The following is a 72089-nucleotide window of genomic DNA, read 5'->3' on the forward strand; positions in this document are numbered from 1 at the left end:
ACTTTGGCACAAATATAAATACTATGGTGTAGTTTTAGAACATTGCACAAGCATAAAATGAGATGTGTATCTGTCAACAGACAATAAACATTGGCAATCCCAGGCAGATAATTATGCTCATTACAAGACACCTTTAAATAAGGGATACATTAAGCCATTAAGTGAAAAATAGCTTTACGTTCTATTCCTTTGGAGCTATTTTCTAATAAACCTTAAAGAACTATTATTCCTTACTTATAATTAATGTTGGCAAAATAGTAGGAGTCAGATTTACTGGCAATCATTGTTTAATTTCTACCTAGGAATTACCAATATAGAATGGAAAATCACTGCTGAAGACCCTACCAGGATTTTTTTTAAAGGCCAAAAATTCCAGTGGTGTATTTCTACCATTATGAATAATAAAATAATAAATATGTAAAATAATACTTGAATAGTTTTATTTTGAAAAATAGATTTACTAATCTCTATGAATTTTTTCAGGGCTTATAGCATAGCATTCACACCATGCCACCACACCTCATCTGCAATTATATTTACATTAGCAATACATGCATGTTATACTGTTTATCAGTATATTGACATTCTGACATTTCTTTTATATAAGGTAACATATCTATTGTGCATGTTTCCAGGCTTCAGATGTACTCAAATAATATTGTCAGAATTCCACCATTCAGAAATGAAAAACAGCAGAGCATCCTGTCCCCATCTTTTTATGATATATCCATCAGTGAATCACCTCACTACAGACCTGTGCACTTAGAAAACCACAATAGATTAAGCTCAGGAACAATCTGCTCCTTGTAATGTAAGGAAATATCTTTTTAAATAGGGGACTATTCAACTCTCTGTAGTTATATTCTAAATTAAGAAGAAATATAATGTGAACCTTCCATGATCTGTCTTGGCTTGATCAACCAATCAGAAACATAGAGGTATCCCAAATGAAATAAAATTATTAACTTCTTAGGAAAGATTTTGTATCCCCATGCCTTTGTAATATTTTACCCAATTAATGTGACAGACAGCTACGATGTATTCTGTTATTTACAAGTGCTAAGCAATGAAAAGTGACATATGATTGATAAACAAGACTGAGCACAGAATTTTTAGTTGATTACTAATCAGAATTTCCACTGCAAAATTTTAAACATAACCTCCTTTTTGTCATATTGAAGATAATTTACAATTAGGAAGCAACACACATCAGAGACAATATAACCAAAATACTGTATATACATAATTTCTACCACTTATCAGAATCTGGCCTTATTGATCAATTAAATAAACCTTCAGTCATCCATATTCTTGCTTCTGTATTATCTAGAAACATTAATAGGCTAGCAGAACTTATAATATCCAGGAGACTTTAAGAAAGAAAGAAAATTATTTTGTTAACTTCAAACCTCCAGAGAACCATATCTACCTCCTATGTATACAAGGATATATATGTCATTTCCATTAATAATTATTCTAACTTAGCACATACAGATAAAATTATACTCCCTAGTGTAGGTAAACCAGAAGCCAACTATTCATTTAGTTTTTCAAATGCATTTTTATATTGATTGTGTTTAAAAAGGTTTTCCCATGTGACTGTATTTAGTTCCATCCATACAAATGAGACAAGATGATGGTAGGAAAATAGAATGAGTATTTTAATAGATAGTATAATTTATGAGATTTATGAGATTTAAAATCTAATACTAAGTAAATTTTAAGAAACCTGTTTATATATTTAAAGATAAATACGGAATATTTTAGCAAGTTCATTTTGCATAATCTTACATAACAATGGCAATTATATAATGAGGCTTTGAAAATGTATCAGGTTGATGCAATTTGTAGCAATATTTTATATAAACAGCTGCATGTGGTCTGCACACATTAAAATGAAAAGCAAATGGCCAGATGCCTTGATATAATAGATCAATAGGCACAAAGGAAACCTTGCTGAGAATGCTTGAAATATCTGAACACAAAATTAATAGTTCCTATTAATCACTTTCTCTAAGCTAGTTCATTTCTTGATGAGAACAAGATATGCATTATAAAGGGAAGATGCTAACTTTAGTTTTCATTGGACTCAGAACTGCCTTATATGGACTGAAGAAAGCAGCAGATTAACATGTTTTAGCCCAGCGGCTCCCAACCTTTCCTATATTTTTTTTTATTTTAATTCCATTTATATCCCGCCCTTCTCCGAAGACTCAGGGCGGCTTACAAGCTGAGCAGTAGCCTTCATTCTATGTATATGCCTGCTTATTAGGGCTTTCACACACACACCCCAAGCGGCATTATTACAAAGTCAACTTATTGCCCCCAACAATCTGGATCCTCATTTTACCTACCTCGGAAGGATGGAAGGCTGAGTCAACCTTGAGCCTGGTGGGACTCGAACCTGCACTAATTGCAGGCAGCTGGTGTTACTTAAGGAGGCATTAGCCCACTGCTCCACCAAGGCTATATCCTGCACCCCTAGAATGCTTCTGATATATTCTAGCACCCCTTACAAAATTTTGAAATAACAGCAACAAATTATGCATGTACACTATAATTTTGAAAACCCAAGTTTTTGCATCCCCTGGAATATCATCTTGTACCTTCAGTTGGGAACCCCTGTTTCAGCCTATTTAAAGTCCAGTAATACAAATCCTGGGCCAGATTATATCAACTGCTTGGCCATGTCACATCCTCTTTCTTGAAAAAACAAAAAAAAAATAAATACAGTGGAATTTAGATTTATACAGGAACAAGAATAATCCATAATAATTATTCAGCAAATGCATTTCTATATTAAACACATTATTAAGATACATATAAAATAATTAGATATATCCACCTTCAGTAACCACTGATCCATAAGCAGACTAAATACTCCTTCTCGGCTGTATCTCAGATTGCAAGTGAATAGACATATGTTTGCATTCTCCTTTACATTTAAAAATAAACAAACAAAACCACTAAGTATGTGTTGAAATAATACATAAAAAGAGGTTTAAATGTGTTTTTATCTAATAGAAACAAGAAGCTTATTGTAAATATTCAGGGACTTATTCAATAAATATTCAGGGACTATCTGCATACCTATACAAACATTCACTTGCATATAATCTAAAGTGGAATGTTCCAGAATTGAACATTTTATCCATTTTTCTTATTACATTACTGATTCTTGCATCGTCTTCCAGAGTCGTGATCAGCATTGGCCAGCATTATCTCAATGAACGGTGGCATTACTGAACATAAGAGATAAAATACTCATTCTTACCAGCACTTTTGGGAAGATGACAAAAGATGCGCCTTGATCGGCACTGGGCAAATATCCTGATAATGATGGGACTAGGAGCCTAGATATTATACCAATAAAGCCAGCAATCCAGTCAGAAATTACATATTTGCAAAGCTACTGAATTAATCACCGTGTCTGCAATCATTACAGTAAAAGAGGGTGTTATATATTCAGACACAAAACAACCCCTCACACTCATAAGGGATCCCCGGCAGCCGTTGACAGCCGTCAAAAGGCTGCCGCGGCATTCCCCCCACACACACGCGGCGAGCGGCCGATTCTGACAGCTGTCAAACTGCCGCGCATGCGCAGTGCACTGACAGCTGTCAAACCGGCCGACTCTGACAGCTGTCAAACTGCCGCGCATGCGCAGTACACTGACAGCTGTCAAACACCATAGAACCGCGCATGCGCAGCTCGGCCGGAGCTGTCAAAACTGCCAGCTGGCCCCGGCAACAAGCCGCCTCAGCCGCAGCCGGTCTCCTGCTTATTGGGTGTCCTAATCTGGCGGGAGATTCTTGTCTGTTTATTGGTTATGGAATGTTATTGTTGTTGTCCCTGTTTACTATAAATACGAGAGATTCCCGGCGTTGTTTTGCCCGGGACCTCTGCCCAAATAAACGCTGTTTGGTTGAACCTGCCTGCTGTCTTGCTGTCGTCCCTCAAGATACTACACCTGGCGACGAGGGTGGGATGCGGGTCTGCTTGTTAGCTGGAAGTCACTAGCTGAAGCCACAAGTGAAGGAGGGAAGCCGTCCCACCAGCTGACACAGCTGAAGTCACTTGCTGGTCGGGAGAGCCCTCCACGCACACCATCCAAAAGCAGACCCGTGGTCCTGACAGCATGGCAAACCTTGGGCACGTCCGAGAATTCGATGTCTCCCAGCCCGAGGGCTGGGAATCGCATCTCGGGCAAGTGGAGGGGTACCTCCTCGTCAACAACATAGTCGAGGATCGCCCCAAAGCCGCAGCGCTCCTTTGCCTCAGCAGCCCGGCGGTCTATGATGTCGCCGTGGGACTCTGCGACCCTGCTCCGGTGGCTTCTGTGCCCTATGCCGAGCTGGTCGACCGCCTCAATCGGCATTTCGCCCCGAGACGGTCCGAGCTGTACTGGCGTTTGAACTTCGCCTGCCAGTACCAACGACCAGGCGAGTCAGCCAAGGCATTCATCGCCACGGTCCGACAAGCGGCCCGTCGCTGCCGTTTCCCGGACCTCGAGGACCACATAAGGGACCAGGTCATCGTCAGTCTGAGGAACCTGAAGCTCCAGAAAAAGTTAGTCACTAAACCGATGATGGACCTGGCCGAATTGACTTTAGAAATCATGGCTTATGAAGACAGCCATCAGGAAGACGCGCTGCCACCTGGTAATCCCTTCACGGGGTCAGTCCACCACGACTGCCCTAGAAGTATAGACCCAGAAACAACCGGGCAGAAGACTGATGTGGACGCCATCCGTCCGAGACCCTCCAACCTCCAAACTCGCCGGGAGGGAGAAAAAGGGCCAGATCGTCCGGCCGGAGGCCAAAGGCAGACCACCAACCGCTCCAAGTGTGCCAGCTGCGGCGGCAATCATGCCAGGGCATCTTGCAAATTTCGAAACGCCAAGTGCCATTGCTGCGGCAACTGGCCCAGTCTCCTACCTCGTCGACCTAGGAGACGGAAGGCTCATCTGGAGACATGCTGACCAACTGAGGAAGCGCACTCCGCAGAACCACAGTTCCCGAGCCCAACCAGGCACTCTATTTTCCCCACCAGCACCGTCAACCCCACCCAGCCCATTGCCGCTCGTTCCTGACGCCGCCGACGACCCCCAACCTACTGACTCCGAAATCCCCCCCACCGGGGAAAGGGAAGACCAGCCCTGCACAAGTCAGCCCAGCCCTAACCTCCATCGCTCCACCAGAACGCGGAAGGCTCCCTTGTACTTGGCGGACTATGAATGGGCCAGCAGCAGGACTAGAGGAACTGACCCCACCTAAACTTCCAGGGGCAAGGGGGGAAGGGGTGTTATATATTCAGACACAAAACAACCCCTCACACTCATAAGGGATCCCCGGCAGCCGTTGACAGACGTCAAAAGGCTGCCGCGGCATTCCTCCCCCACACACGCGGCGAACGGCCGATTCTGACAGCTGTCAAACTGCCGTGCATGCGCAGTGCACTGACAGCTGTCAAACCGGCCGACTCTGACAGCTGTCAAACTGCCGCGCATGCGCAGTACACTGACAGCTGTCAAACTCCATAGAACCGCACATGCGCAGCTCGGCCGGAGCTGTCAAAACTGACAGCTGGCCCCGGCAACAAGCCGCCTCAGCCGCAGCCGGTCTCCTGCTTATTGGGTGTCCTAATCTGGCGGGAGATTCTTGTCTGTTTATTGGTTATGGAGTGTTATTGTTGTTGTCCCTGTTTACTATAAATACGAGAGATTCCCGGCATTGTTTTGCCCGGGACTTCTGCCCAAATAAACGCTGTTTGGTTGAACCTGCCTGCTGTCTCGCTGTCGTCCCTCAAGATACTACAGAGGGGATTCCCTTTTTCCTCCTATTGATTGCCATTGGTGGCAGCTGGCCTTTTCCATTAGCAATCTGCATGAATTGCTGCTGCCCGTCAGTATGCCAGCGAAGTATGTACTGCATGGAAATTGCATGTTAACTGGCGTCATCACCAAAGCACTCTGTCTATAAACAATGCTGGAAGTACACAAAAGAGGGATGCTTGCACTTAATTATTTCAGCAGTACAGAGTTAGGTTGACGGTCAAACAATGGGAAGATGTTTTCTGACATCCCTTTCGTCTGAAAGCACGTCTGAGTTTTACCAAACCATGAAGAAGAGGTTATGTCCCTGCCTTCATCTATACACTACTTATTTTTTAATAAAATACGGAATGAATAATCTATACCCTCATTTTTATAAGGAATCATCGCAGAGGCTTATATTTAGCATTATTTTGCACTTCTGCATGTATGGGAGATTAACAAAACTTCTTCCCTAAGAATGTAGTCCTTGACTTAAAACCACAATTGAGCCCAAAATTTATATTGCTGAGCAAGGCAGTTGTTAAGTGAGTTTTACAACCTTTTTTGCCACAGTTGTTAAGCGAAACACTTTGGCTGCTAAGCGAATCTGGCCTTTTCCATTAACTGTGCATGTCTGAAGCCAGCTGGGAAGGCTTAAAGTTACAAATAGTGATCACATGACCCTGGAACAGTGCAATGGTCATAAATACATGTCAATTTCCAAGTGCCCAAATTTTGATCATCTGACCACGGGGATGCTGCAACAGTCATAAATATGAAAACCCAGTCATAAACTAGTTTTTTTCCCCCAGTGCTGTTGTAACTTCAAACCATCACTAAATGAATGGTCGTAAGTCAAAGACTACCTGTAAAATAAAAAATTCAGTTTCAAGATATAACAATTCACCCTCTAAAAATGACCAAAAGGTATTGTTTTTATCTTTTGATAAAACTTCACAAGTTTATTGGCCTGTATAACAAGGCAGAGATGCTAAGCCTTTGAAATAAACTGCAGTTTAAGTGCAGGCTGAATGCATCCTAATCTGAACTAGCTGATCATATATAATGGCTGAATTCTGATACCCGACGTGACCATGTCTTAAGAGTCTAAACTGAGTTTTCTAAAGTACAAATGGAGCCACATTTTGAGTTGTTTGCTTTCCACATTCTATTTATTGAGCAGTTCATATCTAGGCATACGTTGCTTTATAGGCAGCATGAATGGCCCCTGCTATTTTATCAATCTAGACAGCACTAGTCAAACTGCTTCAAATATAGGTCTAGTTCAGACATGTCAAACACAAGGCCCGGGGGCCAGATCCGGCCCGCGAAGTGGTTTCATGTGGCCCGCGAAGCCATCCTGGAAACAGTGAGGGAACGGCCCCCACTGCCTTGGCCCTGGCCCAGAGACCCTCCTCCTGCCAGAGACCCTCAGATCTGTCCCACTCCTGCCCAGGACCCCATAGGCACCCTTGATGCGAACGATGTAGAGCTGGCCACGCCCACCCAGTAGGCCATACACACTCTAGCCACGCCCACCCAGTAGGCCATGCCCACCCAGGCCACACCCACCCGGCCCCTTGAGGGCAACCGCAATGCTGATGCGGCCCTCAATGAAATTGAGTTTGACACCCCTGGTCTAGTTTGCATGTAATATAAGCAGTAACACAATTTGCTTTTTTAAAAAAAAAACAGGTCAAAGGATTTCAGCCAATGCTTACAAAATTTCTGCTTAGAAAATATAGCTTCTAATTCTGGGTATATAATCAATGTCAAAAGCCATAGTCTGTCAATTTAGCCATAGTACAAAGCAATACATCAACTTTATAAAACCATGATTTGACATGACATCTTAATTGAGCAGATGAGTCTGGAACCAGATAATAGCATATGTTTACGTCATGCCTTATTTACTTAACATTGTTATAAAATATGTTTTACACCACCTTTATGAATATTTGGGGCTACACTGCAATGTCTGGAGCACTGAGAGGTCAACAGATTCTATTTTAAGAATGCAATTACTAAAAGCTGGGAAAATTCAGTTTGTTATTGATGAAGGAAATGGTACAGAATCCTCTACTGAGAAACTTACTTACTTACTTACGTACTTACAGGTTTCTAATGAACTTGCCTCTGAAATCCACTGATCAGTTGTCAATCCTAACATTAACCAATATAAAAACTGCAGTATTTTATGTTAGAAGTTCGGTAATTACTGAGTTATGTTCCTCTCCTCTTTGTTTTTAGGAATAGGTAAACTCAATATGGTTAAGGCAAAAGTCTTGTATAAACCTAAATAGCACTGACAATAATACATACACATTCCATTTCTTACTGTACCACTAGCAGACATCGAAACAGTGAACATATATTGAGGCATAAATTATAAAGATCAAGCTCTTCAGACTGTGTACTGTACATCCACATTCTCTGAGAATCAGTAATAATGTTGTAAAAGTGTATAATGTATATTAGATGTACACATTATGTTTAACTTAAGTGTGCCTATTGTTTTCTATTTCTCTTTTGAGTTTTCTCTTTTATCATTTTTAACAGGACTCCATAACTACTTTCTAGAGAGACAGAGACAGAGAAAATGTGTGTGTGTATATGGTGTGTGTATGTATGTGTGTGCGTAGTTATATCAACCCCCCCCCCACCAAAGCACTCTTAAGTATGATGGTAAATTAATGGTGCCTAAAAGACTGTGCTTTACACTGTATTTTAAGATATCTGGTATAGAATGCCCCCAAAGAAGTTAATTAAACTCAGAAGAAATTGAATCTTTAAATAACAATCTCATGAGATATCTAACAATAATTAAGAATTGAGAAAATAATATTCTGATATTCCAGATATTCCTTTTATGTGCTTATTTCATGTGATGTTAATGCCAAGTTCTGTTTTGCAGCTGACCAAATCATGTGTGTATCATATTACTACAGGGGATAGAAAAAGCATTCCCCTTTCCCTCTGCACCACCAGAGAAAAACAGTCTCCTCCAGAGAAAATGTTCAGCTTTTATATTAGCCAACATGTCAGGTCTCCACAGAGTATTCCCTTGCTTTACAGTGACATCTATCCTGCAGTACTAGGGAATCCCCAGGTCATTTACTCAAGATCAGCACCGCTTAGTGTGGACAGTTCCCCTCTGCAGTAATTCTGAGACAATTTGCCATTCCTTCGCTACAAAAAGCCCAAATTATTACTAATTAGTTAATCAAATACATAATACTGAAAGAACATGCCAGTTCAGACCAATATGAATCTGTAAGAAGTTGCATCAAATGAAAAAGACAGACAACATTTCTGAATTATCACTCTTCAGCACCTGTGCCTTCTATCGTTCTGCCCTTTATCTACCCAGGCTACAATGCAAACATTAAATACCGTAATACTGACAAGACTAAATTTCAGGTGTTATAAAACATGACTAGGCACTCCACTGACAAACAATCAACTTAAAGCATTTCACAATCCCTTATAAGATGCTGGTGCATTTAGCAAAGGAGTAGGAAGAAGAGACTGAACATTTTGCAGCCAGTGAAATAACAGAATCAGCATAGGAGGAATTGCTTAATACGGGTTTATTTTTGTTCAAGTCGACGGGAGCAAACTTCAGGGGGGGAAAAAATGCAAATGACATTAAGGTGGCTCTCAGATAATGACTGGGCCCTGTCATGGATCAAGCAAAAAAATATCTACACGATGTCACACGTCAAATACTAGCCAGGGAAGTACTTTCTACAACCACAGAATAAAATTAGCAATATCTTACAGCATAAAGCCAAATTTATCAGAGGCTGAAATTGTCAACCGTGCTAAAGCTGGCAAATCATACCAAGACATACCAAGGCAAACAATGATCGACCTACTAACATCCAAACCTAACAAATCTGGCCTCCTTTCAAAATGTTTTTTTTCCCCCCAAAGGAGAAAAATGCACACCTGAAGTCCTTCAGATGAGGCAAAAAGGAGCCCCCTCCCCCCCCCAGCCCTTCCTTCCCCTTGCAGTTTCTCTTCTTCTCCCGAGGGCCTGAAAGACTTAGCCAACTAGTTACCTTTTTGAAACACAACCGCGGCCAGGAAACAAGAGAAAAGAAAGACCGCGGTCTTTCTCACCATCTCCAAAAGCCCCAAAGATGTGAAGACACGTAAGCCTTGGCTTGTCGCTCAGGGAGCTTTCACAAACTTTCCCCAACCCTTGCCGCTCAACTTCTGGAAAAAAAAATCAGCCATACGAAATCCACTTGGAAAAAAAAAAACACGTTTAAAAAAAACCACGACGACCCCAGCGCCTCGTCCAAATCGTTCAGAAAACCCAGGGAGCCTGAAAGAGGGGCGGGGAGGGGAGAAAATAAGGAACTGGCCGCCGACTTTAACACGCCCCCCCTTTTTTAATATATATATATATATATATATATATATATATATATATATATATATATATATATATATATATATATATATATATATATATATATATATATATATATATATATATATATATATATATATATTCCTTTTTCTTCTTCTTCATTCACCTCCCACCTCCCATATATGCGTGATGCGGGCCAGCCAAGCCACCTCTATTTTCTCCAACCCCCCCCCTCCGGCCCTTCCCCCCCCCTCTCCTCCCCCTCTTTCCAACAGCCGCCAGCTGACTTACCACATCCCCGGGTACACAGCGCCCTGCTGACCTCCTTCTTCAGATTCCTGCCCGTCTCCAGGGGCGGGGAAGACGCTCGGAAGAGCAGCGGCGGTGGCGACTCGCTGCTGTTCCCGCTCGCCGCTCCCAGGGGCTCCATGAAGAAGATGTAGCGACCCTCTTCCTTCAAGGCGCTCCCGCAAGCGGAGCCCCGCTCTCCGAGCAGCAGCCAAAGCAGCGCGTCCTTCCGCAGCCCGCCGCTTTTCGCCGGCCACACCTGGTGCACGCGCACTCGAGCTACGGCGGAGGCGGGCGCCAGGCTCGGGCTGCTGAGGTGCGGGAGCGGGCTCGGGCTGGGAGCCGACGAGGAAGGGAGGATCGTTCCTGAGGAGGAAGAGGAGGAGGAGGAGGAGCTGGAGGTGAAATTGGTGGTGATGATGGTGGTGGTGGTGGTGGCGGCGGCGGCAGGTTGCACGGACAGCCTCAACAGCGGCGGTGACACCAGCGACGTCGTTTCTTCTTCTTCTTCTTCTTCTCCTTCTCCTCCTTTCCGGCCAGCCTTTAGTTCGGCCACGCTGTGAGCCAGAACCTTGCCCTCGATCACCACGGAAGAGAGCCGGACCAGCCCTTGCACCGAATCCCGGCTGAGTGGCGAGGAAGGAGAGCACGACGCGGCCGCCCCGGCCAGGGCCGAAACACCCAGCACAAATAGGAGACGCAGCAGCGAGCGGCTGCCGCCGCTACAGCAGCAGCAGCGGCGGCGGAGGAACATGGTCCGTGGGCGAAGAGCAGGGCGCTCGTAGGCAGCCCTCAGCAAGCCCGGCAGTTGCCACCGGCGAAGCCCCTCACACACACGCACACACATATACACACCCCGCTTCGTTCCCGCCACCTGCGCGCCGCCTGGTCTTGCGGAAGGGACTGGGGGGGAGGGTGCTGGTACCGCCGCTGCTCGCTGAGGAGGGACGAAGAGGAAGGCGGGAAAGCAGCGCCTGAGGCAGGATGGGGCTGCTTAGTCCGTAGTGCCCAGGTGGCTCTTGGCTTTCCCCGCCACTTCTTGGCGAAGTGGGGAAAGGGGGACTGGGAAGCGGCTTTGGAGAGTGCCCAACTGTGAAACAATCCTCTTAAAGGCCGGCGGGAGCTCCTGCAACGCCTGAAGCCCGGCGGCTTGTGAGACGCAGCCGAGAGGCGGCGGCGGACTTGCCAAGTGGAGAAGACGCGCGGGCCACCGCCGACAGCAGTAGCGGCAGTAGCCGCGTGTTGCCTCGGTTCTGTTTACCTTCGGCGCGGGCTCTGTGGGCGCCCCCTTTGGCGCGCACTCTGCCAGCAGCTGCTCAGTCGGCCAGGGAGGCGGGAAGAGCGGCGGGGATGTGTGTGCGCGAGTGGCTTTGTTTTGCCCGCGCGCTTTGCTCCTGCTTCACCTAAGCGCAGGGGTCTTCTAACTTGGCCCTTTTTATGACTTGGGGACTTCAACTCCCAGAATTCCTCAGCCAGGCACACTGGCTGAGGAATTCTGGGAGTTGAAGTCCCCAAGTCATAAAAGGGCCAAGTTTGAAGACCCCAAGGGGAAGTTTTCCTACTCCCCTTTCCTCCCTCTCTCTCTCTCTCTCTCCCTCCCTCTCTTCTCTTTTACACACACACACACACACACACACAAACAGAGCCTCCTCTCCTTCGCTAAAATAGGGGTGTGTCTGAAGATGCGGTATAGGCGCCCCTTCATGAGTGGTCCTCCTAGCTCAGGGGTAGGCAACCTTGGCTCTTTTATGACTCATGGACTTCAACTCCCAGAATTCCTGAGCCAGCCATGCTGAGGGGAAAGGGAGAGGTTTCCAAGCTGAGCCATGCTGGCTCAGGAATTCTGGGAGTTGAAGTCCATGAGTCATAAAAGAGCCAAGGTTGCCTACCCTATCCTAGCTAATAGGCTGGAACGCTTCCTTCAAGTGTCCTCTATCAGTCTTGTGGGCCGTGGGTGCCACCTTCCTTGTTCTCTTAGCCCTTCAACTAGTGGTGAGATTCAGCCAGTTCGCACCACTGGAAGCTAATTTTTTGTTGCCCAGGCCCAGAATGAATTTCCGGAAGCGGCATCCATACAGAGAACCGGTTGTTCACATATTTAAATCCCACCACTGCCTTCGACTCACTGCTGCTGCTGCTGCTGTGCAACTGAAGCAGGACCCCATTTGCCTGTTGCTGGATCCTCAACATTCAGTACAGGTAATCCTCGGCTTACGACTGCAGTTGAGCCCAAAATTTCTGTGGCTAAGCGATACATGTGTTAAGTGAGTTTTGCCCCATTTTACACTGCGGTGGTTTATTAACACGGTTGTTAAGTGAATCTGGCTTCCCCACCGACTTTGCCTGTCAGAAGGTCGCAAAAGATGATCCCAAGACCCTGGAGCACTGCAACTGTCATAAATATGAACCAGTTGCCAAGCATCTGAATGTTGATCATAAATATGTCATTAATATGAATCAGTTGCCAAGCATCTGAATGTTGATCATGTGACCATAGGGATGCTGCAATGGTGGTGTGAAAAACGGCTATAAGTCACTTTTTCAGTTCCTTTGTCACTTTGAACATTCACTAAATCAACTGTTGTAAGTTGAGGACTACCTGTACCATGCTCCATATTGAGAGCAGATTACCTGGGGTCTGTATCTCCTGGTGACCCTGATTTGAAAGTTTGCTTCATCCAGTTTAGTGGGGACTTATTTCTGAATGTGCCTATCAAAGATTACTGTATCTCATAAAGTTGTGCAGCCATATAATTTGATATGTCAATGAGCAACTCATCTTGAATGCAGAATGAATTCACTAGAATGTCTTTCTCCAAACTGTTCAGCTTCAGTGATCACAGGGCCAAAGGTATTTAGTAATTCTTTAATTAGGTAAACCATGTTTTCCTGATTACCTAAAACTTATTTTCTCTTCAGATACTTTTGATATAATTGGTTCACTTCACCTGAAAACCATCAAATGATGTAACAAGCATTTGTCAATCAGGCTTAGCATTTGGGTTTCTCCTGCACTAATATCAACCATTAAAGTGGATGAAATTATGATAAACTCAGTTTGATGGTACAGCTTCCTGTTTACCTAAAAATTTGATGGATGTAATGAAAGGGGAAAATATGTCCCCTTGTAATTCAGAATCATGACTTTCATCTCCCTTTCCCTTCTCTTGTCTAGTTTGTTACACCGTATAAATTGCAGTTTGCTAATTTGTAGCATGTGAAGATGTTTATGCTAACAATGTACAATTTGTATAAAGATCTTCACGGAAGCACAGCACAGTGCACTTTTATCTGTGTTGCAGGGCAAACATAAACCATGTGTCCATTAACACCATGCACATTTTTGTAAACATGGAGGTGGGATGTAGAATGCATTTCCAGTTATGCAAGCTAATGTGTTTACTCCCACTTTAGTCAGGAGATAAGTAGTGGCTTATGAAGGTTGTCTATGGAGAAGATTTTATATTTATTCTCAACAGATGGCAGCACCTGGCTTACTTTGTCTAGGATTATCCTTCATTGGGAGAGTACCAGGGAATCCCAGCGCTTGAGGCCTCCCACTGATGTTGAAAAAAATCCCAGAAGTAGAATTTTTCTCCAAATGATTTTATTATTCTAATCAGACAAAAACCCTGTTTTATTGATTAATGAGCTATGAAAGCATAGAGCAGCACGTTGCACTATCTTGTCTTGTTGTTTTTTTAATTCCAAAGATCAGTACCCTAGAATGGAAATATAAATTAAGAATACTGTTAAAACAATCCCCAAAGACACACCATTTTTCAGTGATGAACGGTTGCCTTGGACAAATACTGTATGTGGCCTTGAATTATTTTGAACACTGGATTAAATATACCTTTGTTCAAATTGGCCTTAGGAAGGCATTTTAAAAAATCTGATTTTCTCCTCTAGTGCTAGAGCTCAGTTGTTGTTAGCATTCCTATCTGGAGGAAGTTAACAATTGCAAGCTCCAAGATTGCCCACCCTGGTTTTGTTTTCATTTTTAGTGAATTGTTTATTTGCTTTTGCTTATTTTCCATTTATTGAAAACTGCCCAAAGTCTCAGTGTTTGAGTTCAGCAGCCTATACATGTCTTCAAAAAATAAATTGAATTATTTAGTATGCATATTTAAGGATGGAGTAATGGATAGGTAGATCTCTGCGGGACATGCTTGCTGTATAATTTTTTTTTTATAATAATAAGTTGGAAGGGACCTTGGAGGTCATGATTTCTGTGTTTTGAGCCTGCCGTTTTGCTTCAGACTGCAACCAACATATATACTACTGTTTAAAAACTAATACAATTTAATGTTTGATTCTCAGGAGTTCACTACTTCATTGGCATTGAAGATTCATATGAATTTTTATCACTGCTTTTCAAGAAGTAGTTTGGTATAGTGGTTAAGATACCAAGCTACAAATCATGAGTTCTAAGCCCACATTGGCCATGAAACCAGCTGGGTTATCTTGGGCAAGTCACACTTCCTCAGCCTTAGCAAGTAGGCAAGGTCTTCTAAAAAACCTTGCCAAGAAAGCTGCAGGGGCTAGTCCAGGCTATTGCCAGAAGTCAAAAACTGATTTGAAGATTAATAAAGGTGCCACTGCTTTTCATTTGTAAAACTTCCTTTTTTCTCTAGTTATTGCTGGCATAGGGTTGCAAATTGAAAACCTATGAAAATTCCTCTCATTTTTAAGAAACACTGCATATGCAGATTTTAATAGGTGAAGCTATATCCCTTTACAGTACCACTTTAATCATTTGTTCATCCATCAACCTACTGTAAAACAAAACAAAACCAACTACAGTTGCAAGTTTAAAAACTCTGCTCCCAGTTTGACATATTTGTTGTGGAATTAGTAGTAACCCATTTTAAAAATTGATTGAAGAAAAGAGGATGACTGAACAAAGGGGATAATTAATCCCTGAGCTGATTATGGCTTCAGTATTATTATATACAAAATAACAGTCATGGCCAGCAAAAACCATGCATCAGAAAAATTCTTGTTTTACTTGGGCTTTACGTCTCTGTTGAATGCATTTTTACGCACTCAGACACTTCCAACTCCATGTAAGGAGCAAAAGACAGGTTTTTCTCTCACATTAAAAATGTAACATTAAAAATGTGGTTATCCTATAACAAACATACAGTAGTCTTATCAGTCTAGTGGAAAAAGCAATGCATAATAAAAATCCAACTCTTTCCTGTAGTATTAGTGTCTTTATCTTCAAAGCATTTTCTTTGTCGATTTTCTTTATGGCTGCCTTACAATTTAAGAGAACATTATGGCTGAATAGTAGTTTATTTCAGGCACGTCAAATTGTGTTGAAAGTAAAGGTTCAAATCACTTGCTGCAAAGAAACCTGCAAATTCTTTGAAACTTTGATTAGGAAATATTATTATCAAGAGACCTAGGTATACTTCCAAGGGGCAAAGCAGCCTTTTGCTAAGTAGTAACTCTTAGTATATTTCTCAACTGCTTAATGAAAGTAAACAGCTAATCAATACTAGATGGGCAGAATAAAGGAACTGCCTGCCTGTCACATGAAATGCATAAATGTGCTCCCATTGCTTTCATAGTTAGCTAGCTATCTCACTTATCAGCTTCATTTTTTAAAAACGGATGCACCATGTTCTTCTCTGACTTTTTAAAATTTTGGCCATAATAAATTATCCCTCATGAACTGAAGCTAGGGTATGTGAACTTTTAGAGTTATGGGAAATAATTACAGCACCTTTTTTCTCTAAATGTCTTTAATATCCCCCTGCTTTTACAAGGTTGAGTCTGCTATAACGGAGGACATTTTAAGAACAAAAAACTGAATTAAGATGCACAGAGAGTCAAAATGCCCTGAAGACAAGCAAAATATTTGCACCAGATGTCAGCTCTGTGTGTGTGGGATTCACTGAGCAGTTTTCTGTCAGATTCTCCTACTGTTCCAAGAAGCTGAACTGTTGTTATACAAGAACTCTTCTTCATAATCTACCAATTTTTTGACCTACAACTGACATGAGGACTTTATCTATAGTTGCCGGGCAACCTTAAAAATGTTCTTTTGCCCCTTATTACTACTCACATTTTAACTCACGCTAGCCAAATAACCACTTGGAATGTTTCAGGTCCAAATCCTGACAAGACCCAACCCTAAACCTTGGAAAGGCAGTAGGAACATGAGGGAAACAGAGGCGGGAAAGATAAGGCTACCTCTTCATCTTTGTATCTGCATATTTGTGCAGAGATAACAATATTGCCACCAAGACTAAGGGAATGGGCTAGTAATCAGGAGTAGGCAACCTTGGCTCTTTTATGACTCGTGGCTCAGGAATTCTGGGAGTTGAAATCCACGAGTCATAAAAGAGCCAAGGTTGCCTACCCCTGGACTAGTTCTTTAAGATATCATAAAAACAACAACAAAAGAAATGATATTCTGGACTGCTTGTTTTCAAAACCAAGAAGTGTGTTCTTTGCTTTTATTAGTATCATGTTAATTTTGTATGTTATGCATTTTAATTTTCCCTGTAAACCGCCCTGAGTCCTATGGGAATAGGGCGGTATATAAATTTAAATAAATAAATAAATAAATAAATAAATAAATAAATAAATAAATAAATAAATAAATGTTTTTAAATAATAAGTTTCTTACATTTCCAAACGACCCAAGATCAGTGATTGTATATGTTCTGCAGAGATCAGTATATATGTATGTATGTATACACGCACACACGCACACACACACACACAGAGTAAAATGTTCTGAAAAGACAACAGAGAAAACAGCACAATAATCAAGATAAATTCAAAATCAGTTATTACTTTCATCACGAAGTGTGCAAGTAGTGTGTTTCTTTAACATATGCTAACATGAATATTAACACATTTCAAATAAATGTAATAAATGAACAAATATTTGGAGACTTCCGGTGGCTCCGCGGCGACGGAGACAGCCTTCCCGGGCTGCCCGCGGCTCAGCTGTTGTTTTTTCGCCCGAAACAGCGCCGATCAGCTGTTCGGGCGAATTTGAAGCCCCCTCCTCGGGAGAAGAGGAGGGGGTGAGCCCCCAGGTAGGGGTAGAGTTCTCCGGGGCCGCCTGAGCTTGGAGCTTGGGCGGCTGAAGGATTGAACTCCCCCGTAGCCTGGGCTGCTCCCAGCTGGCCAGCGTCTCTGCTCCGGATTTCATGGAGCAGAGCCAGGCGTCTGCGACCATCCCTGCTTGAAGGAGAGACTATGAAAGGAAAAGAGCAGGCAGAGCAGTACAAGAAGGAAAGATAAAGAGATGAAGAGGATTATTTTATTTTACTCTCAAGCTTGATGAACTTTGCTTAAAACTTAAAGTGAAAGTGCGTCACAATTGTAAGTAAAAGATGGCGGCTAAACCTCCCCCTAGAACTTTTCGGAGTGCTGGAAATTCTCCGGTGCAACAACAATCATTACTGCAGGCGTTGCATTCTCCTGATGTATTGACATCGAAGGATCTTGAAAAACATACCCAGTTAATTTTGGAGTCAATGGGTGTTAAATTTGCACAGATGGAGGAGAAATTGGAGAAATTGGAGCAGAGAATGGAAGAAAGGATGGAACAGAAACTTAGAGAGATGAAGGTAGACATTTTGTCCTCAGTGCATAAAGTAGCTAAATGTGTGGAGGTGCTGGATGATCAAGTGGAAGATTTGACTCAAAAGAATGCTATATTAGAAGCAAAAGTATTGGAAATTGAAGATTTAAAAGACAAAATGGATAATGAACAGAGTTTGGCTCAATTTTACCAGATGCAGTTTGCTGTTAGAATTAGAGGCCTAAAAGAGAATATTAAGGAAGATTTAAAGCAGCTGGTTTCTGAGGCTCTTGAGGGGGTATTGAACCATCCAGCATCTGAAATAAAACAAGGTATGGACAAAGTGTTTCGTGTGAATTCGTGGATTGCTAAGCAGAGAAAGTTGCCTAGAGATGTGGTGGTCTATTTTGTAAAAAGGGAAATTAGAGATGAAGTTATACAAGCTGCCTATGATACTAAAGTTGTGATTGCTGGTCAAGAAGTTTTGGTTCTAAAAGAAATTCCTCCAAAGATTTTAAAGAGAAGGAAGGATTTTATATTTCTTGTGCAAGAGCTCAAGCAAAGAGATATAAGGTTCATATGGGAGATCCCAGCTGGGCTGAGCTTCATGTATGATGGCAAAAGGTACTGTTTGGGTACTGTGAAGCAAGCGCATGATTTTTACAACAATGTTTTAAAAGCAACCCCATCAACACTTCTGGAAGCTGTAGAGGGATCTGGAGAAGGAGAATGTCAAGAGGATGAAGATGGACAGATGGACGAGAAGGGTACAGGAGGAGATCAAGCTGCAACTCTTTTGGATGATCTTAGAGAACAGAGGGTGACGCGTGCTGCCTTAAAACGCTCAAAAAAGACTAAAAAATAAGACCAGTAGAAATCTATGGAACTTCCACAATATACTTATAGTCAAGTGGTAGTTGGGTTTTTAAGAGTTTTGGGACGTTATGTATGGTAACAGAATTTTCAATTTGGAATTAATGGATAATTAACTATAGAGGAAGAGGAAGAAAGTTTTGTGGGTTAATGCTGGTTAATTTGTGTAAGAATTATCTATTATAGCCTATTTTGGCTAGAGAGGTTAATAGGGATAGGAGCTTGTGGTGTGTAAGTGAGAATATGTCTAGGTAATAGTGAATTGTGGAAGAACATAGATGGGAATGATGTTAGTTTTCTTTTATTTTAGTTCATATATATTTAGTATTGTTAAGGATTGGCTTACTCTATATAAGCTAGAGAGTGATGGATTTTAGAGTTTATAATTGTTAGTATATGATTGTTTATGATTGCTTTTTAGATATATACCTTGTATTTTGCTCTGGGAAGTCGGGGGGGGGAGGGGGGGAGGAGGGGAAGTAGAGGGGGGGGCAGGGGAGGGAGGAGGGAGAGGGGGAGGGGGGGAGATAGGGGGGAGGTAGGGAGGGGAGGAGGGAGGGGGAAGGGAGGTTTTTCAAAGGAAAATTGTATTTTAAAACTTTTCAATAAAAAAAAATAATAAATGAACAAATATTTCATGTTGTCCTTAAAACGCAAATATATAAGATGCAATTTAAAAAGAAGGGAAGGTGATATTGAACAGTGTGGAGCAATTTTGACTATACCTAACAATCCCAGCCAGAATGATACGATTTGTGGTCTTAAGGCAGGGGTTGGCGGCCCAGTGGGAAAGGAAGCCTTACATATGCATGAGCAAACATGAATGTGGCCACACGTGCACACATGCGCACAAACCGGCTGCAAGCATGCACACCATGCAAACAGGGATGCGAGCATGCGTGTGAGGCTCTCAGCGACACTGGTGCCTATGTGAGGCTTGTGCTGCCACCGCCAGGCTCCCAGCAATGCTACCACCAGTGCGATGATTGCACTGCTGCCCCCACGTGAGTTTCATGCCACGGCCTGCTTGTGCCACTGCCCATGCAAGGTTCATGGCAACACCACCACCCATGTGATAGTAGCGGCAAGGATTTTTTTCTCATAGAACACTCAGAACGGCGTTCTGGCACCTTTTTTTGCAAAAAAAAGCTCCCTCTATTGGCTTTAGGAGTAAGCAATCTTGGCTCTTTTTTATGACCCGTGGACTTCAACTCCCAGAAAGCCTGTATTACATCCAGAAATGCCAATTTTGCAACCAATATTTCTCATCCATAACTATGGCACCCTAAGGATACCTGCATACATGCAAATGCTTCTCTGGGATCAGCAACGCAGCAGGGATTGTTTTTTCCTTCCAGTAACAGATTGCTGAGAAATACCAAACATGGCCTTGAGAATTCCAATGTTTGTTACAAATTTTCCTGGATGTGGTTGGAAAGAGGCTGTTTGGCGCCAGAGACCACTGCCACAAGGAACACAGCTCTGGGTCAGGGTTCGGAGCAGCTCCGGGTGGGGGCTCAGCAGGGGCCGCAGCGTGGCAACTGTGGGGAGGGGAATCCCCATGGTGGCTGTGTGGAGGGGAATCCCCACGGCATGTGGCTCCGAGCTGCGGGGGTGAGGGTGCAAAGGACGGGCGGTGACGCCATAGCAAGATACCAGCATCGCTCCCAGTGACAGCACCTCTGAGTTCCAGCACTGTTTTTTTTAGAAAAAAAGCACTGAGTAGTGGCAACCATGGCATGAGGAAGAGTGAGCACCTGCACATGCGCACGTGCATGTGCACTGCCCAAGTATTCACACGGCCCCGTGGCCAAGAGGTTGTTTGATATTCATAGTGACTATTTTTGGCATCTCAATCATACTCATTCCTGCTGCGGGTGAATGTATCCTATAGCCTCACTGACTGAAAATAAAGAGAAATAGATCTGCACTTAGTCATATTTAAATTGACTTTTGAAATCATGGTGAACTGAAGTCTCATTGATTTCAGTATGTGTTCTCTGAATGATTTAATCCGGATCCAGCTTCTATTTTCCAGTTCTCATAATTGGAGAACAATGTCATTCATTTCTTCCCCCCCCCAAGCCACATGTTATTCAAGCATAACATGAATCTGACTGTGAAGAGACATGTAGAATTATACATACATACATACATACATACATCACTCATGTGCTCGTGACTTCTCGTCTAGACTACTGTAATGCTCTCTACATGGGGCTGCCCTTGAAGTCTACTCGGAGGCTCCAACTGGTGCAAAATGCAGCCGCGCGAGTTGTGCTGGGGGTTTCCCGATACTCCCATGCTACACCTTTGCTCCGTGAGCTGCATTGGCTGCAGGTTGCCCTCCGGGTGAGATTTAAGGTGTTAGTAATGACTTACAAAGCCCTACATGGCATGGGTCCGGATTACCTACGGCAACACCTGCGGCCGGCGTCAACTTCCCTCCGTCCAATGCGCTCCCACAGAGAGGGCCTCCTCAGGGTGCCTCCGATCAAAGAATGCTGATTGGTGGCCCCCAGGGGGAGGGCGTTCTCTGTGGGCGCGCCAGACCTATGGAACCGCTTGCCGGTTGAGCTCCGGACGGCCCCCGACCTTCGCTCCTTCCGGCACGACTTAAAAACATATCTATTCGAGCAGTCTGACCTGGTCTGATGGGTTAGGGTTGGGGTTTTAATATGTTTTAATACTGTTTTAAACTGAGCTAAATATTTAATCGTTTTTTAACTTTTGTATTCCGCTTTTTTATATTTATTGCCCTGTACACCGCCCTGAGTCCTTCAGGAGAAGGGCGGTATAAAAATATAATAAATAAAAAATAAAATAATACATACATATATATATGTATGTATACCATATATATTTGCTGAATACCATATATATTTGCTGAAATATTAGTAAATATTTGTAATTTTAATTCACCAGGGATGTGTCTAATCCTGCTTTGAATCTACACATATCATTACATGACATGGTCTATCCTAATGAGCTCTACAGAATAACTGACTGCCAAATTATTTTTCCATTTCCAATTTACTAAAGCAGCAGTTACCATCAGAAACAAAGACTCTGGATAGCTTCTGGATTTTGTGATGGGACTGAATGCCAAGTTTATTCATCCATCTGTTTTCTAAAAAAATATAAAAATATCGTCTTTGTACTCTTGGCTCCTATTTTATTGTTCTACTTTGTGCTTTAGGCCCAAATCTTATGGGATTATCAATGTAGCTGCAACATGACTGGTGATGCTATAGGCTCTGTTCCATGTACAAAAAATAACTGTATAATAAACCATAGTGGGAGAGGTTTTGAATGTGATAGCTATGTTGATTGCCCCCAAATGAGTGGTAGCTGTAGTGTGATCCTCTTAATTGCATGGGAACTGCTTTTTCACAGCCTGTTAGTTTCATGAAATAAAACCAAATGAGATCTTACATTTGAAATATGGAACTACATGGAAAAGGCAAAAAGCCTGGTGAACATTTTATCAGGATTCCAAACCCCCGAGTAATTTGTATTGTTTTATTTGTTGTTGCTTTAAGCCACAAATGCTTCATTGCTTTTCAACTACAGTCCAAATCAGTGAAGCATTTGTTCCAAGTATAGCAAAGAATCAACCATTCCTTGTCAGTAAAACCGTAATATGAGAAAAAGTTGAGGTTTGGCAGGTTAAAGAGATTACCTCAGTATCCAGTTTCTATTCTTCCTTTTAAAGAATTTCATTTATCCTTGTTAGCTTGGTTAATCTTTCAGGGAGTTTCTTAATAGTATACGTGGATTTTAATAATCCCCAAACAGTGAATTAAAAAATATGTTGATACTATTAAATATTTATTTGTTTTTATCCCATTTTTATGATTAACTCAAGGAAGCAAACAAGTACTACATTTGTCCTTTTATGTTCCTCACCATCCTGTGAGGTGAGTTAGACTGGGAGAGAGAGTGACAGGCCCAAGGTCACCCAGCTGGCTTTCATGCCTAAGAAGGAACTAGAAATCACACTCTCCTGGTTTCCAGTCTGGTGCCTTCATCTCTAGACCGAACTAGCTCTCTGTTTACCTAGAAAATGTACTGTATGTGTGCATTTTGACACGTATTTATTTTGCTTCATTAAAAGGTCTTCAGTTAAACAAATCTAAACAAAACAAAACAGTGTTGACATAAAACCTAGATAGAATGCAGAACGTTATAGAAAATATACTTAGAATTTCAGTCTTTATTTTTCAGACACAGGTCTCCATGTGAGTCTTCTGGTGGGATATGATTTCAGTGATGTTAATAATTCATTTTACCAACTGATGGATGGATTATGAGCCATCAAATTGATATTAACACCTATTGGCCAGATAAGTAGATCTTTTGGGGGGATGAGTTTTTAGCACTATAGTCTTCAACTTTGTTAAAAAAAAATAGCATTTTGCCAACTCTACCTTTTACAGCCTATATGAAACTTTTATTCCAACCTTAATCTCCAGATATGTACATGCATACATACCATTAATTTCTTTTTCCATTTCATTATGTTAATCAGTGGACTAATCTAAAAAGCACAACTAGAACCTGTGTGCTTACCAATCAGGTGTGAACAATAACTAATTTCTATTTTAATCTGGATTTTTTATGCTGCCTGTAATGTATTGGTCCTTTTTACTTGAACTGTTTTCACGTGTCTTTGAATGCTGCTTGAGATTGCCTAATTAGGGTGTCTGTGTAATGGTTGCTGGCTGCCCAGACATGCAGTTTCCAGGACAATCGTTGGTTGGCTCTGGGGTGGGAATAGGTTCCTTCAAACCTATTGGCCGCCACCTAGTGGCCAGCAGTATAAGTAGCTGCGTAGAAGCCTCTGTTCTCTGTTCTGTTCCTGTTCTACAATAAAGCAATGTTCCTGTTTGAACCCTCTTGTCTCGCCTCCTACTTGCAAGAAACCCACTACACAACACTGCCACTTTGAAGAAACATAATATTTCCATTGTCAGAAGAAAGGCCAGCCACATTATAAATTAACTAATATATAGCATTTCGGTGAATGAAACAACAGTATCTTTTTATCTTTGAGCTCAACTTGGTGTTGCTTAAATCTGGCTGCACAAAACTGAACAACCACTAGATGACATAGAAGAGACACAAAGATACTACTGTACATTAGTTATCCACCTAGAATTTGTGGAACCCAGATCTGGCAGTCCTAGCTTAAGGTAACATCAGAACCTCCCCTTATTGACCTATAATTCCTAATTACTCAGAGTTATACAAGCAGAGCAGTAGAAACATTTTTCCTTTTTGTTCAGATTTAGGAGCAAGCCATTAAAATCACAACAATAAATAAATAATTTACAAAATATAGCCAGGAATAGAGATTTCTTAAATTAATCAATCTTCCCTTAATCTGGTCTCAGGTTACCTGATCACTGACTGCATTATATCCAAGTAATATCTTTGCTATATCCTTTCTGACTATAAAAGCATTGCTGTTCCTTCTTTTTAATGTTCTGAGTACTAAATATTATGATTAAAATATTAAGATTCTCTGACTAATTCCAGTCTATTTCTATTTGCCAGTGCCTAAGATACACGCATGTGCGGGGGAACCTTTACCTTTTAAGATACTAATGTTTGTTTTATGTAATTCAATTTTCACTTTTAAGCTTTCCCATATTTTGGCTTCTTCTGTTCCATGTCTGTGACTGGATTCTCTTCATGGCAATAACAACTAGACAGTTTTAATCTGATTGTGTCTATAACACTATTCCTACTCCAAAATATCCTCAGCTCTTCCTCAGCATGTTGTGTACCATCCAATAACTTTATCTTGCCAATCCATGTGATTTTCTTGGAAAAATACAGGAATGTCTGTCACATCAATGCCTTCTCCTGCACAATATGAAATTATCCCTTTGCCATTGCTACTAGAGTAATAATCCATCTGCAACATTATCCTTTATAGCTGCTGTCCAACATGGATGCCTGTTTACTTTAGCTATGCAGCTGGGTGACCTTCATTCCTTGGGTGACTTTGTATATACTGTACTTTTAGGGTACATTCCCAGCATTCTTCGTGGATTCCACCCAGGAGTAGATATCCTCAACCCTGCCACAGTGGGGCAGCAGAACAGGACTTGAAGGGGACCTGATGTTTACTTGACTAAAGTAGATCAGAAGTACATCAGATTCCATAAATCCTCAAATATTAAAGTAAATTCCCAGTAACTTCATACAAAAAAAATATGTACAAGAATGCATGTAGAGCAAAATAATTCTCATTTAAATATATATTTTCTAGAAAAGGCACATTCAAATAATATTTTTTAAAAATACATAACGGTAGAAGTAGAACAGAATGAAATGATAGTAATAATCACGGTTAGAACATCTTGAATTTCATGACCATTTGGTGACATTATTTACCATTTTTGTTCCATTCATCTTCTTAGTTAAGCTCAGCTATCTTCACACCTCTGACAGTGTGGGCTCTAATTCTGGAGAATTTGTCACCAAAAAAATCTGTTGTTAAAAGTGCCGTATGAATCTTCCTTGTTTTTGTTTTAACAAACCACTACTGTCGCCTCTCTTTTGAGAAAGTAGATAGGTGCTCTTTAATGATCTTAGATTGCCATTCTTTCCATCTGCATTAATTCTTCTTAGACAATTTGAACAAAATTCCTTCTCAGAAAGTATATGATCCCAGGGGACTCAATGCCACCCAGGTAGTAGAAAAAATGGAGATGGGTGAAATATTAAAACATTACAATAAACATTTATTAATGCATTTGATTCATACTCTTTTTCATTGTCTTGAATAATATCAAACCCCCCCCCCCACCCCACAAACACATACAGATAAAGAGACTTCTTTGTTTTACAGAGGGGGTCTCAGCAATGACAGGTCAAAACTAGATCCTTGATTCACAACAAGCAATTACTAATTATGCAATTAATTTTAACATTATTATGATTTGTTGCACTGTCAGCCAAATGTTTAGATGTATTTGGCATTTTTACCCATGTATTGATGATGATGATGATGATGCAAATTTATATAGCTGCCCAACTCACACAAGATGACTCTGTGGCTTATGGCATTAAAAATTCACAATCTAAAACTCCTAAGCCCCTACCCCACCCGAGCAGTAAAAAAACACAGTCAAACCATCCACTTGATTAGCTTCCTATGAGCCTGGAGTTCCCTGGCTACTGACAGAACCGTGTCTTTAGGACCTTTCAAAGTGGGGGAAATCTTATCACTGGGGCAATGACATTCAACAGGGAGAGAGCCAGAGAAGGACTTTTTTCTTGGTCTCATCAGATATAATTCCCTAATAGATGGCACTATATACCCTGTCTTCCTACTCTGGTGGGTTGGATAGATGTTACAGAGGAGAGGAGAACCTTCAGATAAACCCCAGGACATGCCTGAATTATCCCTTTGGAAGTACCTACCCCCAGTTTAAGAATCGCTCAACTACAATGCCTCTCAGCTTAAACAGAAGGAGAGATAAATGTGTTAGCTACATGCAGTCCCTTAATTATATTAATGTTGTACAATTCACGAAGCAATCAATTTATAAACTATTTCAGCTTTCTTAAAGGAATTATTACTTGCTTTATATTAAAGATAAGCCATATAATACCTTAACAGATGGTACTTTTTAAAGATATAAATGCTGGCCACTAATTGTCAACAAATCCAGAGAAAACAAAAAGAAGAGATGGGCCTGCTGTTTGGGGGGGGGGAATGGTAGAATGGTAACATGTGATATGGAGAGTAAAATGCCTATTTTGTTCCAGTCTCCCTCCCTATAAAAGGAATTTTGTTCAAATTGTCTAAAAAGAATTAATGCAGATGGAAGGAGTGGCAATCCAAGATAATTAAATAGCACCTGAATTTTAGGCTCCAGGTCCAGATTATTCACATCCAAGGATCATGAAACAGTTTGTGGGTATCATGTTAGGGCCCCTTTCTATGAGATTTAAGAAATCTCACAGTTGTGATATAGTTTTATCTATTTTCAAAAAGGAAAAAAGAGAACTCAGGTAATTACAGAGGGGTCAACTTGACACTGGTGCCAACAAAACTTTGGAACAAATTATAAACAAGTCAGTTTGTAAATATTAGGAAATACGCATTGCTTGGCAGTAGCCAGAATGAGTTAATAAGTCATGCCAAATCAGCATGATCTCCTGTTCTAAGAGAAAGACCAGTTTGGTTATCCATTAAAATGTGGTCAGTAAAGAGACTCAGACTGCTACAAACAATATAAGTACCGAAAATTAAGACTTAGTAAAGTCACTGAACTGGTTATCGCCAAATGTCTAGACCCAAAGTTCAAAGTCTGTCATGAAATCCCAATACAGAAAATGGCAACATGCAAGTTGGATTTTGCTACCATTAGATACATACAGAACTGATTAAATAACTGCATCCAACAAATGTGTGTTAACGGTGTGGGAGGTTATGAACGGCAACAACAGGACTCCTTCTAGGCCCTGTACTGTACAACACATGTATAGCTGGATAATGGTACAAAAATTGGAAGAATTGGAAGTTTTAGTTTTATTTTGATAAAAGAATGGAATGTAAAAATATCTCTTATTGATATTCCCAAATTATTATCATTAGATGGGTTTGGGAGAGACTGCACTCAGATCAATCCAATTCATCAGCTGTTCCTCTATCATCTTTTTGTAATTAAGAGGCACACATCTGAAAAAATGTTAAAACAATGTAAATATTGCTGTTTCAAATTTTCAGCATATTAACTATTAAGTTAGCAAAGTCAGTGTTCCCTTGAAATGATGATCAGCAAGTACAAACTCACATATTTGAGACATGTAATGCAAGCTGTTGATGGAACAGGGAAAAATATTATGTTAGGCAAGGTAGAAGACAAAGAGGAAGATAAGAAATAGGTTTTTATGGACATAAAGAGATTCACAGAATGTGCTTAGAATTGATATATGCTATTACCAGTCCTATTAAGCATTTATCTGTTCATTCACCAAGATCTAATTTTTTAAAAATATTATTTGAAAAAATATTGAAATACTGAAAATATAAAAGAAAAGAGTCTACAATGAATAGTGATAATTCAGTTAAAAACATTAAATATATAATACTGGTTAAGGAAACTAATTAAAGAAATAAGCAAAGTATTTGCAATGTCTCAAATCTGTAAAACAATAAAGAAAAATGATTAATAGTATAAATACCCAATGGTTCCAATAAAACCCTGGATATTTTTCAGATTTCATCAAATATCAAACTCTATGGTTTGGGACCAAATTGCAACTGTTTAACTGTTAAGAACTAAATATAATTATCTGCTTTCAAAGCAAGAAACAAATATCCCAATTAAATAAACCCAGGCTCTAACACCTACCAACATTTTAAACATACAGTATAACACATTTGTTTTCTACACATAGGACCAGAGAAGAATAAAATCCTAATCACTCTAATTCCTAAAAACTATAGATATTAAGATAAAGACCCAATGCTATAGTTAGAAATCATAGGTTAAAGCCACCATCCTATGAGGGTAACTGCAATTAAGCCAAAGATATTCTAGCTTCTCTCATATCACATTAATCCATCCATATGCAATTTCTAATGGGAGTTAATGGTGAAATCCCTCTTTAGATATACATAAATCTTGATATAATATTTTAATAACATCAGTCATAAATAAAGATTTCAGGAAAGTTTGGACTGTTGGATTATATACACTGAAATTACCTCTATACATTTTAGTTTATTTAATTCAACGTGCTCTGGTAAACTTTGGAGATGATGTCAAGATGAGTGTTTTATAAAATCTGTACATATTGGAAATCTTTATCTTCTGTAGAAATCTCTAGCTATAGTGGCTCTCTAAGGTAACAAATTAGACTTATTTTAATTAATAGTATAGCCAGGCTATAAACCAGGGGTCTTCAAACTCAGCCCTTTTTTACCCTGGCTGAGGAATTCTGGGAGTTGAAGTCCATGAGTCATAAAAGGGCCAGGTTTGAAAACCCCTGCTATAAACCATAATGCTATATAACTCTTTAATATCTTAATATTTAATATATTAAATATTACTGAGCTTTTTGTGAATTTAAATGTTAATATTTATGTTTTTAATTTTATATTGTTGTTTTTAGCTTGTAAGCTGCCTAGAGTCACTTGATGGTGAGATGGCCAGCATATAAATGTAATAAATAAATATATACATATCTTGAGATAAAGGCCATCATGCCTTTAATGTGTTAAGATTGTCTAATAGAGAACGTGTATGGTTCAAGAACCAAACTGAAAATTAAAAGAGACCAGGGACTTCCTTGTCAAGTGCCATGATGTCATTTAAAATATTGAGAGACATATCCACTGGTAATTACTATAGTAACAAGATGAATTGTAATCCAAAATACAAATGATAATGGAACTTCATACCTTTTAAAAACAATTTTCATAAATTTACCCTAGACAAAAATCAAACGTCTTTTTAGTTTCTAAATTGCTTATTCTTGATAATGTGCAGCAGTGCCAACCAGCATAGGAATATTGCTGGAGATTTTATAAATCTAGATACAGGTGGGTACATTATGGATTATATTACTTTGTGTAGTCTCGTAGCTGATGTTGCTGTTAATATCTTAGCTTTTATGTTAAGCAAAGATATTGGTCTTAACGTTCAAGTTAAGCAAAGATGTGCTACAAGCTAATATATTTTGTAGGATGTTTCTCAGAGTTTAATTATTGTGAATGAACAAAATATAATCTCCTCACACACAACAAAGTGCTAATAGGTCTATTAAAATTCTATATCATTCAGCAGGAAAGCCATCTTGTTTGGGGGCTTTGCCTAATTCCATAGATTGCAAAGTCTCCGTAATCTCTTGTAATGTCAATAGTTGCACCAATATATCTTTATGTTCTTGGGAAATCTCTTCCATTTCATTTTGTCCTACATTTTGTCTCTATTGATATAACAGAGGACAGAATTAATAAAACTATTGATTAATAGATTCTGTTTTGAAATTGCCCATTGTTAGGCTGCATTTCAGAAATAAAATTTCATTGCTTCTGTTGTTCAAAAATAGGCCAAAAACTTCTCAGTTTTCTTTGCAGGTTCTCAATATTTTTTATTAGTAACTTTTAAAGTATATTCAAATTTTCTGAATGTAAAAGCTAGAATATAAATTTTGCTTAGGGTAAATGTTTGATATGACTCATCTGTGGGGTTTACAGCAAACAGCAATAATAAACCTTAACCATCAGTTACATCAGTATAAATGTGGAGTCTCTACAGCTCTGTCTCTCTTTCTCTGTCTCCCTTTTCCCCCACCCCACCTTTCTTGAACCAAAATAAATAATCACCTACTAAATTCCTTAAATGTGCACAGTCCAGAGGCACTTCTTATAAGATGGGTAGCTATATTTTGTTGTTGTTAGCTGCGAAGTCGTGTCCGACTCATCGCGACCCTATGGACAACATTCCTCCAGGCCTTCCTGTCTTCTACCATCTTCTGGAGTCCATTTAAGCTCACGCCTACTGCTTCAGTGACTCCATCCAGCCACCTCATTCTCTGTCGTCCCCTTCTTCTATTGCCCTCAATCTTTCCCAGCATTAGGCTCTTCTCCAGTGAGTCCTTCCTTCTCATTAGGTGGCCAAAGTATTTGAGTTTTAGCTTCAGGATCTGGCCTTCTAAAGAGCAGTCAGGATTGATCTCCTCTAGGACTGACTGGTTTGATCGCCTTGCGGTCCAAGGGACTCACAGGAGTCTTCTCCAGCACCATAGTTCAAAGGCCTCAATTCTTTGGCGCTCAGCCTTTCTTATGGTCTAACTTTCACTGCCATACATTGCAACTGGGAAGACCATAGCCTTGACTATACGCACTTTTGTTGACAGGGTGATGTCTCTGCTTTTTAGTGTGCTGTCTAGATTTGCCATGGCTTTCCTTCCCAGGAGCAAGCGTCTTTTAATTTCTTGATCATCCTTTCAGAAACACCAGGGCAGGAAGGCTGGAGCTGATGGGATTAGAAAGACAAAAATCCCTAGAACCAACAACCCCTCACCCATCCAACACAGAACATAGCCATCGGCCCCAGGAACAGGGAAGCAGGATATGACCTTTAGGACATAATAGGATTAACCCACCACCAGCAGAATACCAAAAATGACACACTCAAAAGCTCAGGTCAAAGTTCATGCCACAGGAACAGGAAACTACTTCAAACAAAAGCCCAAGAAGGTATAAAAACCCACTACTCCCAGCCACATGTGGTCAGCTTTCCCAAAGCCACATTTTTGTCTGGCTTTGCTCTTCAATAAACTACAACCTTCTTTCTAAACCAGTCTCCATTTTGTTTATTCCTGGCTTGGACTGGACCCTGATGAAGACTTCTCTTTCAACAGTAAAAAATTAAAGACACAACACCATCACCCAAATGAAACAAAGGAATATATGCAGTACAAGTTAAATATACAAGCTATACATAAATATTGTTGAAATAAAAATCTTCATCAAGGTCCAGTCCAAGACTGGAATAATCAAAATGGAGACTGCTTTAGAAAGAAGGTTCTTGTTTATTTAGATGACAGAAACTTCAGTGACAGCAGCATGATTCTGGGGTGGCTGACAAAATGGAGCTGGGAGTGGTGGGTTTTTATACCTTTTTGGACTTTTGTGTTTGGAGTTGTTCCTGTTCCTGTGGCATTGTATTTGAGGCTCTTCCTGTTGCTGTGCAATTAACTTTGACCTGAGGTTCAGTGTGCCCCTTTGGTATTCTAATGGTGGTGGGTTAATCCTCCTAAAGGTTATGTTCCTCGGAGTCTTTGTTTTTCTAATCCCATCAGTTTAAACTTTCTCTGGGGCTATGGTTGAAGGCATTTTGCTTATGAATAGGTGGCCCAATCTTTCTGAATAGGATTATCAAATCTGCATTTCAACAGAGCTGGCCTTCTGAGTTTCTCCTTGGGGGAGACTGGATGGGCTGTTTCTGCCCAAGATTTTCTATTATTCCTTTGGGGAAATATAATATTCTGCCTTTTTAAAATATTCCCTCAAATATTTCCTCTAGGGAGGATGTTGACTTCCTACAATATAGTGCAGGGGTAAGCAACCTCGGCTCTTTTCTGACTCATGGACTTCAACTCCCAGAATTCCTGAGTCAGCTGACTCAGGAATTCTGGGAGTTGAAGTCCATGAGTCAGAAAAGAGCCGAGGTTGCCTACCCATGATATAGTGCAATATATAACTGTATATTTGTGTATGCATGTATAGTATATATACATAAAGACATATATACAGTCGTGCTCAAAAGTTTGTAAATTCTTTTGACTATTTTTTTAAATGCCTCCTCTTGTCCTAGTCTTGGCAAATGAAGGAAAGAACCATAAAAGAAAATGAAAAACAAAAATGACATGAAAAAAACAAAATGTGTTTGGAAGAAATGCTGAAAGGTCATATGCTTTGTGATACAAAAGAGAACACAAGATACGGCAAGATATTTTACTACCATATTAAACATTGAACATGTTTCTTTGTATGACATACTGAGCAGCTGAAAGCTAAGAACAGCCTTTTGCTCATCTTGCAAAATGAAAAGACTTGGATGCTGTCTCTAAATTTTCTGAAGGAGTTTGCCTGTGTTTTCAACCACATGCCTTGCTCAATAAAGTCAATACTGTAGCAAGTTCTTGTGCAGATCTTCCTCTATTTCAGACATGTCAAACACAAGGCCCGGGGGCCAGATCCGGCCCGCGAAGTGGTTTCATGCGGCCCGCGAAGCCATCCTGGAAACAGTGAGGGAATAGCCCCCTGCCTTGGCCCTGGCCCAGAGACCCTCCTCCTGCCAGAGACCCTCAGATCTGTCCCACTCCTGCCCAGGCCCCCATAGGCACCCTTGATGCGAACAATGTAGAGCTGGCCATGCCCACCCAGTAGACCATATGCACTTTAGCCACGCCCACCCATTAAGCCACGCCCACCCAGGCCACACCCACCCGGCCCCCTGAGGGCAACCGCAATGCTGATGCGGCCCTCAATGAAATTGAGTTTGACACCCCTGCTCTATTTCATCTAGTGTGATTTAAACCCTCACTTGTAATTTTCCTGAAGCTAATAGAATTTCCATTAAAGTATGTCTTTGATTGTTTTGATGCATCAGTGCCTCTTTCTAGAATTTAAAAGCAGCTTGTTTTTGTTTTGGCTCAGAAGAGCATTTTAAAAATGCCTCTGGATGAAAGCAGGCAGATTTGAAAATAAATGCAACTTTAATTGAATGCATAGCTGATTCCAGCACTTCCTGATGTGTCATCTGAACTGGATAATGCAAATTCGTTAATTATGTGTTTGGCTTAGCATCGCCACATAGCTGCAATTAGTCATCAAACACAAACCTTTGTACATATTTCTTGACTTGCCATTTTAAAAATCTATAGCTTTGCTATCAGTTACTCAGTGTTATGTCTTTATCATGATTCCATTGAAAAAAAAGCAGTATTTTTCTAATAAACTGCCCTTTTTGCAACATTGATTAATCTGGATGATTACACCTGCTAGGATCTAAAATTGTAAATGTTCTGCTAATAATATGCAAAGTAGTAATAGTACTAATAATAGCAAGAATAAGACTAGAATAATACTACATATATCAGACTGCAATTGCAAGTTTGTTTCCTGCCATATTTTCCCCATAATTTAATCTTCATCTTGCCAAGGCTATAGTCATGATTCTGTAGCCTTGTCAAACTGAACATAGAGTGACTGATCTTGTGCAATAACGTATGTTGTTTCTCCAATGAGAACTGCCGAAATTCAACTTCCAATGACCAGAGAAAGTGATTGTCCATTGTTAGATAAATTCCTCACTCTATAAGCCACTGGGAAATTTAATCCTTGAGCTCTCTGACCACTATCTCTGGAGCGGATCAAGGACAACTCGCCATGGCCAACTTGTAGCAGCTAACTCGCTGTGGCCAACTAGCTGTGGCCAACTCATTGTGGGACAACATGCCAAGGGACACTAATATCAAAGAAGTGGTGGAATAGAGCCATTAAAGAAAGGATGCAACAAGAAGGACAAAATGAAATGTGAATGACAAATTAAATACTTAAATTGAATTGTTGAATTTTCCCATAGCAAGTTTTCCCACGGTAAGTTGGCCATGGCGAGTTGGCTGTGTCAAGTTGGCCATGCTAAGGTGTCCCATTCTTCTCTGGAACAGCCCACTCTGAGATATCCAAACCTCTCCCTCCATATTATCTTTTTGAAGAGCTGTGAAAGCAACTGAGAATCTTTGAAGACAATACTACACCTGAATACTGGTATATCCGGGCTTTGCTATTGTATTTTTATTTCCTTAGGTTGATCCATGTATGCTGCTCAGGCTCTGAAAATGTGTTCAGTATGTGTGCATTTATTTCAAATTTTATCTTATTTCCCGTGCTTTTATGCCACTTCAATCATTCTGTCTCTAAGCAGTTTTATTCTTGTTTCCTGTTAATGTTGAGATTCAAGATGCTTTTATGTACTGAGTATCTTCATCTTCAAATGCACTCTGAAAATTCCACAATCAACAGGGACTATGGGCAAAAAGCAACAATAAACATTCTACCTGTTTGGACTGCTAAGTTTATGTTTGGATGAGCATCTTCGTATTCTTGGATAGTACTAATGCAGTCCCATATGCGTGTTTGAACTTGTTGGGTTTTGACCTCATTATGCTTTTTTTTTATTTAGCAGATCAAGGATGGTAGTGATGACTAATTATTTTATCCAAGTGTTATCCAATAATGTACTGTAAAGGTTATTTGTATTTTTAATGTAAATTTGATAGTGAAGGTAGAGATCTCTTGTGTTTCTTGAGCTTGGGGCCAGATTGCTTTATTTCCTTCCTTCCTTCCTTCCTTCCTTCCTTCCTTCCTTCCTTCCTTCCTTCCTTCCTTCCTTCCTTCCTTCCTTCCTTCCTTTTGTTTGCCACTCATCTGTCTCTCCTGCTAGCCTGCCAAGGGACAAAAAGGATAAATCTGTAGGTAAATCTTTAAACACTGGGCAGGAGAGAGACAGTTTGTTTTAAAGGAAGGCTAGGTTTGTGCATAAACAACCTAGACCTAAAGAAAGGTATTTTATAAAATGACTTTGAAATTAACTGTTTGATGGCTAGAATTAATTTAATACTTCAGTCAGGCTGCTCTCTGTCTAGAAAAAAAAGAGCTCCGAGAGATTAAAAATGGAATCAAACTCTCATATTCCTTTCAATTACTTCTTATAACCCAAGGCAAATGGTGGCTCCAGACATAAAAATGTCTATTGTTAGGTTACCATATGTGGTGGACAAAATGTAGATGATTATTAAATGACACCAGGTGTCTTTCCTTACATTTATTGATTGTCCAGAATTTTGCGGATAAGGGTTTTTGACATGAATTTTTAGCTTGATCAAACAACATGTAGCATGCAAGATCCTTTTTATGAACCAGATTAATTTTTTCTTCATTCATAGCATATTACGGATGGAATGGTATCCTTGGGTTTTTCAGGCAGCTACTAAGTAAGCAACATTTTGCGAATATATTCTTCTGACCTCTGCCTGCAAGAGAATGTAGTAAATTGCTTTACAGTCTACCAGTATACCAGTCTGTCACCTTTTGCATCTGCTAATATTGTGGTATCCCGAGCATAAATTGTATTAGGTGAACAGCTATATTAAATTCACCCAAGAGTTAAAAGTCCCAGGGCTAACACAATCATGATCTTTTCAGTGTGTTAAGATCCTCTTCCCCCTCTCAGCAAGTGCACAAGGTGGACAGACCTCACACCGTGCCGTTCTCCTTCCTGCATACCAGTTTTCTATGTGGCACCACTTCAGTAATCTTGAATCACCATGGAATCTGCCCTTTTTTCAGCTTTCAAAGACTGCCCAGTGTAATCCTGTGTGCTGGTATTTTTCTTCTTCTCTCCTAACAGGTTCAATTGCACCCCTATCTTCATGCCAGCTTCTTGGCTTATTTTCATTTTTCCTCTCCCATCAGAGCCTATGTGTGCAAAAAACTTCATCTGTTTCCCCCCCCCCCGTCTTTTTCTCAGACTCAGAGTATCACCTCCAATGCAGTTTGTTTGCCTATGATAACGCAAGAATGGCAGATTGGCAGATTATGTTTACCTTCTTTCATAAGGTTGTTCTGAGTCCTATTGTTTTCTCCATCTGGAATGTCCAGAACTATTTTAGATCCTGTATTGTCTAGAACAAGGGTCCCCAACCCCTGGTTCATGGACTGGCACCGGACCGCAGCGTGCCAGCAACCGGGCCGCACAAACAAGCAAAGCCCCATCTGCGGGATGCAGGTAGTCATGAAACCACGCCCCCTCTGATCCGCGGAAAAGCCTCTATCCACAAAACTGGTTCCAGGTGCTCAAAAAGTTGGCCTCTGGTCTAAATTTGGTTTCAGATCGTGCTTAGTTCAGACTAGGCCTGGTTTGGAATAGAATAGAACTATTCTATAGTTCTAGAACTCCCATAATTTACACAGTTCTTTTTGAGTTTGAAACAAAACACTTTTTTACTTTGAATTTGTTCCTTATGAAAATATTTAATATACATATAGACACAAGTACATGCATGAATATATACAAATCTAGGTTTAACCAAAAGAAATGTGTGTGCAAATTTCACTATTTTGCCTCAAAAAATAATAAAAATAAAAATGAATATATGTTCCTTAAAAATTTTCATATTTTAAAATAATTAATAGTAGAACTTTAAATCTATATTGATGCTATATGGCAGGCTTTATCCATTGATTAAAAACACACACACACGGATATGCGCACATATATAAACAGACTCATAGCATGCCTTCATTTACCCACTGAATTATTTACATTAATAAAATGAATTGCAGTGCAAGCATCTCCACAATTAAAAATAATATTTTTTTAAAAAAATTGTAAGCATAATTACTTCTGCAAAAAGTATGAGATAGCTTTCAGTACAGCAGTTTAGCTAAGTAAATGGAGACATAAAAAACTGAGAACATTTGCAGTACTAGCTGTACTTTGCTTTATAGAGAATGCTAACAGAGAAATTGGTCTCTCTCTTACTATTAATGTGTCAGTTTGACATTTAGAAAGGAATTAAGTACAGCTGCTGAAGAAATATCAAGAAGAATTTTCTTGGTATGCAAAATGGAATTGATAAGATATAGGAGCGATTACTACTGTAAGAAAATAAATATATGGAGGAATGAACTACTTGAGCATATATTTTAATTATTGAACTGTGAAAAATGATTCATATTCCTTTACATTTTGCTTTTAAAATAATTTTTACAGAGGATTTTTACTGCAAAATGGCAAAAAAACATTCAGCATTGTATATTCCACTATTATTTTCATCTTCATTTGTATCAGGGCTACAGTTGGTAGCTGGATAGACATTAAAAAAAAAACCAGAAATATGCATCTGTTCCTCTTTTGATTTGATTTTTGTCTTTTGGTGCTATGTTGATACCATCAATTACAGCACCCTTTTGGATAGACTGGATAAATTGGGAATTGGGGCCACTATATTTCATCTGTTCTGTTCCAACATAATCCAGAAAAGTAGTTTGTTTATCATATTTATATGGCGGTCTGTCTTATGCAACATACGTCTGGGCCATGTAAAAAACAGTCCTAAAAACAATTTTAGAAACATTCAAAAGTACAAAAGAAATTAACGTTATAAAAAGGTAAGAGAGCATCAGATTACAAACTGTAAAGGCATCTAATCAAATTACTATGCACTAGGCTACTATCTCATCTTGTCATTTTATTATTCCAGAGATCATGTAATTCAGAGATCTAAAATAAGACAGATTTTGCTTTTTTTATTGAAATCAGATGAAGTCATATGGGAGTGTCAAACCAATATTAAAGTTAATAAATTCAATAACAAGGGCAGGCAATGAGCCAGTTGTGCAAATTCATTGAAGCTCTAGACTTACAGTGCTGTCAAACTCAATTTCATTGAGGGCCGCATCAGCACTGTGGTACCCTCAGGGGGACCGGGTGGGCATGGCCCACTGAGTGGGCATGGCTGCAGGGATCACAGCTGACTGGGTGGGCATGGCCACTATGTTGCTCATGGGGGAGGATGCCAGTGGAGGCAGAGCAGGTTGGGGGAGATCCAGGGGGTCTCTGGTGGGTGGGGTGGTGGGCAGGAGGCTTGTCCTGAGGGATGAGGTGAGGTGAGGCAGGGGCGGGGGTGGCTGCTGCCTGACACCATCGGCCCCTGCACACAGAGGCCAGCGAGTGCATGGGGGCCAATGGTGTCTGTCAGCAGCCACAGCCTGCTGGCCTCTTGATCGGCATACTTTGGGGCTCCCCAGCCAGCTGCAAATACCAGCCCAGCCCTCCAGCAGTAGGCAGAGATGGGACAGAGTAGGCATGTCCGGTGGTCCACATCATGTGCTGCCAACCCTGAATCCACGTGCTGCCGGAGGCGCTGCAGTGCTGCATCTGGAGGGCTGGCCCGATATTCACAACAGGCTATGCAGCCCCTGCTGCTGGATGCCATTGGCCCCCGCACACTCATCACATCCTGTGCATGCGCCTTGGGGGCTGCTGAGCTAGCTGGGGCCAGGGTGGCGGGGCCAGGGTGGCAGGGCCAGTTCCTCACCATCTCCGGGGCATCCTGGGGGCCAAATATCGGCCAATTGAAGGCCACATCCAACCCACAGGCCTTGTGTTTGTCCTGTCTTCTCTAGAAAATAGAGGGCACCAAAGTTTGTCTGATAAATGGGTGCAGCATGGGCAATTTGGAGGACAGTTGAAAGTGAAGCTGAAGGAGACAAACTGAGCACAGGTTAAGGAAATAATGGGTAGCAGTGACAGAAAGCCAACATAGTCCAAAATAGTCCATGAATCAAATGCAGGTGTGGTTTAATCATGGGCATTGCCATCTTTACTTCTTGAGGATCCCATATGCTCAGCTTTCCAAAGCTGCTACTGTATCCTGGGGTTGATACCTTATCAGGATTATGCTGCACATCACCTTATCATTTTTTACTTCCTCCTGCGGATTTTAGGCTGAATCCAGCATCAAGTGTTTGTGATTGGTTGCAGTTGACTGGATCAGGCCCCTCAGCTTCAGAGGAGCCCATTACAATAGCAAAAAACACTTAGTTAAGCTGATAAATAACTCAGCTGACTATGGAACTAGACTGGGGCTAGCATATGTGGGTTGCAATTGTCAGTAGAGATGCAAATGGCTCCTGGATATATGGTGCTTTTCATTAACTTGGACAGTGCAGCTGCTACAAATCCTGCTACAATAGCTTGGTTACAAGCCTGTTACATAGATTGCCTTTGAAGATAGTTTGAGAATGCCATTTTGATACTGAATGCAGCACTGATTGCTGGTAGAACTGATTGCATGTAATATCTCAAGACTTCATCTGGAATCTTAGTTGCTAATATGTTTCTGGCCACAATTCAAGTGCTGGTGTCTACTTAAGAAGTTCTAGCAGTGACTCAGGACATGGCTCCATAAAGGATAGTGGTCAACCTTGCAACGGACCTGACCGTCACATGATCAGAGCAGCTGTCTCGTTGAGTAATGACATCCCATCTTCCTGCCATTATTCTGGTTGAAAAGAAAGGATATTTTATTTGCTTTAGGCAGATAACATTCATTCATCTATATGGACTTGACAATCTCTGCTCAAGTTTCATATACTGTATATTTTTGTTAATCCTACTGTTTTGCAGTGTTTGTTTATAAACAGTTTTATTGATTTACCAAATAGGAGATCATTTCCTCTCCAGTGACTGCGTGTGGCTCATGGGGGAGAATTATCTGAGAAGAATAGATGTTCTTAAAAATAAATAAATGGATATATATTCAATTGACGGAACATTTTACTGTTGAAAAGTGTGGGTGCCTTTGAAGATTAGTGTGGTTTGCCTTGTTACAGAGTTGAACGTGGCCCCTTTCACAATCTTTTTTCCTGTTCCTCTCACATCATTTCTATCCAATTTTATTTCCCCACTTTCTTACTCCATCTCCTTTCTGGTCCCTCCCCTTTTTCCCCCCTTTGTTTTTGGTGAGAGGAAAAAAAGGGTGCACAAGTATGTTAGGTAAAGGTAAAGGTTCCCCCGCACATGCATGCTAGTCGTTTCCGACTCTAGGGGCCAGTGCTCATCTCCATTTCAAAGCCAAAGAGCCAACGCTTGTCCGAGGACGTCTCCGTGGTCATGTGGCCGACATGACTAGACGCCAAAGGCGCACGGAACGCTGTTACCTTCCCACCGCAGTGGTCCCTATTTTTCTACTTGCATTTTTACGTGCTTTCGAACTGCTAGGTTGGCAGAAGCTGGGACGAATAACAGGCGCTCACTCTGCTACACGGCACTCGGGATTCGACCCGCCAAACTGCCAACCTTCTGATCAACAAGCTCAGCGTCCTAACCCACTGAGCCACCGCGTCCCTTACAAGTATGTTAGGCTCAATTAAAAATGATCTAAAAAAAGGTGTTTTGAATGTAATGAGTGAAACACCTCTCTCAGTTTTTTTTGTATGAGACTTCTGGAGTAAAGATGCTGTTATGAGAAATCTACTCAAAGTTAACTTGTGTCTTAAAGTAGCAACATCTCTTTTCAAGATTACGAAAAAGCCTAAAAAAAAGTTTTGATGTTTTACTAAATGGTGAAGGGTTCTGCTCATATTGATTTCAAGTATTTCCAATTCTTCTGAATCTTCATAGCCTTAATATCTCTGGATTCTCATATGAGATGGAAAGTTCTTGAGGTACATACAGATAGAGACCAACTGATTTTATAAATGAGAAACTTTATTTTATAAGCAAATGATTTTAATCTGTTATTAACTAGATAAATGTTGTACTTTTGTTTTTCTGGCATTTTTAAGTGGGACTTCTGGTAAAACAATTATTAGGATTAACATAAAGTAAAATACAAATAAGAATAAAGAAGGTTGGGGAATGATAAAGGGAAAGAAAAGGGAAATATAAGTGAAGAGTAAAGGGGGAAAGTTAAAAAAACACTGACTTCTAACTTTTTTTCAGCTCAGAAAATACAAAATAGAATTGCAGCCTCTGCTTTTTATTCTACCAGCTTACCAAATGCTAGCCATTTCTATAACAATAAACCAACTTAATCAACAAAAGCCAAAGTCAAAGTTTCATTTTTTTTTCCTGTGTGGAGCACAAAATCTAGAAGCGGTTTCCAGATAAAAACAAAGCTGGATATGTGCTTTTCTCTAATTAAAGCAGTCAATTTTGCCATCATATTATTTCATACTTATTTTTAGGGTTTTTTTTGGGGGGGCACATTTGATAGTTTTATGGTGAGGCGACTAAGGCTTTATCTCAGTGAGTCAAATAAATTAATACAAATAGAACAAAATAAGTTGAAAAACAGAATCTTGAAGGGGAAAAAAATCAATGAAAGAAACAGAATAGAACGAAAGGGAACTTGGGACTAAGCAGGTCTGGCTGCAAATCAGTAGCACGGGCAATTTTAGACTTTGCTGTTAATGGTCCTCCAGAGTTAAACTCTGTTTAGATGGCAAGTTTTATTACTCCCACTTCAAAATGTGGTTGAACAAAACACACTAAGACTACCTCGATATATTTCAGAAATGCCTGCTCATTTTGCTGAGGGATTACTACTTATTTACTCATTTCAATGTATAGCCCAACTTTCTAATTATAATAACATATAGATTTTTCCCCACTTCAAACTCAGTTAAAAGTATTAACCAAAGTAAAAAAAAAGCCAGGTTAAAGAGAAAGCATTCTTTTTTGAAGGGGGGAAGCTTGGAGTGCAAGCACCAAACTTTGGGAGCAACGCAGAAGGCCTAGGCTTTTGCACTCAAATCCTCTTCCCCAAAACAAAGCAAAACTTACTTGCAGGAAAGAAGCAGTTTAAAAAAGGAGGTTTCGGAGGCCAGATCCTGTGTGCTAACAAGGCATGGGAAGCTACTGTGCAGAACCAGAAAATATCCTGTCCTTAAAGTGGGGAAGTAAACCATCCCCCCCCCCTTGGAATATTATACTTGGAAGTAATATTGTCAGGGCTAGGCAAATTACTCCCAGGTATGAGTAAGTGACATGTAAACATAAAAAAACCATGCTTAAATTGGTGGGGAATGTATTAAATAAATTTAAATAAATGCTGATCAAATTTAGTTACATAACTGAATGAGGCAAAGAATTTTGTGGGCAAAATTCTCAGTGCAGTGGGTGAGTAGCTAGCTAGATGTTCATGCTTATTCGACTGTAATGACTGAAAAACAGGAAAGGATATTCTTTTTTTAAAAAATGTTCTTTTTTTCTCTTTATCTCTCCCCCTGCTTTATTTTTTTCCCAAGCCATCATAACATTTGAAAGAAATATGTAAAAGCACTCCAGACTTTTGTCTGGTGGTGTGATAACAGAATGGGATCAGATTTGGTATGGGGGGTGAAGTCAGCAAAAGGAAGGTCAAATCTGAAAATGGGATGGATCAGGCAGCAGATTCAAAAAATATCCTTCAGTGGAATCCCACGAGAGAGGCAGCTGTGTTAAATGCTCAGAATTTTGCTACCATCTACTTTCTAAGACCTCTGTCTCCCAACTCTGAATGATGTTAATGTTAAGGGGCTGGAAATCATTCCTTTGCTTGATTTTTTTTTAATATTTCTCATCCTACCCTGTTCTTGTTTGTCAAAGAATTTTGAAATTAGAGTGAGGATTAGCTGAATTTAAACCAAGGAAGCAAGCAGCTTTGGATGTATGCATCCCTCTCATCCCTGCTGCATGCACACACAACTGTCCACTAGTTTTTAAATGCTTTTGTCCTCACTGTAGCTTCTGTGACCTTGGAAGGCTCAGGAAGTTAACAAGAGACAGAAGCAGGGAGGGAAAGCTGAATGTTAGACACAAGTTGCATTAACTACAGTAGCTAGCCTATTTGAGGGTGGGGGTAGTTAATATTCATTTATTTCCATTGCCACGTGTAATGCAGATTTAATAGTGAATGAGTGCCTTGTGTCTGTTATCTTTTCGTGAAAGCTTCTCTTCTCAGCTCTTCTCCCCAAGGGACACTCCTAACTGTTTAGATTTAAAAAGAAAACCTGTTTCGGTCTAGATTTTGCAAACGTTCACTTAACAACATTTATTCACTTAAGTGGAGGAAAGAGCGGACAGGAATAAAGGCAGTATGCCTAAATGAGCAATTCACAGCCATGGTCTTTCATGTGTGAAAGGAATCTCCAAAGAAGTGAGGGGGGGGGAACGACAATGGATGAGGGAAGAGACTGAGTGATTCTCTGAACATTAAGCCAGTTTATGTACAGCAAGGTATGTATACAAGATAAAAAATGTCTCAGATCTTTAAAAAAAATACGTTCGTTTATTAAGTTTGTATACCACCTGGCTCCCATCAGCTCCCAAGCTTTGTTTAGTTGGTTAGTACAGAAATCATTTACTGCCACTCAGCTCAGCTATTCTCTTATCCTTCATTCCATTTGACATGAGGAATAGTGTATAGCATTCACATACAACCTTAGGGTGACTAGAGTAATTAAAATACAATACAGTATGACACTATTCAAGACAGGTCGATAGGGTATTTCACTCTCAGCAAAGATGACTGAGTGCTGCTTTTAGGAGCAGGGAGAAAGAAAGAACAAGGTATAAAAGCACCTATGCCAATCAAGTTGCTTCATGATTGTCTAGTTCAGATGGAAACAGGAACAATGATTCCTTCTATGTGAAAAGATTGACCCAAGCTTTCAATATGCACGGTTCTGCCCCGCTCGTCCTCTTTCTCGCCTTGGAGGTGTCAATACTGATTCACCTTTTAACCTAGATTTTCTCTTTTCCTCAAATCTTGACAATGGAATACGATGGTGGGAGGGGTGATGTCTAGGCAACCGAGCGTCAAGGCCAGCTGCTCAAAGGAGAAGTGGACTGTGAAGTGGCTGCGATGGCAAGGATGACGCGGAGACAGCAGGCTCGGTTACATTCGTTTATTGAGGTACACCCAGCAAAGTCTGCCGGTTTGAGTTCCTTATATAGCCAGCTGGAAGTTGGTTCCTCCAATCAGCGACCCGGCTTCTCCCGCCGGGGCTGCTGGGCCAATCGGCTGAGTCGGCTTCTGACAGCTAGAGTCCTCATGCTGAGCTGTCAGCTTTCGCGCTTGCGCGGTAGCCGGCGGCAATTTGACAGCTGTCAAATTGCCGCGTGTTTCCCTGTCAGCCGCGTTTACCTCATGTAACCCGTTATTAACTATTAACTATTAACCAATAACCATATTAACATAACCAATAACAACATTAACATATACATTAAACATTCATATATATCAGACTGTTTCCATAACAAGAAGAAATATTACTACTGGATAATATGAACACTTGGTGGGTGGGGGTGAGGGCGTCTATCGTTTAACTAAGCAAGCCTTTTAGCAGCAAAAACCAGAGCTGGTTTCGTTTTCTTCTGTGCCAATGTAATTTTTCAGTAAAGTACTATACACTTGGTAAAATCATGTCCCAGGAGTTCCTTTTTCTGGAAATGCCAACTGGATAGTTGACAGAAGGAGAAAAATAAAAGTATACATTTGTGATTTTGTATAAACCATTGTGCCTAATGATTTCCAAGCTTGAAGACTTCTTGGCTCTAGTTAACAACACTGAGCCATGATTGAGCATATTGTGAAAACAGCAATGAGGTAAAAGCTATCGTTCAACATAACCTTTATTTTGATGCTGTTTTTAAACTTACATTGTTGCAATGTTACATGTAATCATTTCTTGTCCTTTTTTAAACATATTTCCTTTTTAATGCACCTATCTTCACCATTTTGCTGCCTCCCTGGCTGCATATGCTTCTTACATTGGAAAAATAAATATCATGGGAGGTCAGGGAAGCAATAGACTACAGAATTACAAGATGATGCTCACATTGTCTATCTTATAACTAAAGTCAGATAAACATTACTTAACCCTTCTGTTTTCTTTTCTATTAAACTGAATCAGAATGGCAAAAAGCTGTGAAATATATTTTTGGCACAGCACTAGTTCAAATTTAAACAAAATACAGTTTCCCAAATCTATTATGTCATTTAAAACTGTCATTAGTTTAAAATGTAGCGTATATTTTTATACACTTCTACTTGTGTTCAAGAGAAGAAGAAAAAATAAAGAGAATAATTCTGTAAGTCTGAGGCCTGAGCAGCCTTTTACATATGGAAAATAAAATATTTTATCCTGTAAATCCATTCTACAGCTGGAATTTCAGCTAGTTTTTTTAAAAAAAATTAAAGAAATGAAACAGAAGATTTTTATGGATATTCTGAGCTATAGTATATTCACAGAAGTCCTTACTAAATAGTTTGATAGACTATTTTGATATGTGAGATTTTGCTGTGGTATTTAATTTTCTTCAACTTGTTTCCCATACTTTCTTGTGCCAGAATTTCAATTTCTTATTGTACACATAAAAATATGTATTAGAATAGATACGTGTGCTTTTTTCAGATATGTACTTCACTCTTAGTCCTATAAACCCTATTCAAAATAAATATTGGTATATTGGTATATTACTATATGCATATGGTATATTCGGTATATAAACTCAATTCATGGAAGGTGAACAGTCCTGCTAATGTGAGCTCCAAAGTCATCACTTATTCAATATTCTTTTCTTTATCTCTGTAACTCTTGTAAATTTTGAGATATATAATTGGAAATCTCTGTTCGTTCCACATTGGTCTTTGCAAACAAATGTCTTCAAGTGTATAGACAATTTTGAAATGATTTTCTTCACTGCAGTACATTCATCTATCTAAGAAAGGATTGAGGACTTTATTTTTCTGCTGAGGATTAAATTTCCTATAGGAACCACATGCCAGAAGTGGGAAAATTACATGAATTTTACTCATTTCATCTTTATTACCCTTCTCTTCTTTCCCACTCCTTCTCACTTTCCCTTTGTTATCCAAGGTTTGAATCACTTTATCAGAGATCTAGCTGAGTTTTTGTGCAAAGTTTTTGAGCCTTACATACTCAATTGTGGGCCAATTGTTTCAGTCACTGAAGCAGGGGTAGAGTCATTATGCAGAATGTCATTTTATGCTACAGCTAAATCTCTCTCAGTTATGTATTTATGTAGTGATCAGAACTTTCGTATCTTCTTAAGTAATGGTTAAAAATATCCAATAATAATAGTTAATGGAGAAAAAGCCTTAGAACTGGAAATACCATTCAACCAAACTAACATTCCCCTGCAGAAGGGATCCATTCCATCCTTCCAATGGTAAAGTCTTGTTGGAAACTAGTGCAATTCTAAGAGCATTATAATCTGTCTGATTTCTGAGGGGTGCCATTCTAAAAAAAAGAGGGGGAGAGGGGAGCTGCCTTTGTCATTAATAAAAACAGGATAAAACCAGAACTTAGATTCAGAGGTCCAATAATCACATCTGAACATTTTTTCAGACTATGTACAGAAATACAGTATTGACTAAACGCATCCACTGCATATTCTTAGCTAAGTGGTTCTGTATATTTTTATCCATAAATAAATACAATATTCTTCTCAGGAAGGTGGAGAGGAAGATTTGTTGGGGAGGAGGGGCCTTTAATAATGTGCACATACAGAATCACCACCAGTCCAAAAGCACAAGTTAAGTTAACTAAGGTATGTAGGAAGCACATCATAATAGTAATGGGGGACTTTAATTACCCTGACATCAACTGGGAGACAAACTTTGCACCAAGTGGAAGATCAAACAGATTCCTGACAAACCTGGCAGACAACTTTGTCTGCCAAAAAGTAGAGAAGGGAACTAGGGGATCAGCCTTATTGGACCTAATTCTCACTAACAGAGATGAACTGATAGAAGGTGTTGGAGTCACAGGAACCTTGTGGGGTGGGGAGTGAACATGCAATATTGGAATTCAACATTATGCAAACACAAGCAATAGAACACAGTCAAACTAGAGTCTTGGACTTTTAAGAGAACTAATTTCAATAAACTTAGAGAGAGCTTGGGAAGGATTCCATGGATAAGCATCCTCAAGGGGAAAACAACTCAAGAAGCTTGGGAAATTTTGAAAAGTGAGATTATAAAAGTCCAGTCTACCACAATATCAGCAAATAGCCCGATCCTGCAAAGATGAAGTGAGGAAAGCTAAGGTTCAAAATGAACTAAGGCTTGCAACAAAAGTCAAAAATAACAATAACAACAACAAAACCTTCTTTCAACATGTAAAAACAAGAAAAAGGTTAAGGAAATGATTGGTTCATTAGTGGGAGAAAGTGGCAAGAAGGTGACAAGCAACAGGGAAAAAGCAGAACTACTTAACTCATTTTTTCATCTCTCTTTACAAAAAAGGGATAAAACAGTCCAACCTATCAAAAACAGTACCGTAAAAAACAGATTAGAAACACAAGTTAAGATAGGCAAGAAAATGGTAAGTGAGGACCTGCCCACCTTAGATGAGTTCAAATCACCAGGACCAGCTGGATTACACCCCAAGGTTTTCAAGGAACTGGCAGATGTGATCTCAGAACCCCTGAACTATACATTTCAAAGATCCTGGAGCACTGAGGAACTACCAGAGGACTAGAAAAGAGATGATGTAGTTCCCATCTTCAAGAAAGGAAAACAAATGGATCCAGGAAACTACAGATTTATTAGCCTGACCTCAATACCTGGGAAGATTCTGGAAAAAATAATCAAGCAACGAATCAGCGAATACAAAGTCATTACCAAAAGCCAACATGGGTTTGTCAAAAACAGGTCATACCAGACAAATCTTATTGCATTCTTTGACCAGATGACAAAATTAGTGGACCAGAGGAATGCTGCTGATATAATTTACTTGGACTTCAGTAAGGCATTTGATAAAGTAGACCACAACCTACTACTTGATAAGATAGAAAAATGTGGATTAGACAGCATCACGACCAGATGGATTCATAGCAGGCTGACCAGCCCTACTCAGCATGAGGTCCTCAATGGAACTGCATCTACATGGAGGGAAATGTGTAGTGGGGTGCCCCAGAGCTCTGTTCTGGGCCTGGTGCTCTTCAACATCTTCATCAATGATTTGGATGAGGGGATAGATGGGGAACTCATCAAATTTGCAGACAACAGGAATAGCCAACATTCCAGAAGATAGGCTTAAGATACAGGAGGATCTTTGGATTGATTATATCCAGAACAAATATGGGACCAAAAAGTTTCATTTAGCATTTGTATAAGTTTTTTTTAATGTGATATTAGTATTGCTTGTAGTCATTTCATATGAGCTAGAGTGCAATAGACTTAATAGTTTATTGTTGTTAACATATGGTTGTTTATGATTGTTTTTACTTTTATACCTTGTATTTAGCTCTGGGAAGTCGGGGAGGGGGGAGGGGGGAAGGGGGGAAGGGTTAGGGAGGGTTAGGAAGGGTTGGGTGGGGGGAGGGGGGAGGGATTGTTAAAGATAAAATGTATTGTAAAACTTTTCAATAAAAAAAAAGATACAGGAGGATCTGGACAGACTTGAACACTGGGTGCTATCTAACAAAATGAAATTCAATGGTGACAAAAGTAAGGTTCTACATTTAGGCAAGAAAAAACAAATGCATAGATATAGTATAGGTGGTACCTTGCTTAATAGTAGTAACTGTGAGAGGGATCTTGGAGTCTTAGTGGACAATCACTTAAAGATGAGCCAGCAGCGTGCTGCAGCTTTCAAAAAAGCCCACACAGTGTTAGGCTGCATTAACAGAGGGATAGAATCAAGATCACGTGAAGTATTAATACCACTTTACAATGCCTTGGTAAGGCCACACTTGGAATACTGCATCCAGTTTTGGTCACCATGATGTAAAAAAGATGTTGAGGCTCTAGAAAGAGTACAGAGAAGAGCAACAAAGATGATTAGGGGACTGGAACCTAAAACATATAAGGAACGGTGGCTGGAATTGGGCACATCTAGTTTAATGAAGAGAAGGTTGAGGGGTGACATGATAGCAGTGTTCCAATATTTCAAAGAAGAGGGAGTCAAGCTATTCTCCAAAGCACCTGAAGGCAAGACAAGAAGCGACAGATGGAAACTAAAGAAAGGGAGAAGCAACCTAGAACTAAGGAGAAATTTCCTGACAGTTAGAACAATTAATCAGTGGAACAACCTGCCTCCAGAAGTTTTTTAAGAGACTGGACAGCCATTTGTCTGAAATGGTATAGGGTTTCCTGCCTGAGCCGGGGGTTGGACTAGAGGACCTCCAAGGTGCCTTCCAATTTTATTATTATTATTATTATTATTATTATTATTATTATTATTATTATTATTGTTGTTGTTGTTGTTGTTGTTGTTGTTGTTGTTGTTGTTGTTGTTGTTGTTAAACGTTTATTCATAAAACATGAAACTCAGTCAACTGAACACTCAAATTGACTGGCACTAATGGTTAACACGAGTTGCTGCCAGCATCCTAGCTATCAACCAGGTATCTCCTTAAAATGGAAGATGTTCCGACTAGCACAGTTTTTTTGTAGCTTTGCTGAAGTTATTGCAGGAAGCTGCAATTTCTTGATGTATTTTGCAAAGTTTTTGGACATAGTTCCCAGTGCCCTGATGACAATGGGTATCACTGTTACACGTTTTATCCATAATCGCGCAGTTTCGATGGCCAGGTCGCGATATTTTGTAATTTTTTCAAGTTCTTTTTCTTCGACTCTGGCATCTCCTGGTACAGCAATATCAATCAACTGTTCGCTTCGGTTCTCTATGACTGCGATATCTGGCATGTTGTGTTCCAAATGGCGATCTGTCTGTATTCGGAAGTCCCACAAAATCTTCACCCTCTCATTCTCGGCAACTTTTTCCACCCTATGTTCCCACGACTTTTTGGACACAGGCAAGTCGTATTTTTTACACTATGCCCAGTGGATTAGTTTAGCAACTTGGTCATGTCTAGCTTTGTAATCAATTTGGGCAATTTTGCTGCACTCACATATTAAATGTGAAACAGTTTCAATTCGTCGTTGCAAAGTCAGCAACTTGGATTGTCAGTAGATTTTTCTATCTTCGCTTTCATGGCATTAGTTTGTAGTGCTTGTTCTTGAGCAGCCAGTATTAAGCCTTCTGTTTCTTTCTTGATGGTTCCCATCTTAAGCCATGCCTATGTCAAGTTGTTATCACATTTTCCTTCAATGTTTTTCAAATGCTGTCCATGCAAAGCTTTGGTTTTCCATCTATTTAATCTATCATCCAGCCTTTTTTCCTTATATTCTGCCTTTGTTTCTGTTATTTTTATAATGCTCTCTGTTTTCACAGCCTGCAGCAATTTTTCTGTACTTTGATTTACATAGTCATTCAAACTTCGCTTTTCTTCTTCTACAGTTTGGTGGATTTGCAGTAGCCCTCTGCCCCCTATTCTTCTTGGCAGGTACAACCTGTCGATGTTACTTCGTGGATGTAGAGCATGGTGCATATTCAAAAGTTTACGTGTTTTTTGGTCTAGGTGTTCCAATTCAGCCAAAGTCTAGTTGATAATTCCATCTGGGTAGCGTATCACTGGGACTGCCTATGTATTAATGGCTTTAATTATATTTCCAGCATTCAGCTTTGATTTTAGTATTTTGTGGACTCTCCTGATGTATTCCTTTTGTGTTGACTCTTTGACTTTTCCATTCAAGATGTTATCTGCTTCCAATATGCCTAGGTATTTGTAACCATCATTCTTTTCTAGTGCTTTCATAATACTTCTGTTCCCCAGTTCTATTCCTTCTATTTTTCCCATTTTTCCTCACTGCATGGATAATATAGCACATTTTCCAAGTCCAAAGTCCATTCTGATGTCACTGCTAAACAGTTGAACTGCATTGAGTATTGATTCAAGTTCAGTGTGGCTTTTTGCATACAGTTTTAAGTCATCCATGTACAGTAGATGGTTTATCTTGCCATGCTGGCTTGAGATGTGGTATCCCAGTTTTGTGTTTCATAATATTATTGTCAATAGAATTAATACGATGTTGAACAGTAGTGAGTCCCCTTGGAAGATTCTTCGTCTGATGCTGATTTCACCAATGTTCTCCCCATTTGCTGTTAGAACTGTTTTCCATTTTTGCATATTTGCTTTCAAAAATGTACAGATGTTTTGCTGATTTCAAAGTTTTCCAAACACGCATTAATCCAACTGTGGGGTAATGAGTCAAATGCTTTCTGGTAATCAATCCATGCCATAGTTAAATTTGTTTTTTGTCGTTTTGCATTTTTAAGCACCATTTTGTCAATGAGCAACTGATCTTTTGTTCCTCTTGATTTTTTATAATTTCCTTTTTGTTCTGCAGGATACAAATTGTTTTCCATCAGATGATTGAATACTGAATTTGCCAGTATTCTTGTAAAACGTTTGAACATTATTGGCAGACAAGTAATTGGGCGGTAGTTGCTTGGTTCTGTGCTCTTTTCAGGGTCTTTCATTATCAAGTATGTTCGACCAGTTGTTAACCATTCTTCACTTGTGGCATTTTGAAGCATTTCATCAAACTGAGTGGCCATGCGGTGATGGAGGCTGGTGAGGTGTTTCAACCAGTATCCATGCAGCTCGTCCAGGCCAGTTGCACTCCAGTTCTTGACCTTCTTTACTTGTTTTGCAACCATATTGGTGGTTATTACAATATTTTCCATTTTTTTGTGTGTTGCTTGTTTTTGGATATCTTTGATCCAGGGGGCAGTTTTATTATGTTCCACTGGGTTTTCCCACAGTTCTTTCTAAAAGTTTAAGGTTTTTTCTTTACATGGTAGAACAGTAGTTTGGACTTTATTTTTGTCAAGTGACCGATAGAAGAGGTGTTGGTTTCTTCTGAACTGGACGTTTTCACGATATTTTTTTATTCATCCTTCATATCTTTCAATTTTCTTTGCTGTTGCTATTACACACTGTTTTAGGTTTTCCATGAATTCCGTTATTGTTTTTTCCTCCAACTTATATTTTTTGTATAAACTATTTTTCAGCTTTTCATTATTTAGTTTTCCTTCTTTCAAGTATTTCAGTTTGCTTACATCTCCTCATAGTTTTTTTTGTTTTATTTTCAAGTTGAATTTTCCACTTTGGTGTTCCAGTGGGTTTCTTTTTTGGCATTTTATAACCCAATTCTGCAGTTATAATGGCGGCCGTACTGTACATTAGTTGGTTTGTTTCATACAGTGTGCTGGATGGGATGGAAGTTAAAATGTTGTTCACAGCATTTAGTAAATCACTTGTTTCCTATGCACTTCATGGATGGCAGGCAGTCTTTTTCTTTCTGTGTTTTCTTTGATGTGGTTTTCAATCTTTTCTTTCAGCATTTTCGCTAGATTACTTAGCTCTACACTTTCGAGTTGTTGCACAGGGGAATCTTCATCCTGTGGGTGGATTCTTCCGCTGGTTTTTCAGTTTGTTGTTCAGTTTGTTTATTATTATTATTATTATTATTATTATTATTATTATTATTATTATTATTATTATTATTATTATTATTATTATTATTTCTGAGCTCTGATTAACTGTGAAAGAAGATACAGTATTGGGAAACATCTCTAAACTCCATTTATTCCTTTAAAAACCACCAGAATCTTTTTTTTTATTGAAAAGTTTTAACATACATTTTAACAGTCCCCCCTCCCCCTCCCCTCTCCCTCCCTCCCTACCCCTCTCCCCCTCCCCCCCGACTTCCCAGAGCTAAGTACAAGGTATAGAAAAAAACAAACAATCATAAACAACCATATACTAACAACCATAAACTCTAAAATCTATCACTCTCTGGCTTATATAGGATAATACAAACCTTAATAATATTAAACATATATAGAGAAAAAAAAAGGAAAAAAGAAAGAAAAAGAGAAGGAAGACTTATTCAAATGCTACATGAAACTTTTTAGTCCTATATTTGTTCTGGATATACTCAATCCATTTTCTCCATTCCATAATATAACGTTCTTGCGAGTGATCTTTCAAATAAGCCGAAATCTTTGCCATCTCTGCCAGGTCAGAAACCTTTAAAGTCCATTCTTCTATGGTCGGCAGTTCCTCTTTCTTCCAATACTGACCTATTAAGAGTCTTGCTGCCGTAATTAAATTCAACATCATCTTAGTGTCCACAACCGTAGCATCTGTAATTATTCCCAACAAGAAAAGTTGCGGACAAAACTTTATCCTTTGCTTGAAAATCTTCTGCATATTCCACCAAATTTTTATCCAGAAAGCCTTAACCTTTTTACAAGTCCACCATACGTGAAAATATGTTGCATCTTCATCACCACACCTCCAACATTTTGGCTGATAATTCGGATACATACTTGCAAGCTTTTTAGGATCTAGATGCCATCTATAAAACATTTTATAAAAGTTCTCTCTTAAATTTTGAGCTTGTGTAAATTTTACGTTCCTCACCCAAATCTTTTCCCACGTATCCATTGTAATAACTTCTTGAATGTTTTGGGCCCATTTTATCATACAGTCCTTAACAAGTTCTGTTTCTGAGTCAATCTCTATCAATGCAAGATATATCCGTTTAATATGTGCTGGTCCCTGATTTCTAATTTGCTTTATCAGATTTTCATCAGTCATTGTAAAACCAATTTTCTGATCTTCTTTCCACCTGGCCCGTAGCTGAATATATTGAAACCAAGTTTGAACAATCTCCTCATCTCGCAAGAGGCTATACGGTTTCAGACTCCAGACATTTCTTTCCAAGCTTAAAATCTCTTTATACGTAGTCACATCATGTTTAAAACCAACATTTATATTTTCTATTGCGTGTTTTGGAATTGCCCACAATGGTATCTTACAGTCTAACTTATGTCTATACTTCTTCCAAACTCTCAGCAATGCCTGTCTTAAAATATGCACTCTAAACACATTATCTACCTTCTTATCATACAACAAATATGCATGCCAGCCAAACAACAAGTCGTGGCCCTCAAGATTTAATAATCTCTCTTGTGTCAAATTAATCCAATCACTTATACCTGCTAACGCAGCAGCTTCATAATATAATTTAAGATTAGGCATTTTAAAACCACCTCTTTCACGAGTATCCTGCATAATCTTAAGTTTAACTCGTGGCCTTTTCCCTGCCCAAACAAATTTATTGATACCTCTCTGCCATTCCTCCAAATTAGAATCTTTCTTAAGAACCGGTATCATTTGAAATAAAAATAAAAATTTAGGCAGGACATTCATTTTTACTGCTGCGATTCGCCCCAACAAAGACAATTGCAGTTTTTCCCAACTCTCCATTTCTTTTTGGATTTTTCCCCATATTTTTTCATAGTTATTTTTATATAGTTTTGTATTAGAGGGCGACAAAAGCACCCCCAAATATTTGACCCTTTTGACAATCTCAAATCCAGTTAACCCTTCTAAAAGGGCCTTTTGCGATGCTGTCATGTTTTTAGCCAAAATTTTAGTTTTTTGTACATTAACTTTAAATCCAGAAACCTTCCCATATTGCATTATTATCTCCATCAGGTCCACAACAGAGCTCTCCGGCTGGGTCACTGTAACAACCAGATCATCTGCGAATGCTCTCAATCTATAATCCTGATCTCTAATCTGTATACCCTTAACTCTTTCCAAATTTCGTATTTTTACCAATAATATCTCCAATGTTAACACAAATAACAAAGGCGATAACGGGCACTCTTGCCTTGTACCCTTCTCAATATTACATGCTTCTGACAAACTAATTTTATCTAAAACTTTCATCAAAAATTGCCAATTCAATTGATCAAAAGCTTTTTCAGCATCTAAAAAAATTAGCGCCGCAGGGATCTGGTTGTTCCTTTCCAAAAATTCCAACACATCAACTATATGCCTCACGTTATTTTTCATTTGCCTACCACTAATAAACCCAGTTTGATCCCCATGAATCACCTGTTGCACAACCCTCATCCATCTATTAGCCAACACCTTAGCAAATATCTTATAATCTGAATTTAATAATGATATCGGTCTCTAGTTTTTTACTTGAGTAACATCTTGGTCTTCCTTCGGAATCAAAGAAATAAAGGCAGTTCTCCAAGACGGAGGCACCTTTCCCCCTCTCTGGATTGTCTGGAACAATTCCTTTAACAGTTTAACCATCTCTAATTGTAAATTTTTGTAGTAGGCCGCAGTCAGACCATCTGTACCTGGCGCTTTATCCACCTTCAACTCCTTAATTGCTGTAAGTATTTCTTCTTCTGTAATCAATTGATTAATCTCTTCTTTTTGTACTTGCGTAAGAACCGGAATGCTAGCATTCTCCAAATATTCATCAATGTCTTTTTCGTTAATCTTCTCCTTAGCATATAATTTAGAATAAAAATCCACAAAGGCTTCCTTAATAAAATCCTGTTGAAACACTACCTTTCCCTTATGTTCAATTTTGTCTATATTAGAAGCCCTCTGCTTTTTCCTTAGTGTATAAGCTAGCCATCTACCTGGCTTATTAGCATTGCAAAAAGTGTTATGCCTGGCAAACCGCAAGTTGGTAGCCACCTGGTCAGCCATTAGTTTATCAAATTGTCCTCTTAATAGCTTAATAACCTCCTTAGTCTTCACATCCAATGGATTCAGCATCAAGGCGTTCTCTTTTTCCTTAATTTCATTCTCCAATTCTTTCCTTCTAGCTTCCAAAGTACGTCTGTGTTTATTATTCATATATATCAACACCCCTCTCATATAGGCCTTGCTAGCATCCCAAACCATGTCCATAGAAGTATCCTTATTCATATTAATTTCAAAAAAATCCTTCATTCGCTGTTTACACTCTTCCACATTTTTCTGATTTCTAAACAAGTTCTCATTTACGCGCCACGAGCGCCTATCTCTGTTGTCCTTATTGATCTCTAACCATACTGGGCTATGGTCAGAAATAGCTCTTGCACAAATCTTTACCTTCTTAATCCTATAAAAAAAATCGTTAGTCAACAAAATAAAGTCAATCCTGGAAAAAGATTGATGTCTATCAGAAAAAAAAGTATAATCCTTTTCATGCGGGTGTGTGTCACGCCAAATGTCTCGCAATTCCAAATCATCCTTCATTCCAAAAAAAGATTTAGGCAGTCTAAATCTTGTTTGGTTCTTGATATCTATAAACCTTGGTGGTGCAGTGGTTGGAATTGCAGGCTAATTCTGCTGACTGCCAGGATTTTGATCCTGACCATCTCAAGGTTGACTCAGCCTTCTCTCCTTCCAAGGTCAGTGAAATGAGGACCCAAACTGTTGGGGGCAATATGCTGCCTCTGTAAACTGCTTCAAGAGGGCTGTAAAGCACTATGGGGCAGTATATACAGTTAGTCTAAGTGCTATTGCTATTGCTATACTGAGGCAGACAGGTTCTTCTTCTTTTTCCAAGAATTGATGAGAGAAGACACAAAGAAAAGGTAACAACGCAAAAGCTCCTATTAAGAAAAAAATAAAAAGGATCAGACAAAAGTATAACAGTACAGAAGAAAAGGTGATAATATTAACTTGGGTATCTTCTGAATTTGTAATAAGCTTATCTATCTCTATATAAAAAATCCAGAACATAGTATTTTTTAAGCGATAGTGAATTGTAATTCCAATTTTAATCCAGGAAGAATGCATCACTTCCACCATATCCCTTTTGTTGTATCTATTGTTGCACTCAATAATTGCTTCAGTTGCATCTGCTCTTTATAATGGTAGGATGAGGACCTCATTGCTAGATGTTACAGCCTCATAATTATGTATAGAAACGTTCATATTTGAACATATGAAGAAGAAGCAAAATGTCTGCACTTACTGCAAACAAATCTATAGTAACAAAATGTAATTTCAGTGAGTGATGAAATCATTCTTTAATGATGCTCTGCTTCACAATTGGCCATATGCTGTTTGTAAAATCCATTTTATAGAACAACAATTTAGCAGAGATTAATCCCTGTGAAATTTGACTGACTCAATACTCATTTTCATTGCTTGCTTTCAAATTGAAAGCACAATCCAAATTCATGTGTCACCACTTCACCTTAGTGAGCCTAAGCATTTCCTAGCTTTTCACTCAAGTATCTGTATGATATAGGCAATATGACCTTTTTTCCTCAAATGCCATATGGAAGATAAGCATAGTTGTGATATATATTTGCATGTAGATTGCTCTCGAACCATTCCACTCAGAATGCTTTTCCCAGCAGCTATGTCTCAGCCAAATCTATTCTTTCCATAATTAGAAGAGTGTGCAGTAAATGGTCACTGGAGAATATTTCTCCACCTTCCTGGAGTTGTTAAAGTCTGAGGGCTAGCTTAGCAGTTGTTTTAAAGATTCTGTGGTATAAGTTGTATAACGGTAGCATATTTGTATGAGGAGACACCCTTGGCTAATTTCCTCCATCAGAAAATAGATGGCACCCTCATTCTCTTAAATGTGGATAATTTGCAGTGTTTTATTGTTGAACGGGATTGTCGAACTGTTCTTATTTTTGCACTGAAGTAATTAATTCCAAAGCTTAAATATATTGTTTTGTACTCTATGCTTTCCTGAGCAATAGCAGCAGGAAACAGGAGAGTCGATACATTTTTTATGGAACTGTGTTTGTGATTTACGTTTGACAAATTTTTCTGTAAAAAAAAAAATCCAAGCAAAGTAACAGAAATGCTTAAAACTCAGGCATCCCACAGCAGTGTTTAAATGAGCATCAGTCTCCACAGAAACCAGACCATGCCCCTGCTGCCCTTTGTGTTTCTTTTCAACTGCTTTCACAAACCCGCTGATGTTTCTTCCAGTTTCTACTTCCTCTTTTCTCTGTGCGCCAAAGATAGGTGACCTGCTGTCCAAGCATAACAAAGAGAAAGTGGCCAATTGCTGCTCATTAAGCAAGTACCTTTAGCTATTCAGCTGAAGAGCACTGTGCTTCCACTTGATTTCAGACAGCTGAGTTCTCTTGATTAAAAGAAAGGGCAGATGATGAATCAGAGTGATGTTATTTATCTCTGAGATGTTGTTTTCATGGAGTTATATCTTGAAAACTCTTGCTTTAAGAATTATAGGTTTTTGAATCCTTCCCTCTTTATAAAGCCATGTGTAGTCTTCTAATTCTCTGGGTCCTGTGAACTGAGTACCTTCACCAACCTCTGCAAGTCTCACTTTAAGGTAAAAAGGTAAAGGTTCCCCCGCACATGTGTGCTAGTCATTTCCAACTCTAGGGGCCAGTGCTCATCTCCGCTTCAAAGCCGAAGACAGCGCTTGTCTGAGGACCTCTCCGTGGTCATGTGGCTGGCATGACTAGACACCAAAGGCGCACGGAATGCAGTTACATTCCCACCATAGTGGTGCCTATTTTTCTACTTGCATTTTTACGTGCTTTCGAACTGCTAGGTTGGCAGAAGCTGGAATGAGTAACAGGCACTCATTCTGCTATGCAGCACTTGGGATTCGACCCACCAAACTGCCGACCATCTGATCGACAAGTTCAGCATCCTAACCCACTGAGCCACCACGTCCCTATTAAGTCTCACTTTACCTCTACTAAAACACAGTTATGAACCAGAGGATGGGTGGAACCTACCTTTAATAATTTCTGAAGTAAATATGGGGCTTTGTGTAGTGTGGAATGCGTTTTTGTTTACTAACAAAAATAAAGGATGCCATTTCCTGACAAAATAAAGCCATTGGCAAGTCTGAAGGATACTTTTTTTTTAATTGAAAAGTTTTAACATACAGTTTATCTTTAACAGTCCCCCCTCCCCCTCCCCTCTCCCTCCCTCCCTACCCCTCCCCCCCTCCCCCCCTGACTTCCCAGAGCTAAATACAAGGTATAGGAAAAAAAACAATCATAAACAACCATATACTAACAACCATAAACTCTAAAATCCATCACTCTCTAGCTTATATAGGATAATACAAACCTTAATAATATTAAATATATATAGAAAAGAAAAAAGAAAAAAAAAGGGAAATAAAGGAAAAAAAAGAGAAGGAAGACTTATTCAAATGCTACATGAAACTTCTTAACCCTATATTTGTTCTGGATATACTCAACCCATTTTCTCCATTCCATAATATAACGTTCTTGCGAGTGATCTTTCAAGTAAGCCGAAATCTTTGCCATCTCTGCCAGGTCGGAAACCTTTAAAGTCCATTCTTCTATGGTCGGCAGTTCCTCTTTCTTCCAATACTGACCTATTAAAAGTCTTGCTGCCGTGATTAAGTTCAACATCAACTTAGTGTCCACAACCGTAACCGTAATCTTTCTTAAGAACCGGTATCATTTGAAATAAAAATAAGAATTTAGGCAGGACATTCATTTTTACTGCTGCGATTCGCCCCAACAAAGACAATTGCAATTTTTCCCAACTCTCCATTTCTTTTTGGATTTTCCCCCATAATTTTTCATAATTATTTTTATATAATTTTGTATTAGAGGGCGACAAAAGCACCCCCAAATATTTGACCCTTTTCACAATTTCAAATCCAGTTAACCCTTCTAAAAGGGCCTTTTGCGATACTGTCATGTTTTTGGCCAAGATTTTAGTTTTTTGTACATTAACTTTAAATCCAGAAACCTTCCCATATTGCATTATTATCTCCATCAGGTGCACAACAGAGCTCTCCGGCTGGGTCACTGTAACAACCAGATCGTCTGCAAACGCTCTCAATCTATAATCCTGATCTCTAATCTGTATACCCTTAATTCTTTCCGAATTTCGTATTTTTACCAATAATATCTCCAATGTTAACACAAATAACAAAGGCGATAGCGGGCACCCTTGCCTTGTACCCTTCTCAATATTACATATTTCTGACAAACTATTGTTAACTATTATTCGAGCTGTTTGTTTTTGATATAATGCCCTAATTGGTTGCAAAAATTTATCCCCAAAATTCATTTTATCTAAAACTTTCATCAAAAATTGCCAATTCAATTGATCAAAAGCTTTTTCAGCATCTAGAAAAATTAGCGCCGCAGGGATCTGGTTGTTCCTTTCCAAAAATTCCAACACATCAACTATATGCCTCACGTTATTTTTCATTTGCCTACCACTAATAAACCCAGTTTGATCCCCATGAATCACCCGTTACAGAACCCTCATCAATCTATTAGCCAGCACCTTAGCAAATATCTTGTAGTCTGTATTTAATAGTGATATCGGTCTATAGTTTTTTACTTGAGTAGCATCTTGGTCTTCCTTCGGAATCAGAGAGATAAAAGCAGTTCTCCAAGATGGAGGCACCTTTCCCCCTCTCTGGATTGTCTGGAACAATTCCTTTAACGGTTTAACCATCTCTAATTGTAAATTTTTGTAGTAGGCCGCAGTCAAACCATCTGTACCTGGCGCTTTGTCAACCTTCAACTCCTTAATTGCTGTAAATATTTCTTCTTCTGTAATCAATTGATTAATCTCCTCTTTTTGTACTTGCGTAAGAACCGGGATGCTAGCATTCTCCAAATACTCATCAATGTCTTTTTCATTAATCTTCTCCTTGGCATATAATTTAGAATAAAAATCCACAAAGGCTTCCTTAATAAAATCCTGTTGAAACACTACCTTCCCCTTATGTTCAATTTTGTCTATGTTAGAAGCCCTCTGCTTTTTCCTTAGTCTATAAGCTAGCCATCTACCTGGCTTATTAGCATTGCAAAAAGTATTATGCCTGGCAAACCTCAAGTTGGTTGCCACTTGATCAGCCATTAATTTATCAAATTGTCCTCTTAATAGCTTGATAGCCTCCTTAGTCTTCACGTCCAATGGATTCAAAATCAAAGCATTCTCTTTTTCCTTAATTTCATTCTCCAATTCTTTCCTTCTAGCTTCCAAAGTACGTCTATGTTTGTTATTCATATATATCAACACTCCTCTCATATAGGCCTTGCTAGCATCCCAAACCATATCCATAGAAGTATCCTTATTCATATTAATTTCAAAAAAGTCCTTCATTCGCTGTTTACACTCTTCCACATTTTTCTGGTTTCTAAACAGATTCTCATTTATGCGCCACGAGCACCTATCTCTGTTGTTCTTATTAATCTCTAACCATACTGGGCTATGGTCAGAAATAGCTCTTGCACAAATCTTTACCTTCTTAATCCTAGAAAAAAAATCATTAGTCAGCAAAATAAAGTCAATCCTAGAAAAAGATTGATGTCTATCAGAAAAAAAAGTATAATCCTTTTCATACGGGTGTGTGTCACGCCAAATGTCTCGCAATTCCAAATCATCCTTCATTTCGGAAAAAGACTTAGGCAGTCTGGCATGACACGGAATACGCTTAAAAAAACAAGCCTTATCCATCTGTACGTCCAAAACACCATTCCAATCCCCCATAAAAATAAACGATTTGTAATCCAACTGAGTAAGCTTTGTATGAAGTAAGCTAAAAAAGTCAGCCTGTTGTTGTTGTTGATTAGGAGCATACAGTCCAACTAAAAGCGTTTTTTTGCCTTCTAGCAACAAATCTATCATTACGTATCTTCCATGCTTATCTGCTTCAATTAAGTCCGCTGTTATAGCACTTTTAACATAAACAACCACTCCATTTTTCTTATTCATTGCAGAGGCAACAAATTGCGTACCCAATCTTGAATTCAGTAAAAACTTTTGGTCCATAGCCCTAATATGCGTTTCTTGCAAGCATGTAACATCAGTCTTAAATTGTTTTAAATATTGAAAAACTTTCTTTCTCTTCTGAGGCGAATTTAATCCATTAACATTCCAAGTTAAAAATTTAGTCGCCATACTTGTCGCCCCGAAGCTTTTGGAGCACCTCTTCAATGGCCCTGTCTCCTTTGGGCCGCGCTCCTCCCACTGCCTCGCTGTAAGTACGCTTTGAAAGTTCCATAAACTTCTGCTGGTCTTGTTCTTTTATTTGTTTTGCTCTTTTTAAAGCAGCACGCGTCACCCTTAGCTCTCCAGCATCAGCCAACAAAGTTGTAGTTTGATCTCCTCCAGCACCATCCTCCTCTGTCTGACCATCTTCAGCCTCATGAGGTTTTTCTTCACCAAGTCTCTTTGCCGCTTCCAGAAGTGATAGTGGGGTTGCTTTTAAAACATTATTGTAGAAATCACGCGCCTGTGCCACAGTAACCAGATGGTATCTTTTACCTTCATACATCGCCACCAGCCCAACTGGAATCTCCCATCTGAACCTTATATCACGTTGCTTAAGTTCCTGCACAAGAAATGCAAAGTCCTTTCTTCTCCTTAAAATCTTTGGAGGAATTTCCTTTAAAACCAAAACTTCTTGATCAGCAACCACTACTTTAGTATCATAGGCAGCTTGAATAACTTCATCTCTGATTTCTCTCTTTGTAAAATAAACCACCACATCTCTAGGTAACTTCCTCTGTCTGGCAATCCATGAATTAACACAAAAAGCTTTATCCATACATCCCTTTATTTCAGATGCTGGCTGACCCAATACTGCTTCCAGGGCTTCAGAAATCAGCTGCTTTAAGTCTTCTTTAATATTTTCTTTTAAGCCTCTGATTCTAACAGCATACTGCATCTGGTAAAACTGAACAAGGCTTAACTCTCTGTCCATTTTGTCTCTTAAGTCTTCATTCTCCAATACCTTTACTTCTAGTACAGCATTTTTTTGAGTCAAATCTTCCACTTTTTCTTCCAAACCTTGCACACATTCAGCCACACTTTCCACTGTAGACAAAATGTCTACCCTCATCGCACTAAATTTCTCTTCCATCCTCTCTTCTATTCTCTCCTCCATTTTTGCCAATTTATCACCCAATGTTTCTAAAATTACCTGGGCATGCTTTTCAAGAGCATCTTGTAAATCCTTCGATGTCAATGCAGCAGGAGGAAGCAAGGCTTGCAACGATGTCTGTTGCACCGGAGAAGTTCCAGAACTCCGAAGAGTTTTTGAGGGAGGTTTAGCCGCCATCTTTTACTTTCACTTATGACGCACTTTCACTTTAAGTTTAAAAAGTCCATTAAGCTCGAGAGTAAAAATAAAGATCCTCTTCACCTTTTCCTCTTGTACCGCTCTGCCTGCTCCTTTTATTCCAGAGACTTTCCTTCTGGCAGGGGTGGTCGCAAACGCCTGGCTCTGCTCCAAGAGGTCCGGAGCAGAGACGCTGACCAGCTGGGAGCGACCCAGGCTATGGGGGAGTTCGATCCTTCAGCCGCCCAAGCTTTAAACTCAGGCGGCCCCGGAGAACTCGACCCCTACCTGGGACCTCACCCCCTCCTCTTCTCCCGAGGAGGGGGCTTCAAATTCACCCGAACAGCTGATCGGCGCTGTTTCGGGTGAAAACTACACAGCTGAGCCGCGGGCATCCCGAAAAGGCTGTCTCCGGCGCCGCGCCGCCACCGGAAGTTCCAAGTCTGAAGGATACTAAATGGTAAGCAATTGGAAAACAGACTGTCAAGATCCAGCAAAATGGGAGGTACATGTTACAATCTTCAGGACCTTGGACAGAATTCAGAGTCGATTATCTCTTCTAATTAGTGCTCAATATTATCTGATGCTGAACAGCCACCATTTTGTACCACACAGACCCTCAGAATTGTTTCTTACTCCACTGTGCAGATCATAAATATTTCCCATGGTAAATATGAGCATTTCTTTGGGAGGTGGGGAGGTACTATATGAGTAAACAATCCTTTTAATATATTTAGATAGTACAGAAGATACATAGAAGGAATCATTTTGGCTCCTTTGTATAAAAAGTACCAACTGACAGTAATAAAAAATAAATTTCTATGAGCATAAATATCTTGGGACAACATTATATCACCACAGTTACATTTAGTGTTAATTCCTGTTAAAAAGAAATGTGTTTCTTCATAGTACATTTTCTAATTGATGGCTACTGACTTATCAAACATTTTTGAACAAAGCCTGCTCAAGGTATATAATTCTACATGAATGCTAACTAAATATATTACAAATTGTAATGATAAGTGGGAATGACACTAGGAGATTTGAGGGTGAGAGAAGAGAAACGCTGTCTAGGGAACGAACAGATAAGAGAAGAGGTAGTTGTCTTTTGGCTCACTGGTATCATGTTTCCCTACAGAGAGTCAGGCCCCATTCAATATTTTTGACCATTACTGAATCTGATAGTAGTCATCCAGTAGCTATGTTTAGGCTGATTCAGTCTCTATTGAGTAGGGAGACCCTCAAGAACATCCACTGGGCAATTGTGAGGATTATTCAAGCTGTCCAGCAGATAAAGTCACCCAGATTTGTTCCACCATGGACTCTAATTGGACAGGGCAGGTCATGGTGCCTGAGGCACAGTTTTGTGATGTGATATTAAATGAGCCGTTGACTCTTGAGGAAGTAGACAGAAGGCTCTGTGGTGTTAACTCAGCCTCCTGTTTCCAGGTCATGAAAGGGCCAGGAGGTGGCCCATGGTTGGGTCCATGTTGTAGTGTGTTTCAAATAGTCAGTATCACTTGAAAAAATTCAATGTACATTGTAGTGTAGAAGCTATTTTTTTATTTATTCAGCCAAAAAAGATTCCAGTTTTAATTTATTTGAAAGCAGTGTGGGAACATATTTGTTTGTTTCAGCAATTTGTATTCTGCACCTTCTCTGGATTCTACTATTACTGCTAAAATAAATCTGAGGGAATAAAAAAACAACCTTAGGAATAAATATCCAAACTATCTTGTGTAGTAGATTAAATGGGGACAGATATTAAATTATATATTTTCTTTATAATCTAGTGTCACTTTAGCCTAACATTAAGAAATGAATGGTTCTTTCCTTAATAGTCTTTTTGTGTCTTTCAGATATTTCTGTATATCATATTTATTTGTTTGCTTATTCATATCCCGCCTTTATTATTTTTACAAATAGCTCAAGGTGACAAACATATCCAAGACACTTTCCTCCTATTTTCCTCACAACAACTGAGAAAGAATGACTGACCCAAGATGATTCAGCTGGCTTTCATGAGTAAGGCAGACTAGAACTCACAGTCTCCTGGTTTCAAGCCTGGTGCCTTAACCACTAGACTAAATTGGCTCTCCAGAATGGACGTGTACACTCTGTGTTTGAAGACAATCTATATTTGGACTTGGGTTGTAAAAGTTTATAGTCCAAAGACCTTCATCCTTTTTCCCACACCCTTTTGCTTTTCATCCTTTTTAGTACTTGAAATCTTGCTATAGCCAGAAAAAGGGATACATGTGGAATAATAGCCAGGATTGGACTGTTGGACAGAAATCAATGACCGTGTAGCAAAATGATCAGAAAAAACTGCAACTAGCAGAACTACTTTACATTTTGATGTAAAATAATATAATGTATATTCTTTTTTTAAAAAAAACTGTTAAGGAATTTGATGTGCAGAGGTCTCCTTGTGCTACCAAAGAGTTTCACAGACATGGAAGGGTATTGAGAGCAGCAAGAGTCACACACAGAAATACACTGAGTTATAAAAACAAAAAGTAGTTTACTTTTGAGGTGGTGTAAGAACAAAAATGCACAGTCAAAAATAAACAGTCCAGGTCATAAAAAATAGCAACAGTCCAAGCTACAAAGTCTTCTTACCGGTCCAGAGGTCAAATACACAGTTCAGGTTACAACAGTAGTAAACCAACAGCAGAGCAAAAACAGTAATAGTAGAGATCAGTGAAATCAGAGAGAGAGAAGCTACGTTCCTAGCTTCCTCTTATGGCCATGAGAACACTTACACACCCATTGGCCAATTAACTTCTTAAAGACATAGCATTATGGTTAATATATTTTCAACCCAACATTGTAGGCTAACACCATATGCCTAACATTCTCCCCTTTGGGTAGAATAATATATAACTCTTACAATCTTATGCACATTCTTTCACAATTAGCATTGTGTTTCACAGCACTTTGTACCTTCGTAAAATGGTCTGCAATATTTACATCAGATGAACAATACTCTAGCTGTATTAATTTATCCTTGACACATTGTCTGACATTTAAATAACGAAGATCAGTATATTTAGATCTTGTTCTTACTGCAGCATTATTAGCCATCTTTATTGCAGCTTGATTGTCCTCATATACAATGAATGGATCATTTACATTTAAACCCATATCTAACAATAATTGTTTGTACACTAGCAGTTCTGTACATAACACTGATAGACATGAAAATTCAGCCTCCATTGTAGACAAGCTTATGTGTTTTTGTCTAATGGACTTCCATCCAATCAAAGAATCACCCAACATTATAGCCAACCCTGAGGTAGATATACGAGTGCTTGTATCAGAGGCAAAACTCGCATCTGCATATGCTGTGAGGATTAACTCACGATTTGGCTCTAAATATAACGAGTAGTGAATAGTTTGCTTCAAATACCTTAATACTCATTTAGCTGTTTGCCAGTGTCTAACAGTTGGATTATTGTTGTACCTAGCCAATTGGGTTACACAGTAAGAAATATCAGGTCTAGTCTAATTACTAAGATATATAAGACTTCCTATCAAAGTTTAGTACATAGCCTTATCAAATACAGGACTCTCAACATTAGTGTCCTTAAAATCCATAGCCATCGGAGTTTTTGCTGGTTTACACATTTCCATATTGTATCTCTTTAATAACTGAGATATTTTACTGGCTTGCGACACCTTAAAACCCCTATTTGTTTTCACAATATCTAACCCCAAATAGTGGCTTATTTTCCCAAGATTCCTAATTGTGAATTTATTTTCCAATCTTGAAATGATGGTTTGTGCTTCTAACTCAGTTTTTGTTATTATTGCAATATCATCTGTGAATAATAAAAGAAACGATAATGCTCCGTTGTGTTCTCTTCTAAACAAACAAGGATCAGCATTACTGGCTACAAAACCTATTGCACTTAACTCATTAACTATACATTTGTTCCACTCATAGCCTGATTGTTTCAATCCATAGAGGCTTTTCTTTAATTCCCAACAATCATGGTCTCTATCATTGGTCAATCCTGGTGGTATTCTTAAATAAATAGTATGTTGCAATGGAGCATGTAAATATGCAGTTTCAACATCTACATGGTTAACCATATATTGGTTTTTAGCTGCCCATACTAAAGCTGCTCTTAAAGTAGTTGCCCTCAGACTGGGTGCAAACACCTCGTCATAATCCTCAGTAGTTTGGGCAAAACCTTGTGCAACCAAACATGCCTTATGGGTTATAGTCCCATCTACACCCTTCTTTATTTTATATATCCATTTAGCTTGCTCACCAGGTGGCAGTTTTGCTTTCACATAAAGTTTAAGATCCTGCAAAGACTTCAACTCCCTGTTCATTGCAGCTTTCCATGATGCCTGTTCCTTTTCAGGATACATCCTGATCTCATCATAGTTAGATGGCTCTACACTAACTTGACATATACTAGCTTCATAGCGATCAGGTGGATGTCTGATGCCCATTGAACGCCAAGGAATTACAGGGCTTTGAATTTCTGACTCCTTTCCTTCCTCTGATTCATCTTTAATCTCCCCTATCTCCTCTTCATCTTTTATATTTAAAGGAGATGTATTATCATTACTAGTTATGTTATCAGAGGAGTCCTCAAACACTAGAGGATCAGTATTAACAGTTTCTTGCTCTAACCTATCCCAACCAACGTGCTCAAGGAATTTTGCACTCGCACTGTTATATACATTAGTTGTGCCTCGTTCCCAGAAACAATAGGATCTATGGTTAGCTTCATAACCTACGAAGTATAATTGCCTAGCCCTATGTTGGCCTTTACTCCTGAGTTGTGCAGGAATGTGGACCCAAGCTGGGGTGCCAAATGTGTGCAGGTAATCAAGGTTTGGTCTTCTACCATGCCATATAGTATATGGTATTTTACCAGTAGAAGTATTAACAACTATATTCAGAACATGGTTTGCACATTTTGCTGCCTCCCCCCACAGTCTATCTGTTAAGCCAGAATCTCTTAACATGGTTCTCATCATGGCTTGTAACGTTTGCCCACGTCTCTCAACAAATGCATTATGTTGAGGCCTATAAGGGGCTGAACGTTTATGCTCAATGCCAGCTGATTCTAGCATATCAACAAAGTGCTTATTTGTAAATTCAGTACCATTATCAGTAATTATGCACTGAACCTTTCTCTTTGTTTTTCTCTCCACAAACTTCAGCCAGTTTGCAAATTGTTGAAAAGTGTCTGCCTTTGACTTAAGCAGATAACAAAAACCATAACGAGAGTAGTGGTCCAATATACTTAAAATATAACATGACCCTCCTAAACTTGGCTTCATGGGTCCAATTAAATCAGCAAACACAACTTCCAAAGGTACAGTTGTTTTGAAGCTGTTTAACCTGTTTGCAGGAGTTGCCTTACTCTTTTCCTGATTACAGGCATTGCAATTCAAATACTTACTACATGGCTTCAGTTTAATTCCGTCTACTAACTCAACTGTTTTACGTAGTGAGTTAAAGTTTACATGCCCTAACCGCCTATGCAATAAATGTATGCATTCATCATGTGGCTTCTTGTTCTCACATATTGAGTTAGCTTTAACTGAACTAACCTGGTTACTTGTGAGAACGAATAAACCATTTTTCAAATTAGCAGTTACACAGGTTCCATTCCTCTCAATAGTGCATTGCTCCCCTCTGAATGTTACCACAAACCCAACCTTAACCAATTCCCTTACAGATAACAGGTTGAATCTTAGTTTAGGTATATATAACATAGGTAACTGTTCATCAATGCATGGACAATAGGAATTACCTTCACCAGAGGCCTTCATCCTCCAACAGTTTGCTAGTGAAACAAGCTGGTTGCTGTTTTTCATATTAATAAACCTCTTTTTCACTTTAGTAATGCATTGTGAAGCCCCACTATCAACAACCCACAATTCATTATTTCTGGATGTTGATTCACCAGAAACAGCCAAACCAATGCCCTTCTTAGCCTTCCCACTGCTATTCACATTCTGTTTTCTACCCTTCCTACAGAATTTGGCTATATGCCCTCTAGCTCCACAAGAATAACATTTCTTGATGTTGTAAGCAGTGGTGAATTGCTGCTCCTCTCGTGGCTGTGTCTCTCTCAGCTGGTCTCTGTCACGCCTCCTTCTGGGCTCTTCCAGCAGTCTCCCAGTAATGTTGGTCAATGTCAGTTCCTCTCTGGTCAGGACTTCCAAAGAAGAAACATACCCATCATAACTCTCATCCAAAGATGACAGAATAATGTAGACCTGATGCAACTCTGAACAAATCAGCTCCTTTTCATGAAGCTCTTGAAAAATTGCCTTCATGTAATTTAAATGGGTCAGCATATCTCCATTCTTCTGCAGACGAGCCCTAAACAGCTTACGTGTAAGGTGTATATGTGCACCCACACTGTCACGAACATAAAGCCTTCGCAAAACATCCCAACACCTTGCAGCAGACTCCTCATCACGAATATGGACAAGCTGCTGGTCATTCAGTGTTAGTCCAATAATGCAAAGAGCTTTCTCGTTGCTACGTTTAAAGTTGTCTAACTTCTTTGCATCCTCTTCGTCATCTGGATCCCAAGCAGTAGTATCTGGTGGGTTATTTACAACAGTCCATAGTCCTTCCTTGCGCAAAAGCAAGCAGCATTTCGTGGACCAGGAAACATAGTTTGTCCCATCCAACCGGGTTATCCAGGAGATGCCTGACAACAGTTCCTGTGCCATTTTACACCAAAAAACTAACACAAACTCAGCTAGAAAAACTGTGTGTACTAACTCTCAGTACAGGTCTGGGCCCATAACCAGTGTTAAGGAATTTGATGTGCAGAGGTCTCCTTGTGCTACCAAAGAGTTGCACTGACAAGGAAGGGTATTGAGAGCAGCAAGAGTCACACACAGAAATACACTGAGTTATAAAAACAAAAAGTAGTTTACTTTTGAGGTGGTGTAAGAACAAAAATGCACAGTCAAAAATAAACAGTCCAGGTCATAAAAAATAGCAACAGTCCAAGCTACAAAGTCTTCTTACCGGTCCAGAGGTCAAATACACAGTTCAGGTTACAACAGTAGTAAACCAACAGCAGAGCAAAAACAGTAATAGTAGAGATCAGTGAAATCAGAGAGAGAGAAGCTACGTTCCTAGCTTCCTCTTATGGCCATGAGAACACTTACACACCCATTGGCCAATTAACTTCTTAAAGACATAGCATTATGGTTAATATATTTTCAACCCAACATTGTAGGCTAACACCATATGCCTAACATTCTCCCCTTTGGGTAGAATAATATATAACTCTTACAATCTTATGCACATTCTTTCACAATTAGCATTGTGTTTCACAGCACTTTGTACCTTCGTAAAATGGTCTGCAATATTTACATCAGATGAACAATACTCTAGCTGTATTAATTTATCCTTGACACATTGTCTGACATTTAAATAACGAAGATCAGTATATTTAGATCTTGTTCTTACTGCAGCATTATTAGCCATCTTTATTGCAGCTTGATTGTCCTCATATACAATGAATGGATCATTTACATTTAAACCCATATCTAACAATAATTGTTTGTACACTAGCAGTTCTGTACATAACACTGATAGACATGAAAATTCAGCCTCCATTGTAGACAAGCTTATGTGTTTTTGTCTAATGGACTTCCATCCAATCAAAGAATCACCCAACATTATAGCCAACCCTGAGGTAGATATACGAGTGCTTGTATCAGAGGCAAAACTCGCATCTGCATATGCTGTGAGGATTAACTCACGATTTGGCTCTAAATATAACGAGTAGTGAATAGTTTGCTTCAAATACCTTAATACTCATTTAGCTGTTTGCCAGTGTCTAACAGTTGGATTATTGTTGTACCTAGCCAATTGGGTTACACAGTAAGAAATATCAGGTCTAGTCTAATTACTAAGATATATAAGACTTCCTATCAAAGTTTAGTACATAGCCTTATCAAATACAGGACTCTCAACATTAGTGTCCTTAAAATCCATAGCCATCGGAGTTTTTGCTGGTTTACACATTTCCATATTGTATCTCTTTAATAACTGAGATATTTTACTGGCTTGCGACACCTTAAAACCCCTATTTGTTTTCACAATATCTAACCCCAAATAGTGGCTTATTTTCCCAAGATTCCTAATTGTGAATTTATTTTCCAATCTTGAAATGATGGTTTGTGCTTCTAACTCAGTTTTTGTTATTATTGCAATATCATCTGTGAATAATAAAAGAAACGATAATGCTCCGTTGTGTTCTCTTCTAAACAAACAAGGATCAGCATTACTGGCTACAAAACCTATTGCACTTAACTCATTAACTATACATTTGTTCCACTCATAGCCTGATTGTTTCAATCCATAGAGGCTTTTCTTTAATTCCCAACAATCATGGTCTCTATCATTGGTCAATCCTGGTGGTATTCTTAAATAAATAGTATGTTGCAATGGAGCATGTAAATATGCAGTTTCAACATCTACATGGTTAACCATATATTGGTTTTTAGCTGCCCATACTAAAGCTGCTCTTAAAGTAGTTGCCCTCAGACTGGGTGCAAACACCTCGTCATAATCCTCAGTAGTTTGGGCAAAACCTTGTGCAACCAAACATGCCTTATGGGTTATAGTCCCATCTACACCCTTCTTTATTTTATATATCCATTTAGCTTGCTCACCAGGTGGCAGTTTTGCTTTCACATAAAGTTTAAGATCCTGCAAAGACTTCAACTCCCTGTTCATTGCAGCTTTCCATGATGCCTGTTCCTTTTCAGGATACATCCTGATCTCATCATAGTTAGATGGCTCTACACTAACTTGACATATACTAGCTTCATAGCGATCAGGTGGATGTCTGATGCCCATTGAACGCCAAGGAATTACAGGGCTTTGAATTTCTGACTCCTTTCCTTCCTCTGATTCATCTTTAATCTCCCCTATCTCCTCTTCATCTTTTATATTTAAAGGAGATGTATTATCATTACTAGTTATGTTATCAGAGGAGTCCTCAAACACTAGAGGATCAGTATTAACAGTTTCTTGCTCTAACCTATCCCAACCAACGTGCTCAAGGAATTTTGCACTCGCACTGTTATATACATTAGTTGTGCCTCGTTCCCAGAAACAATAGGATCTATGGTTAGCTTCATAACCTACGAAGTATAATTGCCTAGCCCTATGTTGGCCTTTACTCCTGAGTTGTGCAGGAATGTGGACCCAAGCTGGGGTGCCAAATGTGTGCAGGTAATCAAGGTTTGGTCTTCTACCATGCCATATAGTATATGGTATTTTACCAGTAGAAGTATTAACAACTATATTCAGAAC

This window comes from Vipera ursinii (genome assembly GCF_947247035.1).
Source record: "Vipera ursinii genome assembly, chromosome: 2".
Classification (NCBI taxonomy): domain Eukaryota; kingdom Metazoa; phylum Chordata; class Lepidosauria; order Squamata; family Viperidae; genus Vipera; species Vipera ursinii.